The 61716-nt window shown below is 40.8% G+C and overlaps 3 protein-coding genes across 5 annotated transcripts; 1 reads left to right on the top strand and 2 right to left on the bottom strand.

Moving 5' to 3' along the window:
• Positions 1-12867: 12867 nt before the first annotated feature.
• On the bottom strand, positions 12868-15680 carry LOC125897959 (uncharacterized). Its single transcript, XM_049591510.1, has one exon. It carries the CDS (start codon positions 15511-15513, stop codon positions 12982-12984), a length of 2532 nt encoding a protein of 843 aa, XP_049447467.1. The 5' UTR covers positions 15514-15680; the 3' UTR covers positions 12868-12981.
• Positions 15681-18178: 2498 nt separating this feature from the next.
• LOC125897962 (uncharacterized) lies at positions 18179-27934 on the bottom strand. 3 transcript variants are annotated; one of them, XM_049591518.1, is made up of 8 exons: positions 25984-27934; positions 25366-25882; positions 25000-25172; positions 21180-21273; positions 20991-21068; positions 20844-20891; positions 20638-20705; positions 18179-20527 (listed from the first exon to the last, which is right to left on the bottom strand). In XM_049591518.1, exon 8 carries the CDS (start codon positions 20456-20458, stop codon positions 18311-18313), a length of 2148 nt encoding a protein of 715 aa, XP_049447475.1. In that variant the 5' UTR covers positions 20459-20527; positions 20638-20705; positions 20844-20891; positions 20991-21068; positions 21180-21273; positions 25000-25172; positions 25366-25882; positions 25984-27934; the 3' UTR covers positions 18179-18310. The 3 variants fall into 3 exon arrangements, with proteins under 3 accessions (XP_049447475.1, XP_049447476.1, XP_049447477.1); XM_049591519.1 differs by lacking the exon at positions 18179-20527 and having other exon boundaries at positions 20635-20705; positions 25366-25468; positions 25613-25882; XM_049591520.1 differs by lacking the exons at positions 18179-20527; positions 20844-20891 and having other exon boundaries at positions 20641-20705.
• A 19630-nt stretch (positions 27935-47564) lies between these two features.
• On the top strand, positions 47565-50911 carry LOC125897981 (collagenase 3-like). Its single transcript, XM_049591553.1, has 10 exons — positions 47565-47693; positions 47904-48151; positions 48239-48387; positions 48650-48778; positions 48889-49050; positions 49228-49357; positions 49634-49767; positions 49898-50057; positions 50163-50266; positions 50359-50911. Exons 1-10 carry the CDS (start codon positions 47595-47597, stop codon positions 50466-50468), a joined length of 1425 nt encoding a protein of 474 aa, XP_049447510.1. The 5' UTR covers positions 47565-47594; the 3' UTR covers positions 50469-50911.
• The last annotated feature ends 10805 nt before the right edge of the window (positions 50912-61716 follow it).

Here is a 61716-nt window from a genome sequence, read left to right as displayed (position 1 = left end):
CTCTCATTCACTCCCATGTAAACTCAGAGGAGAAATTTCTGGAAACAGCTTAGGTGCAACACATTTTAAACTCGCTCCCTGACCACATTTTTGACTCGAGAAATATAAACGCGACACGCATGCTCACGAGAAGTGGCTGTCTCTCAAAATCACTTTATTTTCTTGCTTGGACCAACGGTTTGGGCATGCGAAGCATTTGTTCGAGGAGTTCAAACCCATTATAAACAGCCTTTGGTGAGCTGCTCTCCTTAGCTGTCTGTGTGTGCCACAGGTGCTGACAAGTCATTAATCGCCATGACAACGGCTGCACACACAGACACAGGGCTCTCTGTCTGTGTGTCTCACAATCTTTAAAGGACAGATTACAGCAGCAGAAACTTCATTTGAAACAGCAAATACACATTATTAACCCCTACAGTGCCAAAATGGGCTCTCTAGCGCCACCTAGACACACTAAAATGGCCACTGCGGTCCGTAGGTATCAAGATCAAACCAAAACTGGTGTGTTTGACTTACAAATCACGCATTGACACCCATGACCTGATTCCAACAGGAAGTGAGCTATTTGACCTTTCAAAGTAAGATTTCGCCTCAAACGTGGTCTCAAGAAAACACATCTCCTCCTACACCGTTTATTTTATCAGTTTTAAAGATGCACACATGCCACCTCAACTGCTACTAAACAGATCTTCTGTATAACTTTATCTCTCTCATCATCACATTATTTTCATGATTGGACCAACAGTTTGGGAATGGGAAGAACTTGTTCGAGGAGTTAAATCTCCACTAAAAGAGGTGTCTGTCTCTCTCTGCTCTTCTGCCAGGTGCGCTTACTTAATTACCATGGCAACCGCTGTCACACACAAACTCACAGAAACATGGTGTCTGTGCGTGTGTCTACATCTTACATTTAGACATGACAGGGGCAGCATCTCCATTTTAACCCTTTAGGTGCCAGAGTTAATTGAGGAAAATATTCCATTTTCATTTCAACATTTCAAAAGGCTGTGGCTTGAAAGTGGTGACAGATAAAGGCATACTGTAAATGAGAAAACTATTCATCATGACCCAAAGTTTGTGATAGGAGTAAATTAACTCATCCAATTTGCATATTGTGGCATCACCAGCAGGCAGCCATATTGGATTTCATAAATCTCAGTCAAAAAACATTTTGAACACATTTACACAGTAGATTTATTTTATTTTGTGTTGTTTTTGTCATGTCTTCCTCAAAATGAAGGAAGAGGAATCTGATGGGAAGAAATTTGCGCATCTAATTTGCATAATGTGACATCACTTGTACATACCTACAGCTACAGAAAGCATTCAAACATCAAAATGTTCAGCTCTGTAAGGATTTTCTGATGTTTGTGGCAATATGTTTGATATTTCTAAATAATTCACAGTGACGATAAGCTGGGCGAAAGAGGTCCCGCCAAACGCTGCTTGCAGCTTTAATTATTATTATTCTTTATTCTTTATTCTTTATTCTTTCTTCCGCCGCCTCTTTGAACTGGAATTTGACCCCCTAAACATGCTCAAAAACTCACCAAAATTGGCACGCACATCAGAACCGGTGAAAAATTTTATAAAATGGTGACATTATCCCCTAAAGTGTCAAAATGGGCTCTCTAGCGCCACCTAGGCACACAAAAATGGCTGCCACGGCCTGTAGGAACGTCGTCGAAACATGAAACAAAAAGTGGCGTGTTCGTCTCATCAAGACCTAAAAATCACGCGCTGACACTGACCTAAATCCAACAGGAAGTGACGTATTTGCCCTTTCAAAGTAAGATTTTGCCTTAAAACTGCATTTCATAAAAAAATCATATTCTCATACAGCGTTAATCATATCGACTTCAAACTTTCAAAGATTACAGATCAACTCCTTCTAATCAAAAGTTGTGCGTAACTTTTCATTACTCGCCGCATTTGGATTTTGTGGCCTCCATAAGGTGAGATGTCAGAAAAACGTCCTGACGATCTTCAAAGCTGTCCCATAGGAAATGAATGGCAGCAGGGAGTAAGATACCAATCTTAGATCTTTTTCTATCATTTAAATCGTATACATACTTTGTTCTAATGAATCCATTCCAACTCTCAAATTTTGCCACAGGTATAATCTATTCAATCTTGTTTTAATCTTTTTCATTTCTTTTACCGTTTTTGATGTGTGGCTCTCAAAGTACCCTGAGCTAAAGTGGAGAAATTCTCAATTTACAATGGGTGTGTATTGCATGGAATGCTGTGAGCTAGAGTGGAGAGGGCTCTAAAAATCGTCTAAAACTTTTGTCTTTAACTCGCTGCCATGGCCACAGTTTTCACTGTACAGACACAATTTATACCACAAACGTAGGAAAATTTGTCCTGCTCGCAGATATGTTGACATGGAATCTCTCACACGCACACATTTTTGCTGAGTGGCTCCAAAGCTAAGGAGCGCCGATTTTCTCTCATTCACTCCCATGTAAACTCAGAGGAGAAATTTCTGGAAACAGCTTAGGTGCAACACATTTTAAACTCGCTCCCTGACCACATTTTTGACTCGAGAAATATAAAACGCGACACGCATGCTCACGAAGTGGCTGTCTCTCAAAATCACTTTATTTTCTTGCTTGGACCAACGGTTTGGGCATGCGAAGCATTTGTTCGAGGAGTTAAAACCCATTATAAACAGCCTTTGGTGAGCTGCTCTCCTTAGCTGTCTGTGTGTGCCACAGGTGCTGACAAGTCATTAATCGCCATGACAACGGCTGCACACACACACACACACACACAGCCACACGGCTCTCTCTGTCTGTCTCACAATCTTTAAAGGACAGATTACAGCAGCAGAAACTTCATTTGAAACAGCAAATACACAATATTAACCCCTACAGTGCCAAAATGGGCTCTCTAGCGCCACCTAGACGCACTAAAATGGCCACTGCAGCCCGTAGGAATGTCGTATCAAGATCAAACCAAAACTGGTGTGTTTGACTTACAAATCACGCATTGACACCCATGACCTGATTCCAACAGGAAGTGAGCTATTTGACCTTTCAAAGTAAGATTTCGCCTCAAACGTGGTCTCAAGAAAACACATCTCCTCCTACACGTTTTTTTTTTTATCAGTTTTAAAGATGCACACATGCCACCTCAACTGCTACTAAACAGATCTTCTGTATAACTTTATCTCTCTCATCATCACATTATTTTCATGATTGGACCAACGGTTTGGGAATGGGAAGAACTTGTTCGAGGAGTTAAATCTCCACTAAAAGAGGTGTCTGTCTCTCTCTGCTCTTCTGCCAGGTGCGCCTACTTAATTACCATGGCAACCGCTGTCACACACAAACTCACAGAAACATGATATCTGTGCGTGTTTCTAGATCTTACATTCAGACATGACAGGGGCAGCATCTCCATTTTAACCCTTTAGGTGCCAGAGTTAATTGAGGAAAATATTCCATTTTCATTTCAACATTTCAAAAGGCTGTGACTTTAAAGTGGTGACAGATAAAGGCATACTGTAAATGAGAAAACTATTCATCATGACCCAAAGTTTGTGATAGGAGTAAATTAACTCATCTAATTTGCATATTGTGGCATCACCAGCAGGCAGCCATATTGGATTTCATAAATCTCAGTCAAAAAACATTTTGAACACATTTACACAGTAGATTTATTTTGTTTGTGATGTTTTTGTCATGTCTTCCTCAAAATGAAGGAAGAGGAATCTGATGGGAAGAAATTCGCCCATCTAATTTGCATAATGTGACATCACTTGTACATACCTACAGCTACAGAAAGCATTCAAACATCAAAACGTTCAGCTCTGTAAGGATTTTCTGATGTTTGTGGCAATATGTTTGATATTTCTAAATAATTCACAGTAACGACATAAGCTGGGGGCGGAAACGGGCGCGAAAGCGAGGTCCCGAGTCCGCCAAGCTTGCAGCTTTAATTAGGGACCGAGCCCTAAGGCAGAGGACTGCTCACAGAGCAGTCCTCGCCGAAGGCGAGGACCCTATTGTTTTTGCTGTGTTTATTATTATTCTTTATTCTTTATTCTTTCTTCCGCCGCCTCTTTGAACTGGAATTTGACCCCCTAAACATGCTCAAAAACTCACCAAAATTGGCACACACATCAGATCGTGAAAAATTTTATAAAATGGTGACATTAACCCCAAAGTGCCAAAATGGGCTCTCTAGCGCCACCTAGGCACACCAAAATGGCCGCCACGGCCTGTAGGAACGTCGAGGAAACATGAAACCAAAAGTGGCGTGTTCGTTTCATCAAGACCTAAAAATCACGCGCTGACACCCCTGACCTAAATCCAACAGGAAGTGACATATTTGCCCTTTCAAAGTAAGATTTTGCCTTAAAACTGCCTTTCCTAAAAAAATCATCTTCTCATACAGCGTTTATCCTATCGACTTCAAACTTGCACAGATTACAGATCAACTCCTTCTAATCAAAAGTTGTGCGTAACTTTTTCATTACTCGCTGCGTTTGGATTTTGTGGCCTCCATAAGGTGAGATGTCAGAAAACGCCCTGACGATCTTCGAAAGCTGTCCCATAGGAAATGAATGGCAGCGGGGGGGAGAAAGAGACCAATCTTCGGGCTTTTTCTAGCATTTACAGCGTCTCCATACTTTGTGCTACAGACTCCATTCCAACTCTCAAATGTTGCCACAGGTCTCATCTATTCACTCATGTTTTCATCTTTTTCATATCTTTTACCGTTTTTGATCTGTGCCTCTCAAAGTACCATGAGCAAAAGTGGAGAAATTCTCACTTTACAATGGGTGTGTATTGCATGGAATGCTGTGAGCTAGAGTGAGAGGGCTCTAAAAATCGTCTAAAACTTTTGTCTTTAACTCGCTGCCATGGCCACAATTTTCACTGTACAGACACAATTTATACCACAAAACGTAGGAAAATTTGTCCTGCTCGCAGATATGTTGACATGGAATCTCTCACACGTACACATTTTTGCTGAGTGGCTCCAAAGCGAAGGAGCGCCTGATTTTTCTCTCATTCACTCCCATGTAAACTCAGAGGAGAAATTTCTGGAAACAGCTTAGGTGCAACACATTTTAAACTCGCCCTGACCACATTTTTGACTCGAGAAATATAAAACGCGACACGCATGCTCACGAGAAGTGGCTGTCTCTCAAAATCACTTTATTTTCTTGCTTGGACCAACGGTTTGGGCATGAAGCATTTGTTCGAGGAGTTAAAACCCATTATAAACAGCCTTTGGTGAGCTGCTCTCCTTAGCTGTCTGTGTGTACAGGTGCTGACAAGTCATTAATCGCCATGACAACGGCTGCACACACAGACACAGGGCTCTCTGTCTGTGTGTCTCACAATCTTTAAAGGACAGATTACAGCAGCAGAAACTTCATTTGAAACAGCAAATACACATTATTAACCCCTACAGTGCCAAAATGGGCTCTCTAGCGCCACCTAGACACACTAAAATGGCCACTGCAGTCCGTAGGAATGTCGTATCAAGATCAAACCAAAACTGGTGTGTTTGACTTACAAATCACGCATTGACACCCATGACCTGATTCCAAAAGGAAGTGAGCTATTTGACCTTTCAAAGTAAGATTTCGCCTCAAACATGCTCTCAAGAAAACACATCTCCTCCTACACCGTTTATTTTATCAGTTTTAAAGATGCACACATGCCAGCTCAACTGCTACTAAACAGATCTTCTGTATAACTTTATCTCTCTCATCATCACATTATTTTCATGATTGGACCAACAGTTTGGGAATGGGAAGAACTTGTTCGAGGAGTTAAATCTCCACTAAAAGAGGTGTCTGTCTCTCTCTGCTCTTCTGCCAGGTGCGCTTACTTAATTACCATGGCAACCGCTGTCACACACAAACTCACAGAAACATGGTGTCTGTGCGTGTGTCTACATCTTACATTTAGACATGACAGGGGCAGCATCTCCATTTTAACCCTTTAGGTGCCAGAGTTAATTGAGGAAAATATTCCATTTTCATTTCAACATTTCAAAAGGCTGTGGCTTGAAAGTGGTGACAGATAAAGGCATACTGTAAATGAGAAAACTATTCATCATGACCCAAAGTTTGTGATAGGAGTAAATTAACTCATCCAATTTGCATATTGTGGCATCACCAGCAGGCAGCCATATTGGATTTCATAAATCTCAGTCAAAAAACATTTTGAACACATTTACACAGTAGATTTATTTTATTTTGTGTTGTTTTTGTCATGTCTTCCTCAAAATGAAGGAAGAGGAATCTGATGGGAAGAAATTTGCGCATCTAATTTGCATAATGTGACATCACTTGTACATACCTACAGCTACAGAAAGCATTCAAACATCAAAATGTTCAGCTCTGTAAGGATTTTCTGATGTTTGTGGCAATATGTTTGATATTTCTAAATAATTCACAGTGACGACATAAGCTGGGGGCGGAAACGGGCACGAGTGCGAGGTCCCGCCAAACGCTGCTTGCAGCTTTAATTATTATTATTCTTTATTCTTTATTCTTTATTCTTTCTTCCGCCGCCTCTTTGAACTGGAATTTGACCCCCTAAACATGCTCAAAAACTCACCAAAATTGGCACATCAGAACCGGTGAAAAATTTTATAAAATGGTGACATTAACCCCTAAAGTGCCAAAATGGGCTCTCTAGCGCCACCTAGGCACACAAAAATGGCCGCCACGGCCTGTAGGAACGTCGTAGAAACATGAAACAAAAAGTGGCGTGTTCGTCTCATCAAGACCTAAAAATCACGCGCCGACACCCCGACCTAAATCCAACAGGAAGTGACGTATTTGCCCTTTCAAAGTAAGATTTTGCCTTAAAACTGCCTTTCCTAAAAAAAATCATCTTCTCATACAGTGTTTATCCTATTGACTTCAAACTTGCACAGATTACAGATCAACTCCTTCTAATCAAAAGTTGTGCGTAACTTTTTCATTACTCGCTTCATTTGGATTTTGTGGCCTCCATAAGGTGAGATGTCAGAAAAACGTCCTGACGATCTTCCAAAGCTGTCCCATAGGAAATGAATGGCAGCAGGGGGGAGAAAGAGACCAATCTTGGGGCTTTTTCTAGCATTTACAGCGTCTCCATACTTTGTGCTACACACTCCATTCCAACTCTCAAATGTTGCCACAGGTCTCAACTATTCACTCATGTTTTCATCTTTTTCATATCTTTTATCGTTTTTGATCGGTGCCTCTCAAAGTACCATGAGCAAAAGTGGAGAAATTCTCAATTTACAATGGGTGTGTATTGCATGGAATGCTGTGAGCTAGAGTGGAGAGGGCTCTAAAAATCGTCTAAAACTTTTGTCTTTAACTCGCTGCCATAGCCACAATTTTCACTGTACAGACACAATTTATGCCACAAAACATAGGAAAATTTGTCCAGCTCACAGATATGTTGACATGGAATCTCTCACACGTACACATTTTTGCTGAGTGGCTCCAAAGCGAAGGGAGCGCCCATTATTTTCTCATTCACTCCCATGTAAAGTCTGACGAGAAATTTCTGGAAACAGCTTAGGTGCAACACATTTTAAACTCACTCCCCTGACCACATTTTTGACTCGAGAAATATAAAACGCGGCACGTGCGTTCACGAGACGTGGCTATCTCTCAAAATCACTTTATTTTCTTGCTTGGACCAACGGTTTGGGCATGCGAAGGCTGCACACACAGACACAGCCACACGGCTCTCTCTGTCTGTGTGTCTCACAATCTTTAAAGGACAGATTACAGCAGCAGAAACTTCATTTCAAACAGCAAATACACATTATTAACCCCTAAAGTGCCAAAATGGGCTCTCTAGCGCCACCTAGGTCTACTAAACTGGCCACTGTGGCCTGTAAGCATGTCGTAGACAGATCAAACCAAAACTGGCATGTCCTAAATCCAACAGGAAGTGACCTATTTGCCCTTTCAAAGTAAGACCAACGGTTTGGGAATGGGAAGAACTTGTTCAAGTAGTTTAATCTCCACTACAAGACATCTCTTCTCTGTGTTCTGTCTCTCTCACTCTGACCCTAGCTGCACCTACTTAGTTATCATGGCAACTACTGTCACAAACTCACAGAAACATGATGTGTGCACGATTCTAAAACTTACCTGATGACATGACAGGCTCAGAATCTCCATTGTAACCCTTTAGTTGCCAGAGTTATTTGAGGAAAATATTAATTTCAACATTTCAAAAGGCTGTCGCTTAAGAGTGGTGAGAGATAAAGGCATACTGTAAATGAGAAAACTTTTCATCATGGCCCCAAGTTTGTGATGAGAGCAAGTTAAATTATCTAATTTGCATATTGTGTCGTCACTAGGCGGCGGCCATATTGGATTTCATAAATCTTAGTAAAACAGCATTTTGAACATATTTACAGTAGATCTCCTTTGTTTTGTGGCGTTTTTGTCATGTCATCCTCAAAATTAAGGAACAGGAATCTGATGGGAGTAAATTAACTTATCTATTTTGCATATTGTGGCGTCACTAGCTGACGGCCATATTGGCTTTCATAAATCTCAGTAAAACAGCATTTTGAACATATTTACAGTAGATTTCTTTTGTTTTGTGTTATTATTAATATTATTAGGGACAGAGCCCGAAGGCAGAGGAGTCCTCACCTGGCCTTGAACATGCTCAAAAACTCACCAAAATTGGCACGCATGTCAGGACTGGCGAAACATTTTAGACAGTTAAAAAAATTAAACCCTGAAGTGCCAAAATGTCCTCTCTAGCGCCACCTAGGCGCACTAAAATGGCCTCAGCAGCCAGCATCTAAACATTATATATCACTGTTTCCCCATCTCCCACATACTACTACAGCCTTTATTACTGATAATACTGTTGCTAATTTTGTGATTATGACTGATTAAATACATATTGTAATGGAATGTAATATACTGCACACATAGCGCTCAGTAATTGTAGCACATATAGTATGCAGCATGACAAGTGACTTAATTATCGGTCGAGTCACTCATGCAAACAGAAACAAAACAACACAATCACACACACCAGCAGCAACCTCCCATGGCACGGGGCCATTAAAGTTCCACTCCCAAATTATGTCGTCTGCCTTTTCCTAGGTACATTTATAAGGAACAACACTGAATGTTTGTGGGTATTTCTCATCATTACACAGACCTGACATTACACACATTAGGTCACATGGCTTATGTCTCCAACTTTCAAAATATAAGCTCACACCATAAGAACCCTTTACTTCTTTTTTTAAATGACATTCATTTGTTGTACACCCAAGGTCTTCAAAAGGTCAAGAGGTTTTAAATTTTAAATCACTTTAAAAATGACCTTAAAGGTATTTCCATTTATTTTCACCAATATTATTTCTCCAAACCCAACTGAATGACCTCGGGGGTATTCCAGAAAGCGGGTTTAGTGAAAACTCTGAGTATGCTAACCCTGAAATGAGGGAAACTCTGGGTTTTCAATTCCAGAAACAGAGGTAATTCACACTAAGTCAATCACCATGGCAACTGATTCTGTGAACCTAACCTGCTCACTGGCAGTTCTTCTGTAATAAACCCAAGTTCACCCTATCTCCTCCCTACTGCCGAACCTTAAGCAAGCTGTAAGATAGACATGGGTTGTTTGTATGTAGGAAATAAGATCAATATTGAAGCAGAATTAATTCATAATGCCTTACGCCTCAGATGTGTTGTCATTCTCCAATAAATATCTGTTTGAACGACAGTTTTTCATTACACTCAATCATTTACCTCAAAAACATTCTCAAGCCACACAAATCAAATGTGACACTCCAAGGTCATACAACTTGAAACAGTATTTTTTGGGGTTAAATTAAATCACTAGTGCCTGACAGGACATAATCAAATAGCCACTGAATGACAGGTTATTTAAGATACTTTGTTTAATAAATCAAACAATAAAATTGAATAAAACTAAAGAAAGGTGCAATCATGGCCCTGTAAAATATGCCTTACCTGTTTGAATGATGTTTTTATATTTCATTTTAAGCTGGCTCCACGTTTTCCCCTGTGACATTGCACCTACATGAAAATGATATTTTATTCAAAACCACTCTGCCACTTTTTCACCTGTATGCTACGATTTCACTCACGTGTGGTTAAATGTTACATTAATGGACTACTGCATTCAAACTTACGCATCGATTCGGGCAACAATTTTCTCCGATGCCGCCTCTCTCTCCTTTGCGGCTTTAACAATGTAACTTTTTTTTTTTTTTTTTTACTAAATATACGCTCATATTCATTGTAGGCATTAATGAGCACCTCCAATTCCACAAGTCAGCTCAGAGTTCAGGATTAGACTGAGTTTGCTGAACCTCCTACCTGGAATGCCCCTCTGGAGGCTTACAGCAAATTATCCCATTTCAAGTACAAGTCCATAACAGGAACAAATCCAATGTCATTACAACTTCCTCAACATAATCAGGACAGTATGCATACCTTTGAGGAAATGTTACACTCCAAAATTACAAGCCGATTTGTTTAATCACCAATTTAGTCTTGGTAAAAAAAAAAAAAATTAGAAATGTTTTTATAATTTACTCTCCTTTGTAATTCATGTTTTATCCATGTTAATGTTGGTTTTATGTTTATCCTTAAAAATTGTTAAAATTTATATGACGTATCTGTATATTCATGTACAAACATAACATGTTACACAACAAACCAGGAATACAGTCACCACAGACCTTTGTCTTTTACAGTACACTTCAATTCTTAACAGTATGACAGACACCATTTTGTAGTTAACATTACATGGTTTATTTATCATTACAGTGTATTTCATTTGAATGTGGATACTTTGGAGATGACATTTTGTTTTCATAGCCAACATATCACAGTTACATTTAGTTAATACACTGGTTGCAAATATGGCAACAAAACATGTCAGGACATTCATTTACATAACTCATTGTTTCACTTTATAGTTCATGTAGAAAAAAAATGATCAATTAACAGTCCTACATTCTCTTCCTGTCCATGGTCTCAAACAACAATTGACATGGGATTACTTTTTGAACTTTTATCATGCCCCTCACATAGACTACAGTACATCTTGGCCAGAACATGCACACACACAAAAAACAAACAAACTTTTTTCGAACTTTTGTCCCAAAATTCCACTTGCTCATCAATATCACTTGGGGACTGCAGAGGTTGGGACGCTCCATCACAGCAGCATTTTCAACCACCTCAGAGAGAAGAAAGATTACTGTTAAAAAGGAAACGCCACCAACCAACTGTTCAATTCATTTAAGCAGTGTGCATGACCTATACAAAGTTTGTAAGGGACAGGGAGAGAGAAAACATAAGCTTGGAGGGACACAAGGGGGAGGAGAATTCATGGAAACAACAACAACAACAACAACAACAACAGCAGCAGCAGCAGCAGCAGCAGCAGCAACATTTTTGGTTTACAAGTGTCCTGTTCGGCAGCTAAGACATGCAGAATGAAGAGTCTGTGCCTTGTGGTGCCAGAACAGATTTGCTGTAAGGTCAGAGTTGCTGTAAAGTCATGTACACAAACATGAGCATTTCTTATCTGAACTACTGACTGCACTTCCTGTATTAAAAGCTACTGTTGTTACCGTGCTCCTGCCAGATGATTAATGTTGTTGTAAGCTGCTGTCATTACCATTTCTCCTGCACCTCTCTGTCTCTCTCTGTATTTCTCTCTTTCTGTCTCATTGTGTCATACATATTACTGTTTATTATGCTGATGTGTTCTGTATGCCATCCACTGCCTGTCTGTCCGTCTGGGAAGAGGGATCCCTCCTCTGTTGCTCTTCTTGAGCTTTCTACCATTGTGTGTGTGTGTGTGTGTGTGTGTGTGTGTGTGGGGGGGGGGGTTCATGATCAGCTGTGAGGGTCCCAAGGACAGAGGGATGTCGTATCCTGTAAAGCCCTATTGACTGATAAATAAATACATGAATAAATAAGAACAACCACCATAATATGAACTGTTAACTTATTAAATACAATCATTTCCTCTTGTGTTCATATGTAACATCATAATTGTACTGTTGCATCTTTTCTAAGTTACTGATCAGAATTTTGAACACTAGAGGGCTACAGAAAACATGCAACATCAAGCCTGTCTATTTTCTATTGATGTATTTGTTTGAGTCAAATTAACCTTTTCATATTTTCATGACTGAAACAGTTGCATATGAACACATCAGGACTGAAAGACCCACAAACTCTAACATGCATAAATACATACATTCACAGTCGTAACAGAGACCAACAACCAACATGTGGCAGACAGACACCAACACATCTACAATCACTAACAGCTGTAAAAACCATGATTATATGAATTAACTAACACTATTCACAACAGCTAACACTCAACTCATTCCACCTGTAATACATGATTGGTTTCACCTAAAATCTCTACACAATAATCATATCAACATACTAAAAACATTTCCACACAATACACTCAAATCTCCCTACAATACACAATCTTCACACAATGGAGTGGGACAGACTCTACACTAACACAACTTCACGTGCATGCAAACCTACACAATTTCAACACAACAACAACTACACCACAACTACAAGTCAGTTTCCTCTGAAAACTCTACAGATAAACATGATGACAACAATAATAACACCACCGTTGCACTGGGACTTTGTATGAGTCACATGAAGCTACATCGCAGACTACACAAACCAACCTGATCTAATATACATCTAAATACTATGCATCCACCTCTACAACCTCAAAGTCCTCAAACAACCTGTCTAAGTCCTCTAGCTCACCCTGATCATCTCTTACACTAAAACTACACAGAATACCTTCATGATCACTGAAGTACGTGGGCATCACTGCACATTCCACATCATACTGTGCTGTTTTAACATAAACGTGATCAATTAATGTCCCCTTTTCTGTTGTCTCCTGTGTTACATGCTGATGAAATCCTTTTTGCCCCATGAATTTACAAATTGATGATTTTTTTCAAAACATTCTCATTAAAATCTCCCATCACTATAACTGTGTCACTAATTGGATTCAACCAATCAAGTAATTTCCCCAGATTTTGTTTAAATAAAGACTTTGGATAACATGGTGGACGATAAATTACTGCCATCACAATGTTAAATTTGCTACACAGGCACACCAAACACTCCAGATTCAAATCGGGTGCCTGCAGGATGCTACAGTCCAAATTGCCTACACTGTACAAACCAACTCCACCATGTTCTAGATCCTGGAGCTCTAACAATTTGGGGTTACTGCTGCTGTAACACAAACCTCGCGGACGACTGTGGAAAGCATATCCATCAATTTGGACACTGTCTAACGAGGACTGTGCAGTGAGCCACGTTTCTGTGACAGCAATACAGTTAGGCTGTAAATGCTGTGTGCAAGACGCCAAATCTGCCAGGTGACGACTTAAATTTTGAACGTTCATTAAATACACAGAAAAACTTTGTGCACTTAATGAAGGTTTAGGCTGCTCAATTAAAAATGGGGGCATGCTGTCTAAGGCCTCCTTTATGGCATCCTTGAGGTAAATGGCCTTCTCTTTAAAATCCCTGATGATCAGTCCAGACAAAGCCCTAACACGACTCAAAGCTACATACGCCTGCCCAGGTGCAAACACCTTCTTCAAAGACACTACAGCCTCATCTACCGTTAATCCCTGCACTTTATGCACTGTACACGCCCACGCTAGCCTAAGAGGAAACTGAAATCGCAGACCACCTGCTTTAGTTGCCCTGTCCTCCTCGGGATCAATAGCAGTAGAATACCTACATTCTACTGCCGCATGTGCACGTGTTTTCCTCCTCTGTGAGCCAATTTTCTCATCATCAAATCTGACGTAAACTGTTTTAGGAAACTTCTCATCATCACCAAAATCGATATGAGTTACCGTGCCACATGCGCCATTGACCAGACCGTCCTCAACATCTACGTTCTTACATAACATCACACGTGCATTCCTTGCCAAACACAAACTCTCCGGTAAACATGTGTCCGCATTACTATGATGCCCTGCTGTACATTCCAATTGGCCTGTTTTCCTGCTATGTTTGAAATCTTTGGCTTCTATCTCAACATAATCTGGACACATGGTAATCAACTGCATAAAATTATGTTCAGTTACTTGCATATTGGTTGGAAAAATATGCAAAGCAGAGCTCTCTTCCCCTGTCTCGCAAGCCTTTAATATTTCAACATCACTAGCTAACATGGGGGTGGCCTTTGAACGCACTCTCAACCTGTTCAGCAACGCTGCAAACACACTATCCTTCTGCCTAACTATGGTTGTCAACTCCACTATACTAAAACCACACCACAGGTCCACACCAAGCGGACAGCTATACAGAGGCTTCCCTTTAACGGGAGGCAACTGATAGAAGTCTCCAACAGCTATCACACTGACATTACCAAATGGGGAAAAGTTGCCCGTCTGCTTCACCTGCCTTAACCTACCATGAACATATGCCAACAGATTGTGATCAACCATACTGATTTCATCTATGATTACAATTTGGAGGTGACTAAATTTGGCTCTCAAAGAGTTTAGTTTGTCCTCACCCAAAGGGATGTAAGGCAAACTGGCATGTGTGCCGATACTGAATGTGTGATGAATTGTTGCTGCATTTAAATTGTATGCAGCTATGCCTGTTGGTGCGGTTAACAAAACACAAATATCGTCTGGTTGATCACAAAGTGTGGACAACAACCTCCCTGCCTCATACTGAATAGCCCTAATTAAATGACTTTTCCCCGTCCCTGCACCACCTGTCACAAACACATGCAGAGGTTCTGGGTTTTTACCCATCACCTTCTGCAAACACCACTGTCTGACCTTATAAAACACAGCCATCTGTGTCTCATTCAGAGACCTAACTAAAGCTAAGCCCTCACTTCTACACATCACATTCCTCTTCCTCTCCAACTGCGCTACCTGTCTACTACCAACAACCAAATCTGGCACATTCTCCAGACGTTCTTGTAACTGCTCCTCTACTATCTCAGATCCCTGCTGCTGCCTTCTCTCCTCTAAACACTCAAGACGTTCAACTTCCTGTTCAGGACACAGCTCCCCCCAAGCATCCTCCTCATCTACACCATGCTGCTCTGCAATCTCCTGCGCACGCTCTAAATCTGGATTATCTACATCAAACACAGCTCTATTATCCTTCACCACGTCCTTAACCGCATGTACTGACCCGTCACTAAATGTCACACTTCCTTCCTCATGGAACTGTTCAAACAGCTCAAAGCCTTCAGGTTTGAGGTCTGAGTCAGTTCTATATGGAAGGAACAACTGCAGCAAACTCTGAAAATGCAACTCCGGATGTTTTTCCAAACTAACGCGCATGTACCGAACAACCGCAAACTGAGTACGTGTTCTCTTCAAAATGAAGCCCAAATCATTTTTCAATCGAATCATGTCCGAAGACTTTTCGTTTTTGGAAAGAACACGATACTCCGACGCAAATGTCGCCATACACATATTTTCAAACACCGTCGGGCCTGTTCCTATATCTATCCACGAAGCTCGTCATCCACATATCTTCTGTGCTAAGATCGTGTGCAGATGCTCTCTGCCTCAAAACACTGAGGGGTAAACTCATCTTCACTATATTATTCCCTGTCGGCACAAACACAACCTTCCTAGAGCACTCCTTCAAATGCAAGTTCGTTAACCTATACACTGCCTCCTGAGCACTAACGTCCCTATTATGCAAATACACACTACCCAACTTCTTCTTCAGCTTCTTTAGCTGAGACATTTCCTAGATTTTTGGCTTCTTTTTGGGCATTACTCGATAACAGGCCAATTTCTCTCTCTGCTTTTGTAATATACGATATTATATACACAACAACTGCATACGCATCAGTTACAAAGCTCACATCAATATTAGCGTTCCAACACTTCAACAACTGCTTGCTATACTGATTGACCCAAACTTCATTTACTCCTCTCTTATAAACTACCTTGGTCTTCTTTTGCATTTTCCTATATGCCATTTCAAAAATCTCCTGATTAATGCCCACACTCATAAATAACTCCTCTACACTAACAAACGACTCACTTTCCACTGCTTTCTTAACGGATTCCAATATAGACTTTGCAATCTCTACTTTCATCTTGTTACTCCTGTCAAAACACCTACAGACTGGTTTGTCTTCTGACTGAGGATCCTCCCCTGTCTTCTCTGCCTCCTGCTTGTCACATGTGCATTTTTTTTCTTCTATTTTACAAATAAATGTACGCTCAGAGACAGGTTTTGGGAAATTGAAACGACATACAGTCTTCTTTTTTCTGCATGACTTTGAATGTCGTTTGGAATGTGTTTGCACTGATGACACAATGTCCAATAATGCGTCATCATCTGAGGGTAACTCGCACGATACGTACTTATCAATAAACTCTACAACCTCCTCGTCTGTATTCTTATCAATTTGGGGAGCACCCTCAATCCAAAACAGACAGTGAACGTGAGGAGAACCGCGCTGCTGAAACTCGACTCTATAAAAATAATCTATGATTTTGCCAATTGGTTGAGCAGGAGACATGAGAACCTCGTTCAGAAAACAATGCCACCTGTAATCAAACATCCTCGCTGCTGTAACTGGGTTACCACGCAACAACTGACACCTGTCTGCCCACTCCAAATCCTCTACCGTCTGTGTTCTGCCTTCCTGCTTCAGGATGCTGGTCAGGAGATTCTGCCAGCGCAGATCTGCAGACGAAAACGAGCAAAACCACGTCAGAATCCCTAACTGACGCACACACGCCAAGACGTCCTTCTGCACGGACATCCAAAAGGCAGGCGTCCCACGAAGAGGCTTTAAAAAACGAAATCCATCATCAAACTGCAACAACTGCTTCAGAGACTCCTCATCCTTCAGCATACTCTGACTAATCCTTTGAGACCTCTGACCTCCCTTACCTTTACGCAACGCTACAGAAACACTCGACATCACCTGATCAACCTCTGACATGTACTGAGCAAAAGATATGTACTCTACATTACGTGCAAAACGACCATCACAGTGCATAATCCTATTGTTGAAATAACGCGACAGACTCAACTGATAACGCTGACTGTCATGGAAGGTCTTCTGACCCACAGGAAACAACACGGGTAAACACTTTGCTTCATTACTCTGGTCAGAAAGCATCCTACCTGGACTATTTCCCTCTGCAGGCGCTATATTCACGATATCATCAAAATACTGATCTAATGCTTCCTGACCAATATCAACAGGCATAAGACAAGTGTCCTGAAACATGCAGTGCTGCTGTCTGTCATGTAACATTTCATCTTGTACTATGTCTGCTGATTCTGCTAAATCATCAACCTCAGCCTTTTCTACAACCTGACCAACAACCTCACTTCCTGTACCAGCTTCCTCACTTCCTCTACCAGTTTCATCCTCACTAGCTGATCCAGCCTCTTCCCTGTCCCCATCTTCCTGCCTACAGAACTCATTAATCCACTCCTCATTAAACTCTATCTCTCTATAATGAACATTGGTCCTCTTTAAATACTCCAGCGCCTGTCTTACATGCAACGGATCCACAAACTGGTACTCGTAATGTCCCTTATATGTCAACTTGCGCTTTAACTTCACCTGCACCAAAGACCCTTCCATACTCGAACGCGGCAACACATTACTAGTTTGCGTAATGTTGGCGGGAACACAGGTCACTGGACCATGTACTCCATTTTGCCCCCCTTTAGGCAATGCCAACATTTTCATAAAAGGAATATGCAAGGCTATCAAATGCTGCTCTAAACTATTCAGACATCCCAGTTCTGGTGGAACGGGATCAACATCCAAGTTATTACTCCAACATTCAGCTGGCATCTCACCTGCACTAATCTTACGATGACACGTATGACAAATCCACAGCTGACCTCTAGACAGCACCAACTGACAAGGCACAACACAGTGATCGTTACATCTATGCAAATACTTCTCACTAATGCACTGTTCTGCAATACCCGCTGTAGCTAAACTTTTACCATACACTTCCCTTACACAGCTCTGCACCTGATTTCTAAACAACAACCTATGACACACACAACACACAAAATCTGGACCATCTCTGACCTTTTCCAAAAACTGCTCCATAACAAAACCAAAGTCTACTGACTTCTCCATCCTCTGCTTCCTACTCAACCTGGCGCTATCCATAACCCTCTCTCTGTGCTCAACACTTTCTCTGTATTTACCAACACTCATCATTTTAACCCTCTGTCTGTGCTGGATGTTCTCTCTATATTTACCAACACTCATCATTTTAACCCTCTGTGCTGGATGTTCTCTCTATATTTACCAACACTCATCATTTTAACCCTCTGTCTGTGCTGGATGTCTTCCCTATATTTACGAACACTCGCCACTTTAACTTTCTCCCTGTGCTCCATGCTTTCTCTGTACTTCGCCATACTCTTAGCTTTACTAATTGCTTTAAGCCTCTGCCTGTGCTGGATGTTCTCTGTATATTTACTAACCCTCCTTGCTTTAACACTTTCTCTATACAATACGTTTTCCTGATACATCTTCATAAACTTTACTTGACGTCTCTCCCGAAGCAACCTACTGAGTTTCTCCTGTGTCCCTTTTCTCTGCCTCAAATACTTTGATTTTACAGGCTTACGACCTACGCCTTCAGACCCTACACATTCATTACATCCAACGGCTAACTTCTCACTATCCACAACATCTGTCACTCTAGACCTAATGCTATAACCTGACACATCACTAAGTTTACAGTAACTATAACAAATCTGCAGTCCAGGCTTATGCACACAAACAGTGTTCTCAAAATGCTGTCCCATGACATTCTCTACATAAATACACTCTGCTGACAAACACGTAGTGTTACACTTGTACTTCAACCAACGTCCATCATAAAAAGTACACACACTAACTCCTAACCAATCTGCTGTGACCTGGATTTCTACCTCTGTAGCCCAACTGTTCACATTTCTCATTCTGGACTGCTGAAGATACTCTGAAACAGATGAATACTCACTTCTCAGAAGACTTGCATACTTATCTGCATTCCTTTCTAACTCCTTACATACAGCTAGCCTAATCTTGCGATGGTGCTTCTGTGAGCCACTCTCAGCCTGAGAGATGGCTCTGAAGAAGCAGTTACCATCAGCCACAATCCTCTCGTTTAAACACGGGACTCCTAACAGCCCCACCTTTGTGGACACCGAACCACTGACCTTCCCAAAGTCTATATTCAACTTACTACACAAAGCTTTACAGACATCTACGCTAAGAGGTTGGAAGAGCAGCTCCTCATTTGCTGCAGCACTAACAAATTCTACATCTGCATTAACCTCACTAACATCAAATGTCTTTAATTTCTTCAACACACTAGTGCGAGAAGAAATTTTGCGCTTTCTACCATCACTAACTGTTGACTCTGCCGCTGAACCACTGCTCACCTGACTAGCTAAAGTCACAACAGAAATGCCAGACAGTGCTGGACTTACAGTTACACCAACACCACACTCAGACACACAATTTCCTGAGGAAATGTGTTTTACCCTGGCCTCAGAAACATCACTAGACTCTGCCACTGGAACAGTACTCATCTCAGTAATACAGCTCTCCACAGAAACACAAGACAGCATTGGGCTTGCACCCTCACTGACACTAACGCCACACAGCTCAAAGAGCTTCTGCCTAGAACTGAGACTGTCTGCCAAACAACAGATGTATCCATAGAGATCATCCAGACAATCAAACTGCAACACCACACTTTTACCATCACTATGCACTAACCCAATGTCACAACGCGAGTGACTGTCTACCAAAGCAAACCGTCCATCCTCACAAATGATGACAGAACTACTCCCACACAGTATCATAATACATTTACTATACTGACTGAAGATCCTCTCCAGTCCATTTCTCAGACTGATGAACACACCATTTTCGATGTGTTCACCCTCAGTCACGCCTACTTCACCCAACACTGTGTCACCGTGGCTAAAGCTAAACAGCTGCTCCCCTACCTCAAACTGCTTTGGCAAATCTCCAACAGACAGCAGATTTGATTTGTGGCTAAAAATGTTCAGGTCACGCAAACTAGTGTACAACTCATCACCTACAACCAACACGCTATCAACATCAAACCTATCCCACGACAACACACTCAACAATGTGTGTTTGGCTAAGCTGGCCAAAGCTATAGCCATACACTGCCGCCCTCGATACACAAACTGCTCATCTCCCTGGTGAAACGTTCCCCTCACAACCTTCCCCAGCCTAAACCCTCTGCTACCCTCTGCTGCCACAACATGACTGTCTGACTCTGACACAACTGCACTAACATCAGGAACACTAACAAAAGGAACAAAAACATCTTTATCTGTGCAGATCCTCTGTGACATCTGGGTTCCCTCCTGGATGGCGGACTTCATCGACACGGCAAGGCACGCTGCAGCAACCTCCTCCACCACCTCCACGGACGGCTGGGCTGTGACCTGCACCTGGCACAAAAACAAAATATGAGGTTTTACTAAATAATACAACAAAAGACAACATGTTACTGCTTCCTAAAATCATCAATTAGTGACATTATATTTAAAATGAAACACACCTCCTGGACTGCTGGGCCGGGCTTGGAGGCAGACTCGGTCACAGGGCAGGCACAGGTGTTGCCGGAACCTATCAAGACAGAATAAAAATCAAAAACCATTAAAATGCAGCACTCACTTTGTTGCGGCATGTGTTTTAGAAATATAAAAAAAAATTCCACATCAACATCCTAACAAAAAGGACCAAAAAAAAATAATATAGAAACACCCGCCGCTTTCGTCCTCTGCGCGTTGTAGCAACACCTCTCGGCTGACGCTTCACACGGAAGGTATGTAGGAAGGAAAACAAACCTCTTTAAAAACTGTCCTCCCGTTTTGAACTCTACAGTATTGACGCAATGTGTAAACAGCTTACCTGCCCAGCTGGCGGATCAGCAGGGCAGCCAGAGCCAGAAGAAGGGAAACCTTCAAACCACAGACACATAGGGGAGACCTGACACACATGACAAAAACATAATCAATCCTTTTAATATTTACACTTGTATAAATTCTGTTGAATTACACATTACATCAATTATAATTGATCACCACAAATGTAACATACCCATGCGTGCTGCGACACGGTGGTATTCCTGACGCAGCTGCCGTTGGAAGCCAAGGTCCATGGTCAGACGGGGAGGGAAGTCCAACACAAAGACCTAGAAACAACCATTTCTTCATTAATTCCCTTAAACAAGCACATAACACAACAGTCTGTTCACAACTACCAAATAAATACTGATAACAGTGACTGCAATAACAAAAAAAGGAAAAACAAATAAATAAATAAATACCCAGACAGCACGCATACGTCTCGCCGACGTCGGCCTCAGATCGTGCGTCGGCATTCTACTCCTAACGGCTGTTGATGCGTCTGAGAAGCATCGGCCCATAGCAGGGACATGGTTTGCCAGAGGGCGGGTTTATGTGCTCTATTTCAAAGTCGGAGATAGGTCGGCTGTGGATCAGCCCATTGCAATTCATCCAATTGGTGCCAAAGGAACAAAGAGCCGGCGTTGAAGACGGAGGACACAGCCTCTCGTCGGTGTCAACTGGTCTTCAGGTAAGCCCACTTTAAGCTCACATAAAAATAGTTATTTTGTGAATATGACATTCAATAAAGTTGCTAGTTGCTAAGTCCCGACCGGGTGTGCTGGTGAAGGTAAAGAGGTCAGACACCGACTCCTAACAAGCTTGCTAGCTAGCTAGCGATTAGCAAACGCCATTGCTAGGTAGTTATAAGTCTTTCCAACACATGAACAATCCCTTTCTGGATAATAAATTAATGTTGAATTCGGGAAAGGGTCAGGTAACGTTAGTTAGCGTTAGCTGTTAGTATCTGGCTTCGGTGTTTGTACAGCTGCGGAGCTAGTGGTTAACCGGCAGCTGACGAAGGGAAGCGCTGGGTTTGTGCCTTTATTTAACATGGCCCGGTATAATAGTTTCTCATGGTTCGGTACTGGTTATGGGTTATTGTTGGTGTGTTTGTACTGGAAGTAAAGCTAATATCCGCCTCAGGGTGTGTTTTAGTGTACCGTCACTGAAAAGCGCAAGAGACTCCAGTTGTTTCTGTCATGACCCTCCATTTTACAGTCCCCGCTCCCTTCTCTGTACATCTGTACGTTCATGAAGTCGAATCCGAACAGAATCGTGACTCGCAATGTTTATTTGCCTAAAAGCTCCACTCTGCCTCCGCCTCTCCTCCAGAGCGGTCTGGAGTTCGGCAGCTATGTGCGATCAAGCTCGCGCTGTGTGTGTGTGTGTGTGTGTGTGTGTGTGTGTGTGTGTGTGTGTGTATTCTGGCTCCTATTTGCTACCAGCTGAGTACACCAGGTGCATTTATTAATTGGTTAACGATCACAAATCGCCATGAATTCAAGCATGTTATGAATTCACTTAATACAATAACTTTTGTCTCTACCATCTGAATGAGACACACAACACGCTGTCTGCCACCAACTTTGTGTGGAAATAGTTCAAAATATTAAACAATGAAGATACAAACTGTGCGCTGCGCTGGATGGAAAAAATCTGCTGGATTTATGTTTGCTGCAACTTTTAGAATCTCAGATAAAATCCCAGGTGAAGCTCGGAGCTTAAAGATCACTGGATCTATACTTAATCCAAAACCTATCGGGATGAAATACTGCATGTGATGGATTTACCATGAGCTGGCTGTGGCACAAAGTGAACCTCACTGAAGAAAGACGCCAAATTCTCCAGGGAATGCATACAATTTTATTTTATGTTCATAATAATGTTGATTAATATTGAAATGGTGATCTTCTTCCTCAATAATAATTATTAATATCAGCAGAAAATACACTCAAGTGTTGAGGTTGGGAACATACATACATCGGGATAGAGCGCCTCTGTTTCCAGGATAGAAAATGTAATTTTCGGGAAAATATTAATCCACACACCTCCAAAAGGCTATTTATGGACTCTGTCAAACTACACTGAAACTGTGCAAAAATAACTACAGAAAATAACCATAAAACAGTACCGAACAAACAAACCAATGAACATAGTCGGGATCAGCACCTTGGACAGTGCATTAGCACCATGGAAAGTACCATGCGCATGAGTCTAATAGATATGGTGGAAATCTAACTTTACAGACTAACTTCAAAAGATGTCACCATTATTATTCTAATGAGCTATGTGTCTGTGGATATTAACTGAATAAAATACTGAAATATTAATGAGAGTTTTTTTGATATTTATTTTAGGTAAATTAATTATTTTATTAATCAAATGATTAAAAATAATCCTCCGATTAGTTGATCAAATAATAAAAAAAAAATCATAAAAGGTGCAGCCCTATTCATGTGGTTCTTTGATCTTCTGAGTGGCTCCCTGTGGCTTTGACAAAAAATTATATGGAAATGACAAACACTGTCCACTTCCACCATCCTCGGGCTGTCAAACTGCCATCCTGTCCTGCCAGTGAGGTGTGTGGATTCCCGGGAAATGTAATCAAGACCATTTCCGAAAATGTTTTATTTATTTATCTTTTTAAACACAGAACACATTAAAATATATTCAGAAAAAAATGTAGGGCGACAGTTTACTGTCATAAAACATGCAGCAGATATGTGTGTGCGTGTTGTGCGCCGGTAAAACACAACACAGACTATTAATTAACACAAAGCGCATATTCTAATTGACTGATCTTACTAGCCTACTATTTATTGCTTTGTTATTACGCGAGGCTCGCTCTGGCAGCCTCGGCTCGCACCAGCGGAGGAACCGCAGAATACAGGAGTGTGGATTAGTAAAGTGTCCTTTAAACATATTTTCTATCAGCAATTAAGTGTAAATATGTTAACGGCGTGCACGTGCACAATCGCAAAACACCTTCATATACGTTGATCAGTCGTGTGCGCGCGTCTTTAAACTTAATCTCACTAATAAGGAAAAAATGAATTATTATTAGAATTGTAAAGCCCGATAAATCTCTAAGTGCGCGCAGGATGGAATCACAGCTGTCAGATCGTCTTACACAGATCAGCCAGCATGACAACTGGAACAGCTGTAGTGTTTGTGTCTGTGTGTTTATCGGGATCCAGAAAAAACAAGGATTAAACAATTATGATTTCTAACATACAAAAGATGTTATATCCGACCCCGAGACCGGCACGACCCGGGGAGAAAAAGGTCTGTGTGCTTCTGTCAGAGCTGGTTGGATATACCAGAGCGTAATTTTGTGCACTTTCTCTGTTTCCTCCACCCACAATAGTGTTTGTGGGACAGAGCGAGGATGGGGACTTGTTATAAGGATGAGGAGCACGGACTGGACACGTAACTGCTCCTCAATCCACAATGAACAACCCGGGCTCCCCTGCAGACTGCGTCTCCCAGCAATCCAGACCCTGCTGCCTGTGTTCGTCTCCCGACCTGCCATATGTTTTCTGTTCTGTTTATCCTTTTTGTGCTGGGGCTCTTTTGGATATGCTGCTGGAAATAAATTTATGATCACGAACTTGAATCGTACTTGTCTCTTTATTTTATCCACACACAATATTACAAAGCTATTTAGTGGTCAAGCATATTGTTTTTTTGTTATGATATTGCCATATTCCTATCACATTTTAAGTAAATACATGTTAATTTCGACTATGGATACGGAGATATTTATACTAATTGAATGATCCGACCTAAATAAAGGTCGTATAAAAGCTGTAGAGGGGCTGCGCTGAGCATCTTTGATTCATCGTCCAAACATCGTCTGGAGGGCATTTTTTACCAAATGCCGATGTCTCGGCGACGTCTTCCCAATGAGCAAACGCTCTCCATAATACGTCTTGTCGATGCAACTTTATTCATCGTGCCGACGTCGGCGAGACGTATGCGTGCTGTCTGGGTAAATACATAAAACATACCTTGGGCCAGCGGCTGCAGACGGTGGTCAGGAGCGCACCGAAGTCCAACGCCGCCTCACTGATGGTCCTGCTGGCAGTGAGGTCGTTGCTTGGGGCGAGCACACACACAGCATCCGGGGTCCACGGAACAGCAGCACGCAGCACCTCCGTCCTCAGCTCCCTGGCGTCTGCACCTGGAACAGACAGAAAACCAAAAGACAGACAGCCCTCCGGGATGGCCACGCACACGATGGCGGTAACCAGTACCGCGCCCCGTTCAGGCAAATCAAAATTCAACAATGTCAACACATGTTTTACACATCTTTAAATTACATATTATTTGTACCATTGAAACATGTAAAAAAAAAAAACCTATGTGATACATACGAGCACAAAACTCGGGGACAGGTGGCAGGGGAGTCCAAGTCTGCGCCGTCATCATCCTCCTCTTCATGGCCTGGGCACGCCAGTGGGACTTGGCACGGGGCATCTAAAAACATAGACAAACAACCAAAACAAATTAATTCAACATTCACAAAGAAATCATACAAATCACTCTGACTGTATGCTAATCATACTCAAAAGCCACACTACTCTGGCCTCAGCCTTCAAATACATACATAGCTGAACTTACCTTGGAAGCAGTAGACAGACACCTACTAAAATAATCAAGTGTGTGTGTGTGTGTGTGTGTGTGTGTGTGAATATGTGTATGCGTGTGTATGTATGGAATCAGAAATTTGTTGATCAGTTGGTTATGTGTGTTCACAATTGAATGAATGTATCTTTGTGTGTAGTGTACAAGTTCTGGATCAGAGGATCACAGATGCAGTGCAGATCGCAGGTCAATCGCAGTTGTCAAAGCAGGAGGGTACCAGATCACACTGTCAAGTGAGAAGGCTATCTGTAGATTAAAGAAAACGCATTGCTTTATTTAACAATAAGTGAGATGTAGAAAATCAGTAAAATTAAATGCCTGCTAGAGACAATGATGTAATAACATACCTATAAGATTTAAATCAACAGCACTTCTCTCTACATATCCTGGATAAACTGCTGCTGTATAATTTTTTTATATATTTTTTTAAATGTCTAACATGATAAAATGGCGGACACAGTCATCCATTTTAAGAGATCTTACATTTAAACAATATGGTCATCTAACACAACAGCATCCATATTAAAACATGTCCTCACTGAAAGTAAAATGGCTGACACTACATTACAAATCTCTAACCTACAGACACACAGCTACACAGAGCTTTCATTTTAACAGTATATGATCAACTAACAACTGCATCCATATTAAATGCAATTCAATACATTACACAAATCAATCTGCATTAGCATAAACAAATCAAAATCCATATTAAATATCCATCTCACATCCACTGCACTGCCTTTAAAATTTCACGGTATTTCTTTAAATCAAGCATCTGTGCCTTAGCAATTGAGTTTACCACAGTAAAGTTAGCTACAGTTAGCAGTCACCACCTAAGCACATAAGGCAGCATGCTGTCACCACAAAAACATACCGCTAACAGACATTAGCATCAGCATAAATTATGCTACTTCATCAAAATCCATCAACAAATGTTAAACATCCATCCAACATGCATTGCACTGCGTTTTACATTTCACAGTATTTCTTTAAATCAACCACTTATTCATTAGCCGTCAAGTTTAACAAAAGTTAGCTGTAGTTACCCAAAAAGTTAATTCACTCAAGGCTAACATCAAACAAAGCTAACAGCAAACGGACATTGGCATAAACACAAAGCCAAAACCATCAATAAATGTTTAAAATCCATCACCGACACAGTCATCCATTTTAAGACATCTTCCATTTAAACAATATGCTCATCTAACACAACAGCATCCATATTAAATGTTCTTACTGAAAGGAAAATGGCTGACACTACATTACAAATCTCTAAGGTATAGACGCACAGCTACACAGAGCTTTCATTTAAACAACATAGGCTCAACTAACACAACAGCATTATTAAATATATGTTCATACTGAAAGTAAAATGGTTGATACTACATTACAAAACGCAGAGCTACAGTCACACAGAGCTACAGTCACACAGCTACACATGGCTTTAATTTAAATAACATGTTCAACTAACACAAAAGCATCCATATTAAATACAATTAATACATTACACAAATCAATCTACACCCCAACTGGGCTAAATAACATTGACAGAAACACAGAGACAAACACACACATACACTCTGTAATTTCAGTCTCAGCAGGACTGAACAGCATCACAACAATCAACACATCACATTACAGTCAGACTACAGTTGATGAACAGCAGCTAAATGGAGGTCAAATATAGCTGTGTTCAATAACACTGCATCCCATTAGCATCAGCAAGAATCCCGTTTGACCACAGTAAAGTTAGCTACAGTTAGCAGCACAAAAGTCATCACCTAAGCTAGCATAAGGCAACATGTCATCACAAAACACACCACTAACAGACATTAGCATCAGCATAAATCATGCTACTTCATCAAAATCCATCAACAAATGTTAAAAATCCATCTCACATGCACGGCACTGCGTTTTACATTTCACAGTATTTCTTTTAATCAACCACTTGTGCATTAGCCGTCAAGTTTAACAAAAGTTAGCTGTAGTTACCCAAAAAGTTAATTCACTCAAGGCTAACATCAAACAAAGCTAACAGCAAACGGACATTGGCATAAACACAAAACCAAAACCATCAATAAATGTTTAAAATCCATCACTGACACAGTCATCCATTTTAAGACATCTTCCATTTAAACAATATGCTCATCTAACACAACAGCATCCACATTAAATGTTCTTACTGAAAGGAAAATGGCTGATACTACATTATAAAACGCAGAGCTACAGACACACAGAGCTACTGTCACACAGCTACACATAAATTTAATTTAAATAGCATGTGCAACTAACACAAAAGCATCCATATTAAATACAATTACTACATTACACAAGTCAATCTACACCCCAACTGGGCTAAATAACATTGACAGAAGCACAGAGATAAACACACACATACACTCTGTAATTTCAGTCTCAGCAGGACTGAACAGCATCACAACAATCAACACATCACATTACAGTCAGACTACAGTTGATGAACAGAGGCTAACTGGAGGTCAAATATAGCTGTGTTCAATACCACTACATCCCATTAGCATCAGCAAAAATCCTATTTGACCAAAAACCTTAATAAATGCTTAAAATACATCACATGTATTGTGCTACATCTTATAGCCTACTTAATATTTGTTTAACTTAACCACGTGTACATTAGCCATCGAGTTTATCACACAACAGTTAGCTGTAGTTACCCGAAAAGCTAATTCACTCAAGGCCAACATCAAACACAAAACAGGACATTAGCATAAGTACAACTTAAAATCCATCAATAAATATTAGAAATCCATCTCACATCCACTGCACTGCTTTTAAAATTTCACAGTATTTCTTTAAATCAACTACTTGTGCATTAGGCGTCGAGTTTATCAAACAAAAGTTAGCTATAGTTATCTGAAAAGCTAATTCACTCAAGCCTAACATCAAACGAAGTTAACAGCTAACGGACATTAGCACACAAAGCCAAAACCATCAATAAATGTTTCAAATCCATCGCTCCCATCCACTGCACTGCCTTCAACACTCACTAATATATGTCCACATCAAGCAGCTGGGTCTTAGGAATCAGTAGAGTTATCTACATTTCACGTTAGCAGCACAAAGTCATCACGCAACAAGCTGACACTAAGCTAGCATAAAGCTAACATGGTTAACAAGGCCACTTATCTCAGAGTCGATGTGAAAATGCTGATCACGGCCTGCAGCATAAGGCTTTTATGAGCTTGGAGGATGATGATGAGCAATCATGCCACCGGGAGGTCCAATCAGCTATCACTGCACGTAGATGCTAATCCATGTGGAGTCAAATGTCAGCGTTCTGCAGGAACCCCTGTTTCTTTTGCGGGTTTCCCTCTGAAAAAAAAAAATGACATGACGTCGTAGCAATTCAGGATTCAGCAGCGCAGTGTGTGTGTATAGACCTTTTTCACGGCAGACATTTTGACACGTCAGAGTAGGAGCAACACAGGTGTGTTCAATGACACCAAAGACGGTGGATAAACCAAGACGGTCCACTGTGAGTCAGTTTCCTGTATCAGTGTCACGTGGGGTTCGCGACCACCACGCCCCTTTAGGAGACTAACAGCAGGTACTGAGTCCATTGACTTCAGTGGGAGAAATGAACGTGATTACAGATTATGGCCGATTCTTTCGCCCCATAGTCACGAAAGCAGATATTGGACCCATTTATCGCAAGCCACATATCTTCAGAACATTCCGACACCAAAATGGCAAATTTCACACGGACAAATCAGGAGAAAATTTACTTTGTTCAAGACCTGTCTCTGTCTCAACAACACACTCTCGCGAGATCTGGCAACAGATAGCTCCTCTCTGGTGCTGAAATCAATGCAGTTTCACCAAAGATACTGGATTAAAAAAAATATTTTTCTTCCAGCGGATGTCTTAGTTACAACATGATTGAGCTAACTGGAGTAGTTTCATGTCGTATCCGACAACGGGAGGCTTTTAACAGATGACGTCCTGATGTTAGCTTAGCTGCTAGTGTTAGCTGTTGCTGTTAGCTGCAGCCACTGATGCTTTCTAGACATCGTGATTTCCCAAAACTGAATAAATACCACACATAGCAACACAAAACTGCTTTGCTAGCTCAATCATGTTGTAACTAAGATATCCGCTGGAAAAAATATTTTTTTCACGGACCGTTTAATGAGTTATTACCTATTACAGACACCGCTAACGGTTAGCCCAGCTAATCTACGATAACCAAGCGAGGTTGGGGATACTCGTCTTTGCTTCTTCTTCTTCGGATTTTACGGCGGTTGGCATCCATCACTTTGGTGCATTACCGCCCCCTATCATTACGGATTTTTGGCTCTGCTCAACCCATATACAATCATACACACCTATACAACAGACCTACTTCACTGATTCTCACTCCTCATCCTGACTCCTCAAATCCTATTAAACAACCCCGTACTCCTTAAAAATTCTAATAGCATCCTTTGCTGAGACCTGTCACTCATGTCCAACAATCCTTTTAGTGATATTTCCTTTACTCCTGCATCCACCAGCCCCCTCCTCATCATCTCCCTCTGTGTTTCATACCTCCTGCACCTCAGAATTACATGCTCTACTGATTCCTCCTCCTGACACTCCTCACACAAACCAGAGTTATGCTTCCCTATTATTTTTAACGTTTTGTTTAAGGCACTGTGTCCGATCCTTAGTCTTGTTATCACAGTCTCCTCTCTCCTGCCTTTGCCAGCAATCCTTGAAGGTCTCACATTTTCTCCTCTGCTCTCTCTGTCCCACATGCTCTGCCATTTCTGATTAATTCTTCCCTTAATTACACTTTTCATTTCTGCCTTACTAATGCTTACTTGCATTTCAACCCTATTTGCTCTCAGTGCCCTTTTTGCCAACTCGTCTGCCTTCTCATTCCCTTGCAGCCCTACATGTGCTGGCACCCAAAAAAATGTGACCTGCCCCCCCTTTCTGTGTATTCTTGTGACTGTGTGCAGAGCCTGATATAGAATGTCCTGCCTGCTGTTGGACTGAAATGATGTGATACTTTCAAGAACTGATGCAGAATCTGAGCATATTACCATCTTCTTTTGTGCTGTTATTTCCACCCATTTTAATGCCACCAACACCGCCACCATCTCTGCTGTGTACACCCCTAGTCCATCACCTGTTCTTCTATAAATACCTACTCCTTTTCCTGGTACCGCCACCCCGAATCCTGTTACACCTGTGTCTGGATTTTTCGCCCCGTCCGTGTACACCTGCACAAAGTCTTGATATTCTTGATTTATCAAGTGGCTAAATGCACTCAGTAAATCAACTGTTTTCTTCCCTGTCCTTTTAATTTCCAGCAGAGACATGTCAACTCTCGGACACACTAGTCTCCATGGAGCCTCTACTGGATAGACCACTGGTGGGCTTATCTGTAGTCCTTCAATAGACAGTTCTTTTGCTATTTTATTACCAACTTTTGCAAAATGCTCCCTGGTGCTCTTCTCATTCTCCCAGCTGTCCTGTAGTACCTCTCTTGTTGGGTGATTAGCTCTATGCCCTTTCAAATTCACCCAGTAATTGGCCATCAGCTGTTTCCTCCTTAACTCCAGAGGCACTTCACCCATCTCTACTTGTATGGCAGGAACTGGTGATGTCTTAAAAGCTCCGCAACAGATGCGTAAAGCTTGTGCCTGTATGACATCTAGCTTTTTCAAATGGCTCTTAGCTGCTGACCCATATGCCACACAACCATAATCCAGCACGGATCGTATTAATGCAACATACAACCTGTGGAGTGCACCGCAACTTTCTCCCCATTCTCTTCCAGCCACACAGCGCATTACATTTATGACTTTCTTACACTTTTCCTCTATCCTGGTGACATGGCCTGACCATGTCAGGCGTTCATACAACACTACACCAAGGAATTTAAATTGTGGCACCCTTTCCAACTCTTCCCCATACATTTTTAACCTGACATCCTCTCTGATTCTCTTCCTGGTAAAGAACACAGTTTGGGTTTTTTCAGTTGAAAACTTGCATCCCCAGTCATATCCCCAATCAGTCACTTGATCGATTGCTCCTTGAAGTTTTCCAATGACATGTCCAATATTTCTGCCTCTTTTCCACAGAGCTCCATCATCGGCAAACAGAGACCTGCCTATGTCTACAGGAAGTTTTGAGAACACATCATTAATGCTTAAACTGAACAGTAATGGACTGATGGCCCCCTGAGGCGTTCCATTCCCCACCACATACTGTGTTGACATGACTCTCCTGATTCTCACTTGAATTTTCCTTCCAAACAGGAAATCTTTAATCCAGTTAAAGGCTCTCCCTCCAACTCCAATCTTAGATAGTTTTATCAGCAGGCCTTCCTTCCACATCATATCATATGCTTTTTCAATATCGAAAAATACTGCAATAACTGATTCTTTGTTTGCTTGGGCCTTTCTTATTTCTGCTTCTAGTCTTATCACTGGATCCATAGTATTCCTCCCTCTTCTAAAGCCACTTTGATAATTGGCTATCTTACCTGCCTTCTCCAGCTGGTAAGTTAATCTTTCTGTAATCATTCTCTCCATTACTTTGCATATATTTGAAGTCAGAGCTATTGGCCTGTAGCTAGATGGTTTTATTGGGTCTTTCCCTGGTTTCCTTATTGGGATTACCACTGCTTCCTTCCACACTGCTGGTAGCCTGCCCTTTTCCCACACTTTGTTATAGAGCTTTAACAGTTCCTTGAGCGTTTTCTTTCCTAAGTGCTTCAGCATACTATAGCTTACTTGATCTTTCCCTGGAGAAGTTGGTTTAGATTTGTTTATTGCCCTCAGCATCTCTTCCAGTGTAAATGGTTCATCCAAACTGCTACTGGCTTCTTCCCTTCTGTCCAATATTTCTGGGTGTTGGCTTAATGTCTTTCTTCTTCTCCTGATACCTTCTTCTGACAGGTTTTCTGAGCTGTGTACTTTTGCAAATGCCTTAACCATTATTTCTGCTTTTTCTTTATCTGTCACTGCTGTTTTTCCATCATCTATCATGACTGGATACTCCCACTCTCTCCTGTCCCCTCCCATTCTCCTTATCATTCCCCACACCTCTCCTCTGGTGTTGTCCTTCCAATTGAGCTGCAAAAGTTCCTCCAGCTTTCTTTCTTGGCTTGCCTCACCGTTCTCCTCACCACTGCCTGCGCCTTTTTATACTGAATTAGGTCTTGCATGTTATGGGTTCTTTTGAGCAATCTTAATGCCCTGTTCCTTTGCCTTACAGCCTGACGGCATTCCTCTGTCCACCATGGTACCAGCTTCCTCTCACTCCTTCCTTTACTTTTGGGTATGGCTTTTTCTGCTGCAGCAATAATTATAGATGTTATCTGATTATTAAGCTCATCCACATCATCTGACCTGCCAGTTATCAGTATTTTCTCCTCACTCAGTCTTTGAAACTCACCCCAGTTAGCCTTTTCAAATCTCCATTTTTTAACTCCACTAGCTTGTCTTCCTTCCACTTTCTCTCCCACATAACAGGCCACTGGATAATGATCACTGCCCAGTGTTGTTTTCAAAACTTTCCAGGAGCTGACTCCAGCTAAAGAGTTAGATACAAGTGTGATATCTAATGCTGACACTGCACCTGTGGCTATGTTGATCCTAGTGCCCTTTCCGTCATTCATACAAACTAGATCGTTATTATCCATCAGTTCTTCAATTATTCTGCCATTTAAGTCTGTCTGTAACGCTCCCCAAGTGGTGCTATGGGCATTAAAATCTGCACACCAGACCTTTCTAGCTTTGTTCTGACTTTGTGTTTCCAGCAACTTATCCAAGTTTAACTTTTTACATGGGTTGTAGTAATTGATTACCACTAGTGCTTCTCCTTTATTCCAAATTTCCACGGCTATATACTCCAACTCATCTCCTTTCTCTAGCACTCGACAAGGTATTCCATGTTTTACTAGCGTTACACTTCCTCCTCCTCCCCCAAGGCTTCTATCTCGTCGATGTGTTACATAGCCATGCACAACAAAATCCAAACTAGGTTTTAACCATGATTCCTGGATGCACACAATGTCAGGTTTTTCTTTCAATTCTTGCATGAAATGCTTAAACTCTTGGCCATTAGCCAGCAGGCTCCGTGCATTCCACTGCAGAAGAAAGACCATAAGCACTATTAACCAATACATGGTGATTCCTGGCTCGACTGATTTGTGAGGTTTTCCCTCACCTCTTCCCATGTCAGTCCTACAAGACCCAAGTGATTCACCGCTGCTTTGACTATCAGCTGAATTTTCACATTTTTTGACTTAACTTCAGCAGTGTTGTTTATCACTCCTGCTATGAAAGTTACAAGTGCTTTTTTGTCAACATACAGCTCATGGTTGACTTTCTTTTGTGGCACTCTGCTCCCTGCTCCTTCTTCTCTCTTTTCACACGTTACTCTTGCTGCCTCAGCATAAGAGAGCTTCCTCTCCACCCTTACTTTCTGAATTTCATTTTCTCTTTTCATGAATTCACAGCCTCCATAAGCCACACTATGAGCCCCACCACAGTTACAGCACCTTGGTTGCACTCCATCTCCACACTTCCCATACTCATGGTCTCCCCCACAGCGAGCACATCTCCTCTCCTCTGCTCTTTACAAACCTTAGCTGTGTGTCCAAATCGTTGACATTTAAAGCACCTTAGTGGCTTCGGCACATACACCCTTACTGGATAACTCATGAAGTCCAGGAACACTTTATTTGGCACAAAATTACCTTCAAACTCAATCAGTACTGTTTCACTATCCTTCTTTGTACCATCCCTTGTTGTTTTGATTCTCAACACACTTTTCACTTTAGCTCCCTTGATATTTTTCTTAAGTTCCCCCATATTTACTGCCAACGGTACACCTGTTATTACACCTTTGCACCCTCCTTCTCTTTGTGCTCCAACCCTCCTTGTGCTCTCTACTTTAGCTTTTCCTATCTCCTTTAAACTAAGAGCTTTCTCAAGCTGCTCTTCATCCACACATCTTACTAGAAGATTACCATCATTAAGGACTTTGGCGTACAATATCTCTCCAATCTTGTTAGCCAGGGTTGTAGTTAGCATGAATGGATTGATTTTCTTCATCATTTCCTGTCCCTTTTCATTGAACCTTATAATGACACATTTATCTGACTTATTCTTCTGCTGTTCATAGCCCTCTTCCTCACTGTCAGATCGGTCACTGTTGGCTTTTCTGATCCTTTTTGTCCCCTTTCCTTGGTGTTCAACAACCCAGCTCTGCATTCCGCTCTCACGTGCTTCTCCTTTTCGCTCTTCTAAGTCCATGTCTAGCAAACTTTGTACATCTGATCCCAAAGAATCCTCATAACCCACTTCCTCTCCTAACTCTGGCAATTCTGCTCGGGTAGACCTTCCCGGTTTCCCCTGTTTTAATTGCCCTGATGACGTTTCCGCCATCTCCTCTCCACCTCCCAACAGCTGTTTGGCTAGCTATAAGGCGCAGCGCACAAATCTCGTTTTACCAGGCCTACACAGGCTGTCGGCCGAAACCTATGCAAACCACTCCTTACAACCTACCTTTTACCAAAACCAAAGTCCGTAATCCTAGATCAGAGCCAAATAAACCGTAAATTGTTCCTACCAGATTTGCCGATACCAATTCAAATTTTTCCGCCAACAACCAAACGTTTCGGTTCCCGGGAAGCAGCAACCCCTCGTCTTTGATTGGCGGTTCTCCATCGTCTTTGATTGGGCTACGGGGGACAACGCCTACTTAGGAGACCGGAAATGTATACCATTTCATATAATGGGGGTATATTGTAGGTGGGCCATCTTGTTATAATACAGTATCTTTGATGACACTAATGACAGCTGCGTTCCACTTAGGGGAGACCCTGGTATTGTTCATGTTGGCTAAATGTTACTAGCTTACTGGGACACTGAATGGAACTCAGTCATCCTTAATGTTATCAATTTCACCTGTGCTTTTTCTACTGACACAAGTCAAAATGTCTGCTGTGAAAAAGGTCCATTGCATGGAATGTTGTGAGCTAGAGGGGGGAGGCTCTAAAAATCATCTAAAACGTTTGTCTTTAACTCGCTCTCCTGGCTACAATTTTCACTGTACATACACAATTTATACCACAAAACGTAGGAACATTTGTCCTGCTCACAGATATGTTGACATGGAATCTCTCACATGTACACATTTTTGCTGAGTGGCTCCAAACTCAGAGGAGAAATTTCTGGAAACAGCTGGGGTGCAACACATTTTAAACTCGCTCCTCTGACCACATTTTTGACTCTAGAAATATAAAACACGACACGTGCGTTCACAAGAAGTGGCTCTCTCTCACAATCACTTTATTTTCTTGATTGGACCAACGGTTTGGGTATGGGAAGAACTTGTTCGAGGAGTTAAAACCCATATTAAACAGCCTTTGCTGATCTGCTCTCATGAGCTCTGTGTGTGCCCCTCACGTGCAGGCAAGTCATTAATCGCCATGATAACGGCTGCACACACAGACACAGCCACACAGCTGTCTGTCTGTGTGTCTCACAATCTTTAAAGGACAGATTACAGCAGCAGTATCTTCATTTGAAACAGCAACTACACATCATTAACCCCTGAAGTGCCAAAATGGGCTCTCTAGCGCCACCTAGGTGCACTAAAATGGCCACTGCAGCCCGTAGGAATGTTGTATCAAGATCAAACCAAAACTGGTGTGTTTGACATACAAATCACGCGCTAACACCCATGACCTAATTCCAACAGGAAGTGAGCTATTTGACCTTTCAAAGTAAGATTTCGCCTCAAACATGCTCTTGAAGAAACATCCCCTCCTACACCGTTTTTTGTATCGGCTTTAAAGACGCACACATGCCACCTCAACTGCTACTAAACAGATCTTCTGTATAACTTTATCTCTCTCATCATCACATTATTTTCATGATTGGTCCAACAGTTTGGGAATGGAAAGAACTTCTTCGAGGAGTTCAATCTCCACTAAAACAGGTCTCTCTGTCTTCTGTCTGTCTCTCTCTGCTCTTCTGCCAGGTGCACCCATAGACATATATACAGAGACGCTGCATCGACTGCCTGAGCGCGTCCTCGCCGGCCGCCATCTGTATGCACATGTAAAATAGAATAACTCGCTGAATTTTCAACTGATTTTCACGCGGTTTGGTTTGTTACAAACGGCACACATGTAGTTATGATACAGGATGCTTTCGTACATTAAAAATGCAGGATTTCATGCTTTAATACTTCCTACAGATAGCAACAGCATGTTATTTAGGTCACAACACAGTTATTTTATTCACCTCAACCCCAAAGTGGGATGGATATATATATATATATATATATATATATATATATATATATATATATATACAGTATAGGCCAAAAGTTTGGACACACCTTCTCATTCAATGCGTTTTCTTTATTTTCATGACTATTTACATTGTAGATTCTCACTGAAGGCATCAAAACTATGAATGAACACATGTGGAGTTATGTACTTAACAAAAAAAAAAAGGTGAAATAACTGAAAACATGTTTTATATTCTAGTTTCTTCAAAATAGCCACCCTTTGCTCTGATTACACTCTTGGCATTCTCTCCATGAGCTTCAAGAGGTAGTCACCTGAAATGGTTTTCCAACAGTCTTGAAGGAGTTCCCAGAGGTGTTTAGCACTTGTTGGCCCCTTTGCCTTCACTCTGCGGTCCAGCTCACCCCAAACCATCTCGATTGGGTTCAGGTCCGGTGACTGTGGGGGCCAGGTCATCTGCTGCAGCACTCCATCACTCTCCTTCTTGGTCAAATAGCCCTTACACAGCCTGGAGGTGTGTTTGGGGTCATTGTCCTGTTGAAAAATAAATGATCGTCCAACTAAACGCAAACCGGATGGGATGGCATGTCGCTGCAGGATGCTGTGGTAGCCATGCTGGTTCAGTGTGCCTTCAATTTTGAATAAATCTCCAACATTGTCACCAGCAAAACACCCCCACACCATCACACCTCCTCCTCCGTGCTTCACAGTGGGAACCAGGCATGTGGAATCCATCCGTTCACCTTTTCTGCGTCTCACAAAGACACGGCGGTTGGAACCAAAGATCTCAAATTTGGACTCATCAGACCAAAGCACAGATTTCCACTGGTCTAATGTCCATTCCTTGTGTTTCTTGGCCCAAACAAATCTCTTCTGCTTGTTGCCTCTCCTTAGCAGTGGTTTCCTAGCAACTATTTGACTATGAAGGCCTGATTCGCGCAGTCTCCTCTTAACAGTTGTTCTAGAGATGGGTCTGCTGCTAGAACTCTGTGTGGCATTCATCTGGTCTCTGATCTGAGCTGCTGTTAACTTGCGATTTCTGAGGCTGGTGACTCGGATGAACTTATCCTCAGAAGCAGAGGTGACTCTTGGTCTTCCTTTCCTGGGTCGGTCCTCATGTGTGCCAGTTTCGTTGTAGCGCTTGAAGGTTTTTGCGACTCCACTTGGGGACACATTTAAAGTTTTTGTAATTTTCCGGACTGACTGACCTTCATTTCTTAAAGTAATGATGGCCACTCGTTTTTCTTTAGTTAGCTGATTGGTTCTTGCCATAATATGAATTTTAACAGTTGTCCAATAGGGCTGTCGGCTGTGTAACTTGACTTCTGCACAACACAACTGATGGTCCCAACCCCATTGATAAAGCAAGAAATTCCACTAATTAACCCTGATAAGGCACACCTGTGAAGTGGAAACCATTTCAGGTGACTACCTCTTGAAGCTCATGGAGAGAATGCCAAGAGTGTGCAAAGCAGTAATCAGAGCAAAGGGTGGCTGTTTTGAAGAAACTAGAATGTAAAACATGTTTTCAGTTATTTCACCTTTTTTTGTTAAGTACATAACTCCACATGTGTTCATTCATAGTTTTGATGCCTTCAGTGAGAATCTACAATGTAAATAGTCATGAAAATAAAGAAAACGCATTGAATGAGAAGGTGTGTCCAAACTTTTGGCCTGTACTGTATATATATATATATATACATATATATACATATATGTATATATATATAGCCTATATAGATAGATATAGATATACATACACATATATATACTGTTTTAACATGATATACACAATACAAAACATAGTATAGCATATTAATAAATTGATTAATATATTTTAATAAAGAAAAAGCTCTATTGTTGATTGAGTTTATTTCTCACACACACCCACTCTCTTTTATACCCACAGCCATCAGACTTAATAATTCTTTGTTAAATAGATGATCTTACAGACTTCTTTGAAATTTTCTTTTCGGGGATTAGTAAAGTTATTCTTATTACACTGACTGCTGTGATCCCTCAAAAGTAGTAAAAAACATTTCAGTATTTACATAAACACTGAAATTAATTTTGGTATTGGTATTATAACTATGAAAATGGGACTGTGGTCAAGATAATTTGAAAAAAGATACAGAAGGATGAGCAGCAGGGGCAACACAGCTGGTGGAAAAATGAATATGTGCACAAAGGTGTGCTGGGCAAGGCAAGGCAAGGCAAGTTTATTTGTATAGCACAATTCAACACAAGGTAATTCAAAGTGCTTTACAGAGACATTAAAAGCAACAAGACACAATTTAAAACAATAAAAACAGTCGATTGAAAAGGGAAATAGAAATTGAGAATGATAGTGATAATAATAAAATACAGTAACATAAAATAAAAACAGGCTCAATACATTGAACCGTCAGGATAAGAAAAGAAGTAGAATAATAAAAGGCATAAATCAGCAGTGTGTAGTTAAAAAGTACGGGCAGTAGAATACAGCAGGTAAGTATTTAATCTAAGAGTATGCTTCAGTAAACAATAGTGTTTTTAGCCCTGATTTAAAGGAGCTGACAGTTTGAGCAAACCTCAGATCTACATATTATGCTATACATAATATGCTATACTGAGTTTTGTATTGGGCGGCGGTGGTTAGCACTCTCGCCTCACAGCAAGAGGGTTGCCGGTTCGATCCCGGGCGTGGGAGCCCTTCTGTGCGGAGTTTGCATGTTCTCCCCGTGTCAGCGTGGGTTCCCTCCGGGCACTCCGGCTTCCTCCCACAGTCCAAAGACATGCAGATTGGGGACTAGGTTAATTGGTGACTCTAAATTGTCTGTAGGTGTGAATGTGAGCGTGAATGGTTGTTTGTCTCTATGTGTCAGCCCTGCGATAGTCTGGCGACCTGTCCAGGGTGTACCCTGCCTCTCGCCCGATGTCAGCTGGGATAGGCTCCAGCCCCCCCGCGACCCTCAAGAGGATGAAGCGGTTAGAAGATGAATGAATGAGTTTTGTATTGTGTATATGGTGTTTATACAGTATGTTTATACAGTATATAAATACTGTATACATATATATATATATATACAGTACAGGCCAAAAGTTTGGACACACCTTCTCATTCAATGCGTTTTCTTTATTTTCATGACTATTTACATTGTAGATTCTCACTGAAGGCATCAAAACTATGAATGAACACATGTGGAGTTATGTGCTTAACAAAAAAAGGTGAAAAAACTGAAAACATGTTTTATATTCTAGTTTCTTCAAAATAGCCACCCTTTGCTCTGATTACTGCTTTGCACACTCTTGGCATTCTCTCCATGAGCTTCAAGAGGTAGTCACCTGAAATGGTTTTCCAACAGTCTTGAAGGAGTTCCCAGAGGTGTTTAGCACTTGTTGGCCCCTTTGCCTTCACTCTGCGGTCCAGCTCACCCCAAACCATCTCGATTGGGTTCAGGTCCGGTGACTGTGGGGGCCAGGTCATCTGCCGCAGCACTCCATCACTCTCCTTCTTGGTCAAATAGCCCTTACACAGCCTGGAGGTGTGTTTGGGGTCATTGTCCTGTTGAAAAATAAATGATCGTCCAACTAAACGCAAACTGGATGGGATGGCATGTCGCTGCAGGATGCTGTGGTAGCCATGCTGGTTCAGTGTGCCTTCAATTTTAAATAAATCCCCAACAGTGTCACCAGCAAAACACCTCCACACCATCACACCTCCTCCTCCATGCTTCACAGTGGGAACCAGGCATGTGAAATCCATCCGTTCACCTTTTCTGCGTCTCACAAAGACATGGCGGTTGGAACCAAAGATCTCAAATTTGGACTCATCAGACCAAAGCACAGATTTCCACTGGTCTAATGTCCATTCCTTGTGTTTCTTGGCCCAAACAAATCTCTTCTGCTTGTTGCCTCTCCTTAGCAGTGGTTTCCTAGCAGCTATTTGACCATGAAGGCCTGATTCGCGCAGTCTCCTCTTAACAGTTGTTCTAGAGATGGGTCTGCTGCTAGAACTCTGTGTGGCATTCATCTGGTCTCTGATCTGAGCTGCTGTTAACTTGCCATTTCTGAGGCTGGTGACTCGGATGAACTTATCCTCAGAAGCAGAGGTGACTCTTGGTCTTCCTTTCCTGGGTCGGTCCTCATGTGTGCCAGTTTCGTTGTAGTGCTTGATGGTTTTTGCAACTCCGCTTGGGGACACATTTAAAGTTTTTGCAATTTTCCAGACTGACTGACCTTCATTTCTTAAAGTAATGATGGCCACTCGTTTTTCTTTAGTTAGCTGATTGATTCTTGCCATAATATGAATTTTAACAGTTGTCCAATAGGGCTGTCAGCTGTGTATTAACCTGACTTCTGCACAACACAACTGATGGTCCCAACCCCATTGATAAAGCAAGAAATTCCACTAATTAACCCTGATAAGGCACACCTGTGAAGTGGAAACCATTTCAGGTGACTACCTCTTGAAGCTCATGGAGAGAATGCCAAGAGTGTGCAAAGCAGTAATCAGAGCAAAGGGTGGCTGTTTTGAAGAAACTAGAATGTAAAACATGTTTTCAGTTATTTCACCTTTTTTTGTTAAGTACATAACTCCACATGTGTTCATTCATAGTTTTGATGCCTTCAGTGAGAATCTACAATGTAAATAGTCATGAAAATAAAGAAAACGCATTGAATGAGAAGGTGTGTCCAAACTTTTGGCCTGTACTGTATATATACGTGTGTGTGTGTGTATACATATATATACATATATATATATATGTATATACACACAGTACAGGCCAAAAGTTTGGACACACCTTCTCATTCAATGCGTTTTCTTTATTTTCATGACTATTTACATTGTAGATTCTCACTGAAGGCATCAAAACTATGAATGAACACATGTGGAGTTATGTACTTAACAAAAAAACACTCTTAGCATTCTCTCGATGAGCTTCAAGAGGTAGTCAACTGAAATGGTTTCCACTTCACAGGTGTGCCTTATCAGGGTTAATTAGTGGAATTTCTTGCTTTATCAATGGGGTTGGGACCATCAGTTGTGTTGTGCAGAAGTCAGGTTAATACACAGCCGACAGCCCTATTGGACAACTGTTAAAATTCATATTATGGCAAGAACCAATCAGCTAGAAGTGAATGCACTGTGGAGGCGAAGCGAGACCCATCCAAGATGGCGGCCGGCGAGGACGGCAGCGGCAGTCAATGCGGCGTCTATGTATATATGTCTATGGGTGCACCTACTTCATCACCATGGCAACCGCTGTCACACACAAACTCACAGAAACATGATGTGTGTGTGCCTAAATGTTACATGCAGACATGACAGGGGCACAATCTCCATTTTAACCCTTTAGGTGCCAGAGTTTATTGAGGAAAATATTCCATTTTCATTTCAATATTTCAAAAGGCTGTGGCTTGAAAGTGGTGAGAGATAAAGGCATACTGTAAATGAGAAAAATATTCATCATGACCCAAAGTTTGTCATGGGAGTAAACTCATCTAATTTGCATGCTGTGGCATCACTAGGCGGCGGCCATATTGGATTTCATACATCTCAGTAAAACAACATTTTGAACATATTTACACAGTAGATTTCTTTTGTTTTGTGCTGTTTTTGTTGTCTCTTCCTCAAAATAAAGGAAGAGGAATCTGATTGGAGTAAATTCACTTATCTAATTTGCATATTGTGACATCACTTCTACATACCTACAGCTACAGAAAGCATTCGAACATCAAAACGTTCAGCTCTGTAAGGATTTTCTGATGTTTGTGGCAATATGTTTGATATTTCTAAATAATTTACAATGATGACATAAGCTGGAGGCCGAAACGGGCGCGAGTGCGAGGTCCCGCCCAACGCTGCTTGCAGCTTTAATTATTAATTATTTCCGATAGCCAATTAAATCCCAACATATTTGATGCCTCCTTGTGAAACCTAGTGTGTTGACCCCAACATTTATGGTGCCGCCAAGTGAGGTAAAAATATGTTGACCCCAACAATGTGATAACAAAAGTAATGTTGTGACAGGTTTTTTGGTTTTGGGGTAATTGCAATATTATTACTGAAATTGTATTTGTAATTAATTACATTGCATGTCTTTGGACTATAGGAGGAAGCAGGTGTACCTGGAAGAAACCGACACTGATGTGGGCTTCCTCTGGGACGCTGACGCTGACTCGAAGAATATGCAAACTCCAAACAGAAGGGCTCCCCCACCCTTGATTTGAGCCAGGAGCCCTCTTCCAGAGAGGCGACAATGCTAATCACTGCGTCACTGTGCTGCCTTGGTTAAAGGGATAGTTTGACATTTTGGCAAATTTGCCTATTGCCGTAACCCCTACAGTCATATGAGTAGGTACATTACCTTTAATTATCAGTGCCTGTTGTTCTGAGATCGATGGGGCAGAGCTGCCTGCTACTCGGCGCACAAAATGGAGGTGAACGGTACAGCCCCTTCCTCAAAACTAATCAAATACACCATCAAATGACTCCAAAACGCTCTTGTGGACAACATGTAGCTTACAAATTCACCACACTATAAAATAATAATATAATATTACAAGACAGAGTTGTTTTGAAACCAAATGCACAGCCGGAACTACAGTACATTCCAGACATACAGTACTTGCTGGGTGATTTCAAACAGCGTATGTTTTGTGCAGTTACTCCCGTCATCAAAACAACTTTGTTGAGAAGAAGCCAGAATATACAGAGGAGAAGTTACAGATTTTGGAAGAAGAGAGAGCAAGAAGAGGGGCTGAGGCTGCCGAGCAACCAGGGGCTGAGGGGAGACCCAGAGCCGGCATGGATTGGTGGTGTAAATGTGCGGCTTACTGGCCACTTTATTAGGTACACCTGTGCAGTCTAATACAATGCAATACAACAGCTCTGCCACACATTCTACGTTTACAAAGCTTTTACATTTTCAGTTTTTGTTGACATTGTCAGAAAGGTGATTATTCTACTTTATCACTGAGACTGTAGTGGGTGGTGTTGGTGTACTGGAGTGCAATATATTGAAAAGTGTTCCTAATATTTTTGTCCCCCTTAATTAGACAAAATTAGGAGGCCACCCCAGTACACCACCATTCACTATGACCTCAATAATAAACAAAGTAGAATCATCACTTTCTAGACAATGTCAACAATAACCGAAAATGTATAAGCTTCAGGAAAAAAATCATGGTATAGCCGTTCTACTGGATTGCATGGGATTGCATAGGTGTACCTAACAAACTGGCCAGTGACTGAATGTTACATACATATGTTGATGGTGGGATGGGACGAGAGTATGCCTCAAAATAATCACCGGAACACGGGGAGAACATGCTAACTCCACACTCATAAATCACCACAACTCCTGAGGGAACAACAACATAAAATGTTCCCTAGCAGTCTGCGTTTGAACCACTCCTGAGCTTCTGCGCTCCATCCTTTCACTGTAGTCCTCCAGTAAAAAATGGTTGGAGCGAACAAACATATTCCGGACCATTTCCACAGGCATGTTGGGGTCGATGTCCAGCACAAATAGCCATTGTTTCATCCTGTCCGTATTTTTGGTTGGTACTACGTGAAACTTCACTCTGCTCCATGTCTTCGGCTTGTTACCACAGCCTTTTACAATACATGTGTAAACCATGATTTACAACAACACTCTGTAAACTTTTCTCAAACTTTCTGCTGCGTCCAGCTGACAATACCGCAAATGCAAGGTTGCAAACAATAACAACGGTGCTGTCTCAGGTGCGCACTGTGTCACTCCGCCCAGTGGTTTACTCAAGAAAGTAGTTCCGAGTATTTGCTTCATGTGTCGTAATGTTACTTAATTATACATTATTATTTCATAGCGTGGGGAATGCACAAGTCATGTGTTGTCCACTAGAGCGTTTCATTTGATGGTGTATTTGATTAGTTTTGAGGGAAAGAGGGAGCTGTACCGTTCACCTCCATTTCAGTGGGCAGCTCTGCCCCACCGATCTCAGAACAGCAGGCACTGACAATTCAAGGTAATGTACCCTCTCATATGACTATAGGGATCACGGCAATAGGCAAATTTGCCAAAACGTTGAACTATCCCTTTAAATTTAGTGGTCAAACTTATAATTAACTTATTTATTTGAATTCCAGAAATGTCAAAAACTTCTTAAATTAAGTTATAAACTGACTAAAACACTTGAATAAAACCTGTCATTTCTTATCACATGCAAAAAAAAACTTGAAAAAATGAGGGCAGATTCTTGAAAGCCAGAGCTGCACAAAGCTAATATGTGCTGTTACTTGTTGATATAACTAAGATATATATTTCATTTTATATAGTAAAGTAGTATATAGTATAGTTAATTTTATATTAAGATCTTTTACAGAAAAACTTAGGATCCTCTTCTCTACAGGTGATATGAGGCATTTACTACATTTCACTTCTTAATTAGAAGAAGAAATTCATACACCAACGTTTTAGGCTTTTAATTAAATTCTTCTAGATGGTTTATTACATTTATGAATGACATGTCTGTAGCTGTTACAATTTTTATAACATTTTTGCTGGAACAGTATTTCATGGGCTTATATTTGATCCATTTAAAAAGGTCTGTATTGGTATTATCAGATTGACAGATAGATGTATTTTGAGCACTGAGCTAAAAAATGTACATTTTATGTAACACAATAATGAATCTTCATTCCCAGGAGGACTTGTACATTTCTTTAGGGGAAACATAAGCCACAAATGTAATTCTAATTCCAAACATCTCTACCAGCCCTGTTTATGAGCTGCTGGAATGCAAAAAGAAGAATGCTAATGAAATACTGACAGAGAGACATTTAAAGAGAGAACTCCATGTAGTTTGATGACAATGGTGCTGTGTTTCAGCTGTGTGTGTAAACACAAAGTGTTACATAACTCGTATATTTAGTAATGACCACAATGTATCACACAGCAAATTTGGGAAGTGATGAGAAATCCAGGGAAGTGGTTAAAATGTTACCTCAGTGCATAATACAGTGTTGTAATAGTGGCATTTGTGTTTGTATCATAGTACAGTTTGTGTGTTGTGTTTGAATTTAAAGTTAATGTGTGTGTGATTTTAAATGTAAATGTTTCATTCAAATGTTGCTGTTAGATGTGTTTGTTTTCAAGATTTTTTTATTTTTTGCTTTTTTATTGCAAGACATTAATTCTGTCTGAAACCATCTACTGGTGTTGATCAATTTACATGACACAAGACAGCGTGAGAAACATTACTGCGTCTTTGTCTCTGCTGTTAGGAAAGAGTGACCAAATGTAGCTTTCCACTAACATTACATAACATGTATAGCGTGGTTGCAGACGATTGCAGACACATCCTGTGGATAATAACCACCTGTAGTTGACTCACAGCTCCTTCTTCAAGTAAAAAATGTGTCATGTTTGTTATGCAGACCAACACTCGCTATAAAGGTGGTTAGAAAGTAAACAGACTTTAATGTTTTCATAAATTCACCTGCATATTTCAGTAATAAAGATGCTTAAGACAAATATAATTCATATTTGGATTTTGTGATTTGACTTCTGAATAAAATTGCAAAGCACAAATGACTCCAGGGAAGTACTCTGTAACCTGTCAGAACTTTGAATTTAAAATGTAAGGTGACAGGATTTTGTTCATAATGACATGAAACAACATGTCTGTGTATGCAAGAGAAAGACTGGCTCAGTAAAATGTGAGGATCAAATAGGCTGTCACTCACTCACTCATCCCAAAAACACCCAAACAAAATACAAATATAGAGACTGCATGGCTCACAATGTATGCATTTCTTTGAGAATGAAGTAAAGCAGAGCAAAAGTAAAAGTTGATGGCACCCCAATCATCATTGATCTGACATTTTATTACATTATTTAAGTATCTAATTTTTAATGTAATTAATTGTATGTTCATTTCGGGTAATATTTTTGTTCCCAATCATTTGTTTGTCTTTTACTTTTAATAAATACTTTACTGATTTTAATAAGATTTGGTAGAAAATGAGGAGAGGACACCAGGAATCTTCATTATTTTGTAGATTCAGACACAACCGACAAAACGTTTTCATTCTCAGATCCATTAAGCAGCTTCAATCCTCAGCAGATGAACTATGGGCATTTTTAAATGATTGCTTAACGTTGCAAAATAAGGCATTTTTCTGGAGTGTAATATAAACTATCGCAGGTACCTGACTTAAAAGAAAAGCCGCATTTATCCTGCATGTCTATCACTGTTTTCAATGTTTTAAGGCAGATCTGAATGTCAACTAGCAACAGTCTGTTAATTTTTTTTTTTAGGTATAAGCAAGGCAACTGTTTAAAAACACAAAACACAAAATTAAACACATGAAATTTGCACGGGGTTCTGAAACATATATACTGGTCATAATTTTTATGATAAATGTATTAATTGTTGTTATTCTATTTTATGAAAATTTACCCAGGCAGAGTGTGTTACACTTAAATAATGTGTCATGCCATCAGTATTACAGTGTCTTGTTTTGGGAAACTTTTTTGTTGGGTGAGTAATCAACGCACAACTTCCTCTCTTATCCTTAAAAGGAATATTGAGTCACTGACTCTGGGGTGTAGTTGCTCAATATGCCCTGTCCTCAGCCTATATAACAGCTGCCTGCAGCTGAGAAACACAAGCTGTATTTGAGAAAACATGAAGACTTTCAATCTGTGCATTCTATTAAGCCTGGCAGTCACAGTTTACTGTGTGCCATTACAGCAGGTTACTGCACAAGATGAGGACTTTGCAGAGGTATGTATTCTTGCTTTGTCTTTTCTGCACATATTCTTACTATTTTGCATTATAGTGCATGTGAAAACTTTAATGTTCTAGGAATTCTGAATGTCACACTGCAGCTGTAATAGCTTTCTGCATTGTAACCAACCCTCTTCCTGTATAGAGTATAATGCGCTCTCTGCAACTGATGCATAATTGAGAATCAAACTCTGTCCTATCTTGCAGAACTACTTGAAGAAATTCTTCAACCTAACAGAGGAGAGAGGTCCAACTATCAGACGGGGGATCAGCCCAGTGAGCAGGAAGCTGAGTGAGATGCAGAGATTCTTTGGTCTCCAGATTACCGGGACACTTGACGCTGACACGTTAGAGACGATGAAGAAGCCCCGCTGTGGCGTTCCGGACAGCAACATTGCCCATTTCTCCACTTTTGGAAATAATCTGAAGTGGGAGAAAAACAACCTTACCTACAGGTGAATGGTCTGAAGAGAGAAAGAGTATGAAAGAATAACTGTAGTAAGTCTAAATAATAATATCCTTTACTATTTTCTGTCCTGCAGGATAGAGAACTACACACCTGACATGTCTCAGTCAGAGGTAGATGACTCTATAGAGAAAGCACTGCAGGTTTGGGCCAAAGTCACTCCTCTGAGATTCACAAGAATCTACAGTGGCACAGCTGATATCATGATCTCGTTTGGCCGTCAAGGTGAGTACAGAATTTTTCCAGTTATATACTCTGTCTGTGCTCAGTTTATTTGTTATGATTTTCCACGAAGCATCATTGCTTTAACTAAGTGTTTTCTGCATCTGGAATCACATTGGAGAGCTGATCAATTGTAGCACTAAGATGCTTTTAGGAAAAAACCAAACCAAAAAAAAACAACAACATTTTTTAAACACTAATTTCGTTAATGGCTTGTAGTTGTATTTGTTTGCAAAACTTGACATGAGTGTGTTCTTGTTAACAGCACATGGTGATTATTACCCCTTTGATGGCCCTGATGGAACTCTTGCCCATGCCTTCGCACCAGCCCCTGGCATCGGAGGAGATGCTCATTTTGATGATGACGAGACCTTCACTTTCCGCTCTAACACAGGTCAGTTTGTTAGCACAGTGTGTCTTTTACTCACTAACTGCTGTCAGTGACATGATCTAATCATGGAGAGGAGCTATAACTGACCTGTCATTCTGTGTTTTCTGCTGTAGGCTACGTCCTCTTCATGGTGGCTGCCCATGAGTTTGGCCACTCCCTGGGCTTGTCTCACTCTAAAGATCCTGGTGCTCTCATGTACCCTGTGTACACATACAGAAACCCAGACACCTTTGTTCTGCCCCGTGATGATGTCAACGGCATCCAGTCTCTCTATGGTCCGTACTGACTGGCTGGATCATTAATGCCTGTTTGCACAAAGAGCAATGTCTGACAATCTCTTGCATAGTCCATTGTAATAATAATAATAACAATAATTACTATTCTTATTATTGTTATTATTATTATTATTACTTTATTGTTGTAATGCAATTTTGGTTTCATTTAACCCCCAGGTGCAAACCCTGATAAGGATCCATCTGTAGAGGAACCTAAGCCCCCAACTACCCCTGATGCCTGTGATTCAACCATGACCTTGGATGCTGTGGCCACCCTGCGAGGAGAGATGCTCTTTTTCAAAGACAGGTAGTCTATTGTAGACATACAGATTGCTCAAATATCTGGGGTCCGTGAAGAATTTGTTTCTTGACACAAGATCTGACACATGGACTAATAAATGTTCTTTTTTTTTTTAAAGATATTTTTTGGGGCATTTTTGCCTTAAATTGATAGGACAGCTTAAGTGTGACCACAGGCTGGAGTTGAACCTGTGCCACTGCAGCAACAGCCTTGTACATGGGGAGCCTGCTCTATCCACTAATCCACCAACGCCCCTAATAAATGTTCTTGTTGTGTTCTCAGCTTCTTCTGGCGGAGCTACCCTCAGAGCAATACACCTCAGCAAAGTCTCATCACAAACTTCTGGCCCAATGCTCCCACCAACATCAATGCCGCTTATGAAAGCCAACAGTCAGACAAACTCTTTCTCTTTAAAGGTATGTGTTCTCCTTATCTACCCAAGTCTTTAATGTGACACACATTTCAAGCCTTCATTATTTACATTTACATACATACATGCATACATATATAAATATATATATATATAAAAATTTAATCTCTGTACAGATCAAAGAGTGTGGGCATTCAGTGCCTATGATCTTGAACGTGGCTATCCCAAATCAATTTCCAGTTTTGGTCTGCCCAGAAGCGTGAAGAAAATTGATGCAGCACTTTATGATGTTGAATCTGGCAAGACTCTGTTTTTCGTAGGCAGCAATTACTACAGGTGAGTTCAAATAAGGTGATGTGAAATTATTGAAGGGACTAGATTAGATATGATGATGGTTTACAAGGTGGTGAATCAGTCTAATTACTGTCTGTGTTTTCTCAGTTATGATGAGGCCACAAAGAAGAGGGACCAGGGATTCCCCAAGAGAGTGGATCAGACTTTCTCAGGCTTGACTGGCAAGGTGACTGCAGCTTTCCAGTACAGAGGCGAGTAACAAAGTTTGTCAAGTCAAGATTACAAGATTTCTTAAATGAGAAAAAGGTTGCAGAGAAACTAATACTAAGCATCTGTTCTGCAGGTTTCACTTACATCTACAGTGGACCCTACATGTTTGAGTATAGCTTGAGGACTGGGAGGTTGTTCCGTGTGCTGAGGAACAGCTACTTCCTGCGCTGCACTAACTACTAGAGCAGTTTACCAGCTAAGCTGTTTATTTCGCCAATCTGAATGACAATAAGGGCAACAGAGTTAAAGTGTCCATAATAATACATCTTACAATTAATAATAATATTGTTATGGTATGTTTTATGGTATGGCTTTTTTTTTTTTTTTTAGATAATTTAACATTATTTGATGTTAGTTTATTTATGTCATCTTCATAATTTAATTATTGCTTTTATTTTTGTTGCAGTATTTTTAATTTTGAGTTTAATGTAGTTAAGCTGTAGAATTTTGGAGCTACTACATAAATTAATTTTGAAACATTGTTACAACTGCGCATGTCTACAGAGCTTTATTCACCACTGTGACAAAATGAATGTATGCAAATGTTTAAAAAAAAAAGAAAAGAAGTGTGACACAGTGATACAAATTAGCACCTAAAATGAGCAAATAAAAGTTGTTTAAATACATTTTAAGTATGTTCTGTTGTTATTTTGCAGATGTACATCAAGAGATAATGTCATGAATGCCAATAGTTTCAGTTTCAGACAACTTTATTTATGTCAAATGGGCAATTCATTTGCAGCTTTCCTTTTTTTTTTTTGAATATTTTATTTTCAATTTTCCATTTTAACAAGACATACACAGCACAGAAAATATACACACAGACATGGCTCCAAATCCCTCTCCTGTCCCGAAGGCATACAAACTAAGAGAGACCTAACTAATAGGTAATAGGTAATAGGTAATACTCAAGAAAATAAATAAATACTACAAATTAAAGAAAATAATAAAATAAATCAAAATAGAATAAATAAACACAACCATACGAGAGGCAATGTAAATGGCTTATTCAGACAACTAATGATGTATCAATCCATTAACATTTTTGTACAAAATCTGACAAAGGTGTTGGTAAAGTATCAACATAGGTCAAGTATGGCTGCCAAATCTTCAGAAAGGAGTCATATTCATTTCTTAGATTGTACGTGATCTTTTAAAGTGGGATGCATCAGTTCATTTTCAAATACCTAGCTATGGGGAGACGGGAATCAGACTTCCAGGTCAATGCTATGCACTTCCTGGCAATGCACAAAGCTATCTCCAAAAACCTCTTCTGGAAGTTCCTTAAGTGCATGCCAATGGTTGTAAAATTCACCAATAGGCAAATTTGTGGTCCCAATGGGAAATTAACACACACACGCAAACGGAGAGAGATAGCCATGATGGAAAAACAGCCCCAAATGTGACGGAGACAACATGCGCATCTGATGTGAATGGGCTCGCGCGAGAATTTCGGTGTGCTGCGTTTTGCAGCGCTTCGTTGGCAGTGTGGCCCTGGCCTAACTAGGGGCTGGTACAAGGCAAGCCTGAGCCGGCCCTAACTATAAGCTTTATCAAAGAGGAAAGTCTTGAGTCTTAAATGTGAAAACGGTGTCTGCCTCCCAGACCGCAACAGGAAGATGATTCCTCAGGAGAGGAGCCTGATAACTGAAGGTTCTGGCTCCTGATCTACTTTTGGAGAATTTAGGCACCACGAGAAACCCTACATTCTAAGAGTGCAGTGTTCTGGTGGGATAATATGGCACTATGAGCTCTCTAAGATATGACGGAGCTTGACCATTTAGAGCTTTATAAGTTAACAGTAGGATTTTAAAGTCAATTCTGGATTTTACAGGTAGCCATTGCAGAGAAGTTAAAACAGGAGAAATATGATCTTGTTTCTTAGTTCCTGTTAGTACACGTGCCGCTGCGTTCTGAATTAGCTGGAGAGTTTTTAAAGACTTACTAGAGCTACCTGATAACAGGGAGTTACAGTAATCCAGCCTAGAGGTAACAAAAGCGTGGACCAATTTTTCTGCATCTTTTCGGGTCAGGACAGGCTTAATTTTCGCAATATGACGCAGATGAAAAAACGCAGTCCGTGAGGTTTGTTTTAAATGAGAATTAAAAGACAAATCTTGATCAAATATTACTCCGAGGTTTCTTACGGTAGTGCAAGAGGCCAGAGCAATGACATCTAGAGAAACTATGTCAACAGATAAAGAGTCTCTGAGTTGTTTGGGGCTAACAACAATAACTTCAGTTTCATCTGACTTTAACATGAGGAAATTGGTGCTCATCCACGTTTTAATGTCTTTAAAGAGGCAACAGATAGGATTCGGGGTTTTTTTAGCTTGGTGCCACCTAGCATCAGTGGTGTTGCTCACACTATCGCAATGACCAAATTGACCGTGGGGATGAGAGATAATCAATAAAATGTAGGCTGTAAAGCCACCAGTATACCTCTATGTATATGTAGAATGAGAAGGTGTGTGGATACTATACTAAATAAATGAGTAAAAAGACTGAGCAACAATTATCAGATATATCTGAAGAAAAAACAAATAGTAATGCAAATAATTATACCAGAATGCACAGTACCAGTACAAACAAGTCACAGTAAATTATACCAGTATGTACAGTATCAGTACAAACAACAGTAGACACGTAAGGGATAATGTACAGTGAGCCGGTGACTGTTGAAAAATAACTCCAATAGGGAAATGGAACCCTGACCCACTGCGGCGTTATTTTTCAACAGTCACCGGCTCACTATACATTATCCCGCTTAGAACATGGCTTACTACTAAAACATTCAAATGTTACAACTGGCATCAATATTATTAAATTGCTGGCAGAGTGTATTGACAGAGGAGAGGCGTTCACCAGACAAACAGGAGCGTAAGAGAGAGGATTTTACTCCACTTCTCCCAGTCAGAGATGCTGGGTACCCAGTAGCTAGGAGGGCTGCCCTCACATTTATGGCCAGTGACCGACATGATCTCCCTGCTCTCCAGGACAGCTTGGGAGAGCTGTGTAGACTAACGTTAACTGATTTAGATGCTCCTCAGTCTAAGGCCGTTGCAGTGAAAAGTCCAGTGTTCACAGCTGGGAGTAACAATCCGTGTAAATCCATTTATCATTCGTTGATTCGTTTTTCAAAATAAAACCAAATATAAAAAACAAAATAATGACTTGTTTTTTCAATATTTGTTTCCAGAACCAAAATGAAAAAAATGGATAACGACTCGTTTTTAAATTTCCGATTTTCTGTTTAAATGGAAAATGGAAAAAACAGATAATGGGCTGGTATTTGGGCCTTTCATACACTTTAAATATTTTAATCTCTCGCACATTCCGTGACCCAGAAGCCAAGTTTTTAATTTTTTTATTATTATTATTATTATTATTATTATTAAAGAAATATACAAAGATATCATACAGAATATCGGGACAAAAACGTTACATCAGTGAATAAAGGCAAAAAATGAATAAATAAAGGAGGCTCGAGGTACTTATATAAAGAGTATAAAGAGATCTGCGGAGGAACTTTTGAACTTTTGAACACATAGGAGTGCTCCATTCTCAACTGCTTGTGGCCTAGTTATGGCTTTAACCCCATCTTTATTCAAGAGAGTGGTAAATCAGTTTGAGAGCGATATGTATTTATTTAACGTTCAGATTTTATAATATTGTTGGGGTCAACACATTAGGCGTCACACGGAGGCACCAAAAATGTTGGGAACATAAATTCGGGCTTCACATGGCAGCACCAAATATTTTGGGATCAATATATCAGGTCTCACCAAGAGGCACCAAATATGTTGGAATTTAAATTGGCTATCGGAAATAATTAATAATCATTAATAATAAATGTTTATTAATAATAAGTAATAATTATGTTAAAAATGTGACTTAATTAACATTAAATCACCTCGTGGGGCACCATTCCCATAAAGGGAAAAATGATAGCCAGTTAAAGGTATCAGTGTCATAAAATACGTTAAACTATTAATTTGGAGTTTTGATTAATAATTAAATTTATGACAACAACCAAAATTAACAGTAATGCCTGAAGGATTTCGGAGTTCTTGACGCAGCAGAGGTTAACTATTCATTCACTCTTATGCAACATTAAACAGACAGCAGGCATGATTCCAAAGAATTATATTTATTCACAAACTAGCAAAGCAAACCAAAACACACAAATTCTACTAACTATATACAAGCTTGGTGTGTATATGTGTGTGTGTGTGTGTGCAAGAGATAAAAGAGAAAGACAAAGGCAGGTGTGGTGATCAAGGAGCCGTTTGGCCTACAAAACAAAATGGCTGACAACAGAGAGCTACCAAAAAGGCCGAATCAAGGCTGGATTCAGGTCGGGGGAGGTATTCATCTGACCGTGTCGTCAGGACAAAGACAAAGAAAAAGAAGCGGGAACTCTGAGATGCCTGTTTGGGTGTAGCTCTGTTGAAAGCCTATTTGTTCATGAGTCTATGTGAATGTGATATGTGTTGCAAACGGTCTGGAATAGTGCAGAGACTGTTTAGTTGGGTGCAAGAATCTGTTTGTGAACAGTATTAGCAAACTAAACACTTAGCTTTGGCGAAGCCAACTAATCAATGACCTAACTGCAAACAAATCACAACAATAACTCAGTAAACAGCATCAAATCACATACAACAAGTTAACAGTCTTGCTTAGCCTGTAAAGCTGTGATAAGTATACCGATCCTTGAGTGGATGGGAGAAAGAGTCACTTGGTGGTGTACTACTTTGTTAGCCGGCAGAAGAACACTGGGAAGGTGGTGGCTGCAGTCTTTGTTGTGTTCTTTGTTCCAAAGGTGAAACTCCGAGGAAGCTGGTCACTCAGGGTTTAGCAGAGTTAGACGCTGGCTGCTAACTCACTTAGTTCCTTGTTGCTGGAAAGCTAGTTGCAAACCTTGTGTTTGCAAGAGAGTCTATGATCCATTGCCCTTCCTTTAGTGGTCTGGGCCTCTGCTGTTCCAGGCCCAGCCAGAAAGAGGTGTGCACTGCTACGCAGCTGTAGAGCAAGAGAGGTTGTCTGAAGGGAGCAGACCTTGTGCAGATGTCTGTGACATCAGAGTCACATGTCACTGTAAAAGTCCTGTCCAATCAAGTTGTGAGACTTATGTCTCACTGAGGTGTGAGATGAGACCTCCTGTGGAGATGGGTGTCACATAGCTCTCTTTGTTTGAAGACAAAGAGCATGCAGAGGAAAAAGCCTTTAAATGTCCAGTGATTTTACCAAATGACAAAACATGTATGGTCCTGTGAATCCCAACAATATTGTCCCTCAAACCCTGCCCTCACACTCGAATAGCCTCTGCTTGCGCTGTGATCTACTCTGTTTCTGCTCAAATTGTGTGCTTACACTCAGATGCCATGTGCCATGTTTCCTGCTCGAGCTTCGGCTTTTCTCCTCGCACTCAGACTGCTTCTGTGCGCTCGCGGAATTTCTGTTCTCAGATTTCTGCCCTGCCACTGCCACTCCCACCCCCAGGGATTTATTAAATGTTCTTCCCTTGCTTTCTTTACGACTTTTGGCATAAAGGGACTGTTAATTTTAACATGTGTGCCATATATAGATTTAGTAAAAAACAACAAATACAGGCACATGTGTGTAAATACAGGCACATGTGTGTAAATTGTAAATTAAAAGTCCCTTTATCCCCTTGATGCCTGAATGTATTTACAATTATATAAAAAATAATAATAATTATATGTGTATTTGCTTTCAAGCTGATGCTAACTAAAGTGAAGATTGTTAATTTCTCTTTAGCACATAGAATAGATATACATTTAGGTATGATACAAATTAGCAATAACAGGAATAAATGGAAAAAAATGGTAAAAAAAAAAAAAATAATAATAATAATAATGTTAAAACACATTTTCCCATCTCAGGTATGTAGATTTTATTGATGCCACACAATTATTTTCAATGCCCTGACTATAACACCAACTATTATAATCCAATGTGAAACAGAGCTCAAGCTTTTCACTTAGAACACTGGTGCTAGGAAGAGCATCATGATTTCCATCAGAGTCTTCATCACTGCTGCTCCTGTTGTCAGTACTACTGCTGCTTACATCACCTGGTGTAGAAAAAAGAAATCACTATATAAGAGTGGAGACATTTTTATCTCTATTATATACACATCTTGTACACATGGTTACATTCACAATCATATGGCCATGTGTAAACCGCAAAAAGCTGAAAGTCTACACAAAATTATAGCATTATTACTGCTTTTTTAAAAATAAGATTATCTATTTGGCCTGTTGCTTTAGAGCAGCATGAAGTGGGGAAATAGAGAATGGGGGAATGACACGGGCCGCAGGCTGGGATCGAGCCCGCGACTGCTGTGGCGAGGCGGCGCCTCTGTGCATGGGGTCTGTGCATGTTGTGTACAGACTATACTCCTAACCAGGTGATGAAACTGGCAGCAACAGGGGTGTCGTTAGCTTAATGGATAGTGCTGATGTGGTGTGGGGTGTAGTCTTCATCACTATCCCCACTGTCAAGACAGTTGTCGTCACTTTTGACTGGTGGAACCATGGTTTGAAGTCCACCTGGTCGCTTTCCATTGAACATTGATGCATTCACTTTGTTCTGTGTTCTGAAAAACTACAAAAAATCCATTTATATCCCAGCATGCTATTTTTATAATGTTTATAAAAATTAACTAGAATGGCATTTCCCAAAGAAAATGTATGTGTGTTGAAATCCACCTAAATACAGCATTATTTCTATGCTGCCATTATGGCCGAATGTGGCAAATTTGTGAGTCACGACAAACATAAATCTTCAAATAACATAAAAATTACTCGCCACATGAAGTCTATTCCAATTTAGAACATGGCACTCTTAAATACTTGATTCTGATTGGTCAATCAACAAAATTTTGCGGTGTTTATTTCTTGAGGTATCACCGCTGCTCTGCTGTTCTGTTGCTCCGTCGCTAGGGACGCCATAGCAACGGCCTTAGACTGAGGAGCATCTAAATCAGTTAATGTTAGTCCACACAGCTCTCCCAAACTGGCCTGGAGAGCAGACAGATCATGTCGGTCACTGGCCATAAATGTGAAGGCAGCCTTCGCAGCTACTGGGTACCCAGCATCTCCGACCAGGAGAAGTGGAGTAAAATCCTCTCTTCTGCTCCCATTTGTCTGGTGAACGCCTCTCCTCTGTCAATACACTCTGCCAGCAATTTAATAATATTGATGCCAGTTGTAACTTTTGAATGTTTTAGTAGTAAGCCATATTCTAAGCGAGATAATGTATAGTGAGCCGGTGACTGTTGAAAAATAACTCCCAACAGGGGAATGGAACCCCGACGTGCAGCAGAGTTATTTTTCAACAGTCACCGGCTCACTAGCTATACATTATCCCTTACATGTCAGCTGTAGAAGCAAACAATAAGCTGGCACGTATTGTTATCTTAGCACAACTTACCTCATATTGAACAATTTCTCCAAGTTTGCAGCCTCTACACGCAGCGGTTGTTAGCCAAAACGTTAGCTTCCATGAACCGGATGTAGCTGTCACTCTGACCGGTCCGACAAAAAAACAGTGCTTGCAAAAGAAAAAAAAATTGGTTTCCGGAGAGATGAAAATATTGAATATTATCTGTGTTTCCATTTTCCATTTAAACAGAAAATCGGAAATCGGAAAACAAGTCGTTATCCGTTTTTTCATTTTGGTTCTGGAAACACATTTTGAAAAAACAAGTCATCCTTTTGTTTTTTCATATTTGGTTTAATTTTGAAAAACGAATAAACAAATGATACACGAATTCATAACTTAGCTGGGCGATGTCCGTCGATAGCTGCCTCCGTGAGAAGAGAACAGAAGGGGGGGGTATCACTGTCCGAGGGCTGCCGTAGAATGGCAACGAGGATGTCAGCCAACCAACACTCCCTACCTGGTCCCTGGTTGTGGCAATTTGCAATGCTGGCCAGCTAGGAATTAACTAGCAGCCAGTACAGTACAGTCTTCTCTTGTCTAGATAACATTTAGCCGTGTTACTTACTGATCCATTAGAAAGAAAGCTAGCCGGACATCGGTTTTAAAGCCTCTTTGGTCACGGAGCTCTCTCCACCTCCTGAATGCCTGACTGGGGTTTACTCTTGTTTTTCCTCTTCTTTTATCACTCTCCTTTGCCTCCTCAGACAGAGGAGCTCGTTTTCTTTCGCTAGGCCTTTTGTCACTTATTTCCAAACTTTAACAATTAAAATAAGGGAAAACAATTAAAATAAGGGAAAACAAGACAGAGCCACGAGATGAATTTTACAGAATGATAAAAAATAATAATCCTGTCAGTTATGAATGAAAAATTAAATATACATTCACCAACCAAATAAAAGCAGTAGTGGACTGGAAGGAAAAAGACATTATTAAAGGACATTATTACATATACATGTATTACATATCCGTCAGTTTCTTTAAACTAGCTGGAACATCTGAGGTCTTACGTTATTGTGTGGTAAGGTGTGGGAGGGGTGTAGCTCTTCTTTTAAGGTAGTCTCTTATGGATACAACTATGTCTGACCATGCCTGTACAGTAGTGGGTCTGGCTCTATTGAGCCGTGCCATTGTACACTCAAGAGAAGCTATACTCTGATAGGAGGCCATCCAATTGTGAATCAAGGATATGTTGGGGTTATACCACACACAATGACAGTATGGCCTTTTTTGCTGCAGTTCGGCCTGCTAACAGTAATCTATGTTGGTTCAAATTGAGAGATAGCAACAAGTCATCATTGAATAGACAAAGGTGGGGACTAGGCAATATTGTGGATCCTAATAGCTCTGACAGAGACAACATAACCTGAACCCAAAAGTCCCTGATCACTGAGCATTCCCAAAACATGTGCATTGTTGTACCCAGCATCTGAGCTTGGCAGTGAGTACAGTTGGGATTAGTAATTAGTTTCATTTTAATGCATTTGATAGGAGTGGCATATGCTCTGTGGATCATCTTAAAATGTATAAGTTGATGCACCAGATTTTTAGAAGTAATGTTTAGATTGGACCATATGCGTTCCCAATCAGGCTCTGAACCGGTGCTGTGAAGATCTTTTTCCCACACCTTTTCACCTGCCAGTGCATTAGTAGATCGATCAAGCAGAGAATTATATATACGCATGACTAACCCTCGAGAGCTCTGCCCAGGACCAATCCACTTCTCCATAGGGTGTTCTGGCAAGGGCTTGTCCCAGGGCACCCCATATGTTTTCATGGCCGATCTGAGTCTTAAGTAGAGAAAGTAGGAGGTGCCTGGTAGGTCATAGGTCTCTTTAATATCTTGAAATGTACAGAGTCCATTGTTGTTAAAAATGTCACCATAAGTGGAAACACCTTTATTTAACCACGGAGGAGACGTAAAGGGCTGCCCGCCTGATTGAAAGTGATAATTATTCCAAAGTGGAGATGTTTTGTGAAAGGAACTTATGTTGTCCATCATCAGTGCAACTTTTTGCCACGCTGCTATAGAGTTGATTATAATACTCCCATAGCGCAAGTTAATGTTTCTACGCCCCCTGCCCATATACAGTAGGACTTCCAGTCGATGGGGTTTCACCCGTGCTGCCTCTAAGGCCCGCCAAGGGATCTCAGATTCTCTGTCCCTCCAGACATGTAATGGCCTAATCTGTAGGGCATAATAATAAAAATTTAGGTTAGGAACAGCCAACCCTCCGGTGAGTTTGCTTCTCTGCAAGGTTTTAAGTTTGATTCATGCACGCTTTCCTCCCCATATAAAGTGTGATAAGAGAGAGTGCATTTCCGTGATAAATTTGGGTGGTGGTGCTCGGGGGATCATAAGGAATAAGAAATTGATCCGAGGCAGGACATTCATTTTAACAGTCGTGACTCTGCCTTGCAGAGAAATGTAAGGAGAACTCCATCTTTTCAGATCCTCTGTAATTTTCTTTTTCAAACAGAGAAAATTTTCCTGAACTGTTTTGCAAAGAGTAGGGTAGATTTTAATGCCAAGATATGTAAGGGATGTACAAATAGGGATGTTAACAGTCAAGCAGCCGCGTATAATGGAAGAAGGGCAGACTTACAGTCAGGTCCATAATTATTTGGACAATGATACAGTTGTCGTCATTTTGGCTCTGTACACCACCACAGTGGGTTTTAAATGAAACAATGAATACCTGCTTAAAGTGTAGACTCTCAGCTTTCATTTAAGGCTTTTTTCAAAAATGTAGTATGAACCGTGTAGGAATGACAACCATTTCTTCACACAGTCCCCCAACTTTAAGGGCTCATAAGTATTTGGACAAACTAACATAATCATCAATTTAACAGTCAGTTTTAATACTTGGTTGCAAATCCTTTACAGTCAATGACTGCCTGAAGTGTTGGACACATAGACATCATCAGATGCTGGGTTTCTTCCCTGGTGATGCTCTGCCAGCCCTTTACTGCAGCCGTCTGCACTTCCTGCTTGTGTTTTGGGTGTTTTGCCCTCAGTTTTGGCTTCAGCAAGAGAAATGCATCCTCAGTTGGACTCAGGTCAGATGATATGACTTGGCCATTGCAGAACATTCCACTTCTTTGCCTTAAAAATGTCTTTGGTTGCTTTTGCAGTATGCTTCAGGTCAATGTCCAACTGCACTGTGAAGCATAGTCCAGTGAGTTTTGAAGCATTTGGTTGAATCTGAGCAGATAATGGTGCCCCAAACACTTCAGCTTTCATCCTGCTGCTCTTGTCAGCAGTCACATCATCAATAAATACAAGAGAACCAGTTCCACTGGCAGCCATACATGGCCATGACATAACAACATACCTCCACCATGCTTCACTGATGAGGTGGTGTGCTTTGGATCATGAGCAGTTCCTTCCCTTCTTCCTTCTCTTGTCTTCCCATCATTCTGGTCGTTGATCTTTGTTTTATCAGTCCATAGTATGCTGTTCCACAGCTGTACAGGCTTTGTAGATGGTTTTTGACAAACTCTAATCTGGCCTTCCATTTTTAAGGCTAACCAATGGTTTGCATCTTGTGATAAACCCTCTGCATTTATTCTAGTGAAGTCTTGTCTTGCTTACAAGAGCAGCAGGATGAAAGCTGAAGTGTTTGGGGCACCATTATCTGCTCAGATTCAACCAAATGCTTCAAAACTCACTGGACTATGCTTCACAGTGCAGTTGGACATTGACCTGAGGCATACTGCAAAAGCAACCAAAGACATTTTTAAGGCAAAGAAGTGGAATGTTCTGCAATGGCCAAGTAATATCATCTGACCTGAATCCAACTGAGCATGCGTTTCTCTTGCTGAAGCCAAAACTGAGGGCAAAACACTCAAAACACAAGCAGGAAGTGCAGACGGCTGCAGTAAAGGGCTGGCAGAGCATCACCAGGGAAGAAATCCAGCATCTGATGATGCCTATGTGTCCAACACTTCAGGCAGTCATTGA

The sequence above is a fragment of the Epinephelus fuscoguttatus genome, linkage group LG12 (assembly GCF_011397635.1).
Source record: "Epinephelus fuscoguttatus linkage group LG12, E.fuscoguttatus.final_Chr_v1".
Classification (NCBI taxonomy): Eukaryota; Metazoa; Chordata; class Actinopteri; order Perciformes; family Serranidae; genus Epinephelus; species Epinephelus fuscoguttatus.
Note: the sequence above shows the minus strand (reverse complement) of the source record. Positions and strands in the feature narration are given on the sequence as shown.

Excerpts from the sequence above, each read along its gene's own strand:
- LOC125897959 (XM_049591510.1), bottom strand. The coding sequence starts at position 15,513 with ATGTGTATGGCGACATTTGCGTCGGAGTATCGTGTTCTTTCCAAAAAC.
- LOC125897962 (XM_049591518.1), bottom strand. The coding sequence starts at position 20,458 with ATGAAGTCCGCCATCCAGGAGGGAACCCAGATGTCACAGAGGATCTGC.
- LOC125897981 (XM_049591553.1), top strand. The coding sequence starts at position 47,595 with ATGAAGACTTTCAATCTGTGCATTCTATTAAGCCTGGCAGTCACAGTT. Across the intron at positions 48,388-48,649 it reads GATCTCGTTTGGCCGTCAAG|CACATGGTGATTATTACCCC; the intron begins GTGAGTACAGAA and ends TCTTGTTAACAG. Across the intron at positions 49,358-49,633 it reads ATGCTCTTTTTCAAAGACAG|CTTCTTCTGGCGGAGCTACC; the intron begins GTAGTCTATTGT and ends TTGTGTTCTCAG.